The 72,089-nt window shown below is 35.5% G+C and overlaps 2 protein-coding genes and 3 pseudogenes across 2 annotated transcripts; all 5 read right to left on the bottom strand.

Annotated features, from left to right (window-relative positions):
* Positions 1 to 5,611: 5,611 nt before the first annotated feature.
* Positions 5,612 to 15,780, bottom strand: LOC124959349 (olfactory receptor 5D14-like; annotated as a pseudogene).
* A 13,281-nt stretch (positions 15,781 to 29,061) lies between these two features.
* Positions 29,062 to 30,012, bottom strand: LOC124959348 (olfactory receptor 5D13-like). Its single transcript, XM_047517863.1, has one exon. The coding sequence runs from the start codon at positions 30,010 to 30,012 to the stop codon at positions 29,062 to 29,064; it is 951 nt and encodes a 316-aa protein (XP_047373819.1).
* A 12,075-nt stretch (positions 30,013 to 42,087) lies between these two features.
* On the bottom strand, positions 42,088 to 43,046 carry LOC124959347 (olfactory receptor 5D18-like; annotated as a pseudogene).
* A 17,067-nt stretch (positions 43,047 to 60,113) lies between these two features.
* LOC124959346 (olfactory receptor 5D18-like) lies at positions 60,114 to 61,071 on the bottom strand (annotated as a pseudogene).
* A 7,640-nt stretch (positions 61,072 to 68,711) lies between these two features.
* LOC124958120 (olfactory receptor 5D13-like) lies at positions 68,712 to 69,596 on the bottom strand. Its single transcript, XM_047515828.1, has one exon. The coding sequence runs from the start codon at positions 69,594 to 69,596 to the stop codon at positions 68,712 to 68,714; it is 885 nt and encodes a 294-aa protein (XP_047371784.1).
* Between the last annotated feature and the right edge of the window lie 2,493 nt (positions 69,597 to 72,089).

Raw genomic sequence — 72,089 nt, 5'->3', positions numbered from 1 at the left:
ATAATATATATTGAATTCACCTTTCCCATATCCTGATCACTGCCATATGCTGCATAAATTTCATGAACTTTATGTGCCATAAATTCCATTTATGAAAATACATGTAAGAATCCTCATTTCTGGAGAGTGATGACGGAGAATGGAACAGCAGTGACTGAAATTGGGAGTCTCCAATGACCTCATGGCTGTGGTGGGCTTGCTGCCTGGGAAAGAATTTGGGCAGGGGCATAGGATGCCTAGCTGCTGTGGTAAAGCCCTGGCTGAGGAGGCTCTGCCCAAGAACTGCATTAGCTTTGACCTTGATCTCAGGCACATAGCTCCTGGGGACAGATGAATTCTCCTGCCAGACATCCACAGTGTTTCACCATTTCACTAAATATAAATAAAGATTGATGGAGTAACTCTTTAGATCTGCTTCTCCACCAGAGAGCAGCACTTTACCAACTCCAGTTTAATCTTCACAGTCTGTGTGTGTGAGTCTTTATTTTTCAAATCCTCCTTCACCCCTCATGAGAACTGCAAGTTTGGCCACGCAGTTAGCAACACTCATTATCAATAATTTGCTAATATTCATGAGGCTTAAATGCTTTTCTACCATTTTAAGGAATTTGTTCATATTGGAAAAGTGTGAGTACCCAACTTTTCAGGTTGTAATGCTCCGTTGAAAGTTAATCCAGAAAGTTGTACAAAGGTCAACATTCAAATGGATAAATGATCAAGTCCTTGTTAAATCTTGGCCATTTGTTATTCCTTTCCTCAACTGTTATGGTTCAAATGTGGAGTGTGCTCAAAAGGTTATGTGTGACACAATGTCAAACTTTTCAAAGGTGAAAACATTAGATCATGAGAGATGTTATTTAAATGGTGGTTAATCCACTGATATGGATTAACTGGGCAGTAAGAGTAAACAGATATGGTGTGGCTAGAGGAAGGGGGTCAGTGGGGTGGTCCCTGGGAGTCTACATTTTGTCTTAGGTGAGCAGAGCTCTCTGCTTCCTGGGTTTCTTGTTCTGAGATCCTTCCCTCTCCTGTGCCCTATCACCATGATTTCTTGCCTTATGTTAGGCCCTCAGTGCAGAGTTGGCCAACCATGGACTGATCCTCTGAAACCACAACCCTAATAAACTTTTCATCCTGTAAGTTTTCCTTATAGGTCACAGTGTACTAAAAGCTAACTAATGCACCATATGCCCTGCAGAGATGCTGACCTCCTCATTGTTTCTTAAATAAAAGCACACTCCTTCATTGTTGCCTATTATACTCCCTCTGACTGGAATACTTTCCTTTAAATTTCTGTACATACAGTTTTTACAGTGAAATGATATATGAATACACTATTATACTGAAGGCATTACCCTATTTCTCAATATTACCATTTAAAGTACTTAGTACAGGAAAATATATTTCTTAAATCATTTTGTACTTCAGTTTTAATATACTTAGTTTTAGTTTTGTTTCCCTGCTAAACTAAATTTACTGTGAAAGTGAGAAATGCATTGTTGAGTTCAGTGATATATTATAAGCTGCTAGACTAATAACTAGCACAAAGTGTACCATGAATAATTATTGAATAATAAATACAACCTTTCATGCAACTGGGGTAGATCAAACTTACCAGAATTGTGGGAATGTAGAGGGCAGAGAGAAGAGAGTTCCCAAAAAGAAATTCTGAATACTTCTACATGAAATGATTATTTAAAGTAAATATATGCAATTATAAATTACTTATTATAAGGTGGAGAGTCAAAATTTAAAAAAAAAAAACTTCTATATTGATATTTCTATTTCTCTCCAATATTCAAGTAATAAATTAATCAAGTAATAAATTAATCAAGTTCCTTATGATAGAAATATTTTATCTTCAAAATAACATGTAGGATTTATGTTATCTTTCAATTAAAGTTGTACCTGCAGGTAATATAGGCATGCTTACTGGAACTTAAGTTTCGTCTGCAGAAAGGAGCCATCTTAAGTTTGGGAACTCTGTGGTCAGAATGGAGCCATGTTTAAAATTCCCTGACAAGTGTCCAATCACAACTGAAGCCCTTTTTCAGGCTGGCCCCAATTTAATTAGCTAAACTTGTGGAGGTACATGGAACTATTCTTATCAGGAGCCAGGAATGATGGGAAATATCTCTTTAGGGATGAATATTGTCCTACTGCCTGCCTAGGTGTGCTTGCCCTCCAGATTCCCTTTGGGAGTTCACCCTTCTGCAGAAGTACAATCATTCTTTGCCAACACACTTCCCACCACCTGTATGATTTTTTGTGGCATCTCGGTATTTTTAAGAGATTTTCAGCATGGAGAAATTACTTGCAAATCTAAACTGATATCTCAATTATTCTCTTCTAGAAAAATCTTAAAATAACTTCATCAGAATATTTTCATGCCTATTCACTGAATAACCATGCTAGCATACCATTTATGTCCAAGGATATGCTATTGATGCAAGAATACAAAAATGGAATCTCACTGAAACATTCCTCTCCAAAGATATCTAATCCTTCTGTAGTAATAAGCAAAACCATTGAGCACAGATTGTTTTAAGTGTATGAATTTCACAATCAGGATTACAACATTTATTATTTCATGATCACTGTTTTCTGGTACAGGAATCAGAGAAAGGAGATTGAGTTCACATTGAAGATCTGTAATTACTCATTTAATTTTTCATTGAACTTTTCATTAAATAAATATTTAAGACAGACTTACAAGCCAGATCCTGTTTGAAAAATTAGTGAGATAGTGTTCCTGTGCTCATCAAAGTTATATTTAAAGTAGGATGTAGAAATAAATAAATATGTGATCATTTCCCTTAGTGCTAAAATACATACTAACTTTGTTGTCATTTTAATGAGAAAGGTCAGGCAAGCCCATAGGACAGTGCCTTTGTGCAGGAGAAGAGTTTCTAGTTTGTTATAAAGAGAAGAACAAATCCATTTATTTTGAAATAGAAGGTCTTTTGTTGATGTATTTTAACAACTCTGGAGTAAGTGAGCCTGCTGTGCCTTTCCTGAATCCCTTTGTAAATATATGACAAGGACAATACAGGATATATCTGTGTTTGTCCTTTGAGGCTGCATTTATACCACTAAGTTAGTTTTTCACAGGACATTGAAGAAATATTGCATGGCATTAGTAGACTTCTATTGTGGTACACTTTTGTTAATCCATTACTGGTAAAAAATTCAGATCAGCAGAAATAATCTGCAATTATAAAACCAGAAACAGTATATCAATGTTACAGTAAAACTTTCAGTCATTTGAAGACTTCCAAGGAAATGACAGTAAAATACTGTTGTCAATACCGCAAGCCCCAAAGGAGGAACTATGGGAATTGTTGAAGAATGGATTAATTTTCCCTGTCCTGAATGTATTTCTTGAGCATTCCTATATGAAGCCTATGTGAAATGAACTTTGCATGTAGGACAGTGAGCGCCTGAAGTCTTATAAGCTTGGATGATTTAATTTAAAAATTGGATCATTTAAATCACAGTCCATATTGCATTAAATAATATTTCTTTATCAATTTATCTCACTAAGAAGACTAAATCAACCAGTTTGGTGGCACAGTCTTGTAATGCCAGCTGCTGAGGAGGCTGAGGCAGTTGGATTACAAATTGAAAGTGAGCATCAGCAACCTAGTAAGGATCTATGCAATTTGTGAGGCCCTGTCTTTTAAAAAAAAAAAAAAAATGGTCCTGTGGAGGGGTCCTGGGGAGGTGCCTCTTGGTTAAACATGTGGTACCAAAATATAAGAAAACAAAAGGACTTAATCAATGATAGCTTATGAAAAAGTGTAACCATTCACAGAAATAGACATTTGATTGAATACTCACACCACCTGGCTGGGATGTAGGTCACGGGCGGGTATGTGTGTAGCCTGGCAAGGACTGGGGTTCATTCTCTACCCCAAACCAAACCAAACCAGAACAAATGTACAAAAATAGCTCCTGTCAAAGTTGAACTTACCAAATATAAAAATACCATCTTAATAATACTCAAATTCAAACCATTTGAATTCTCTACTTGTCCAAAATATATTTATTTCCTGTTAGGTGAAAAAAGTCAAATTTGATTGTCACCATTATGTCCCTTTATCATGTCACCAATCTGTGTGCAAGAGTTTGTGTGTGTGTGTGTGTATGCATGTTCATGAGTTTTGTGGGAGGTGGGAAATGGACCATTTGTGGAGTGCTGCTTTCTCTGTATTTAGCTAACTGCTATATTTTATGTCATTGAATTGTTCCTGCGCCTATTCTTTTAAGGGTATTCAGATAAAATATCTTTACTCGTTCAGATTCACTCTTGGTTTCTTTTCAGCAAGAATTCTGGCAGTTGGTTCTGAGCAGTGCAAGGTACACCCCTTTGGGAACCAACTTTTAACTGGTTCTTTGGCTAGCAGTAATAAATCATCCCTACCCATGGTTCAGGTAGTGTCAGGCTGATTATTTCATTTTAAAATTATCCACATTATTTGCCTAATGATTTTAATATCCATTGAAATCATCACCATGGTCTTTATTTTCCCAAATTAATAGTCCTAAAGTTGTGATTTTCTAATTTCATGCTTTTTCCAACCATTATTTCTTCTGAATGACCTCATTGTTAACTGTTAAATGACTTTAAAATGTAATCCATACAGGAAAGATTCACTGAATACATTTTCTTTATTTAACAACTTTCAGAGTAATGAATTGCTATCGCACCAACTTTCATAATAACAAAATGATTCCTTCCTTCCATACAATCTATATGGACTATAGTAGAAACTGCTAGTAGAGATTCCTAGGTATGATAATTCAGGGAATGCAACCTTTTGGCTAATAATATCAGTGTGCTATCTAGAAATATTGAAAAGATTCTCATTTAGTCTTTTCTGAAAGACAAGATTAATTCTTATGCCCTCTTCCACTAAGAGTCTCAGCAGTGCTGTACAGAAAGAGCACTAGATTTGTAGTCAGAGAAAGAATTCAGTTCCTGTACCAAGTCACATTAGTCATTTCTCAATTAGTTCCTTCCAGGTAGCCATCTACGCAACAGATGTAATCGTTCTTATCATGTGTATCAACAGAAGATGACTCTTTCAAGTGCCAGATCTTACACTTAGAAATTTCACAGAACCAAGGAATGAAGGTAACAGGAAGGAATGTTTTTTTATTTTGGTATTTTTTGTTTTGTTTCATTTTGTTTTAATCACAGAGCATATCCGCCTTTATCTCCCAACACTGACACAATACTTCTGTGACACAACCCAAATGACCTTAAAAGTCAGGCACTCATTGGCATACAAATGAACCAATCAGAAAAAAAAAAAAAAATTCTTAGAGTGACTGTAGCCCCCATACTACATGATTGATCATGTTTTGTGCCTATTTTATATCTGAGTTCAGAGACTTCAAAGAAGTAGTTGTTTAATGGATCAAAATTTTATGGAATTCATCTCAGTATTAAACTTCTTTGGTTTCTTCATGGGATTTGAATTCATTAGTCCATGCTTCCCAATCACCTATACAAACCTCACAGAAACACATGCTATAGGTTTAGAAACATGTTAGGTTCTGTTCTGTTCTGTTATTCATTAGGATGAAACCATCTCTTGCAACTGCTTCAGTGAAACAGGACTTTTTTGTCTACCAACTTCCAGACAGCCTCTTTGACATCTTTGTTCCTCAGGCTGTAGATTAGGGGCTTCAGCATGGGGTTGATGACCGTGTAAAACACAGAAGCCACTTTGACAGTTTGCCTGGAGTTTTTGGAGTTGGGCACACAGTAGAGGGAAAGGATGGTCCCGTGGAAGATGGTGATGGCGGTCAGGTGGGAGGCACAGGTGGAGAAGGCTTTGTGACGCCCACTGGCAGAACGAGATTTTCAACACAGTCTCAACAATAAACACATAGGAGGTGAGGATGATCAGTAGGGTACTCACCTCATTGAAGGTGGCAAAGCCAAAGAGCAGCAGGTGGGGGAGGTGGATGTCAGAGCTGGAGACAGCAATGAGGGCCGTGTACTCACAGAAAAAGTGGTTGATGACATTAAATCCAGAAAAACTCAGTCGAAGAACATAGCACAGGAGCACCAAGGGACCAAACATACCCCAGATATATGACCCTGCCACCAGCAGGGCACAGAGTTTCTGTGACATGACTACTATATACAGCAGGGGATTACAGATGGCCACAAAGCAGTCATAGGCCAGCACTGCCAATAAGAAAGACTCAGTCACCACAGCTGTGCAGGACAGGAAGTACTGCAGCATGCAGCTGGAGTAGAAGATGCTTTTATCTGCCAAGACCAGGTTCTCCAGCAGCTTGGGGGTGATGATGGAGGAGTAACAGAAGTCAACGAAAGAGAGGTGACTGAGGAAGAAGTACATGGGCGTGTGAAATTTGGGGTTGATCTTGATGATCACGATCATCCCAAGGTTTCCCACAACGGTGATAATGTACACGAGCAGAAACACGAGAAAGAGAGGAACCTGAAGCTCTGGGTGGTCTGTGAAGCCTAAGAGGGCGAAGATTGTCTCCACACTCAGATTTCTTACTGCCATCACTGTAGCTCCTTTAGGAGGGAGAGTGTGGTCGAAGACACTTGCTCCTGTCAAATATGAGATGTGTGGAGGTGAGTGACCATTATGTCATGACTGTCTCTGAGCATGAACGGCACAGAACTGATGGAAATGGGCATAAATACACAAACCAGCGAAGGGTCTGTGAGAAAGTATGAATTATTTGTGTCAAAATATAATATACATTTCAACTGTATTTTGTTTATTTGCACAAATCAATTAAAGCCAGTGAAAGAATATACTCTACTCTTAAAGAAACTATTTAGGGGAACATAGATAAACAGGAACAATCCCATGTCAGCAACTTTTGCCCATGGTAAGTTTACTTCCTTAATGAATATCTTACTTGCTAAGTGATCCAGGAGAAGGATGGCCCACTTTCCACCTGAGAGGAACATACACCTTATTAGGGACCTATGGCCTATGTGTTAGCTTCCATTTTAGCTCAGACACCAAAGAAACATTTTGTTAATATCTCAAGATGTATTCAGTAGGAGATCTCTCAAAATTAACTAATTTTCATTCTTATAGCAGCCTTGTATACCAGTTTATGGTACATATGCGAGAGTATAGCAAGTTCATTCTTTTCTTTCTGAAACGGTTGTCAGTGGAACTGAAGCCAAAAATTTACATGAGTTTCAAATTTTTTCATGCATGAGAGTTGAATTGCATTGATATCAACTTAGAATAAAAAGAAAAAGTCAAAGAGAATCCCAGTTATAATATTAGGAAAATAATATTTTCACAATTTCCTAAGAAACCTGAATAAACTTACCTACCACAGAGAAACAGGCCACCTGCCCTCCTGTTTCTCTGTAGGATAAGTAAAACTGGGACATCAAAGACCTCATATCTAACTCTATAACTCTGGGGACTATTACTCTAGAGAATCAATGGCAAATTATTCCTTACAAATATCCAAACAGTTAATTAAGGCAAATTCCAGGTCTCTTATACCATCCTTAAAAACTGGACTTTTCTTGAAATTACAAAGAAATATTGCATCAAGATGTTAACTATGATACTTTGTTTATATATAATTAAAATGCTCTCTATAATTAACAAAATAAAGATGAAATACTACCTTGTCTACTTAAAAATCAGTGCATCTCTTCAGATTTTGAAGGAAACATTTAACAGATTCAGCAGGTTATTCTAGCCAGCCTACAAAACTCACCAAAATGTGATCTCTTTGGTGTGGGTCCCATAACAAGAGAAAACTCTGTAACAAGTCCAACCCACCATACAGGCTCTTAAGTTATTTAAGCCGCATAACTCGGTGTATACGATTGTCCTTGAAGAGTGAATGGCAAATAGAGGTTTTCTGAATGTTGCATAGGCCACATAATCAATTACAGATCAGACGTTAAGAGTTTTAAGGAAAATCAGTAACATCCTCCAAATAATTATTCAGTATTTGAGAAATAGCCTCTGTCATTTTAACAGATCCCGGGGTGAAACAATGATTGGCAAGTGTTCCCAAGTTACCGGGCAACCTGCACTTCCCATTTCAAAGAGGGTATTGGTGACCCTACCAGTCTATCACATTAGGCATGGCAAGCAGTCAACCACAGTCCTCTTCCTGATGTCACAATAGAATGTGGAAACCATATCCAGGGTTTGCACTCTTGCCTCTTGCTTCCTTCTGCTCAGCCTGAACTCATAAGCTCAGGAGTTCATGACCTCACTTCCTTGACAATGCAATATGAAGACAATATTGAGACCTTCTTTTCAGATGATTCCCCATGAACCTACTGACACAACCGAGATAGCTGCAGCAGCACCCTCAGCTGCTCTGCAGTGGCCCTGAAGGACAGTAATGAAAAAAAAAATACTTACATTAAGAACCAGAAATCTAAAATGGGGGTCATCTTTTCAAATTGGGTTCAGACAAGTTCCATGGCAATATTTTAGAAGGATAGAATGAAAAAATTCAGAATACTATCCTCTGGAATGTGCTCTCTATAGGCTCAACATATATAGACTCTGCCACCAAAATGCATTGTGGTTTCTGTAATATTTTATGAGACCAGGATATATGAGCCCGGAGTGTAAAGGAAGTGGCTCTTCTACCTATTGATGATCCAGCTGCTGAAAATTGCTTCCTGTGAGTGAAGCCATGGACTCCCAGTATTTAGGAGGTCTCTTCTCTCTGGGACATGCTCCTGCTGGGAACACAGTAAGGCATGGAAGCAATAAATCAGAATTGTGACTTCCTTGACCACGAAAGTGTGGTAGGAGTACCTTGCAGATTCCAGGAGGAGGCAGCAGGATGTCTTGTGGCTTCTACTTTCACTCTCTTTAAACTCTGAGAGCACCACAGTAAGGAGGCCAGTGGAACTTACAAGCAGGTAAGTGGCTGCTGGAGAGCACAGAGGCAGCACCGCCAACAGTCCAGCACCAGTTCACCTGACATGAGCCGAATGCCGTCTTGGGGTGACAAAGTGTGAGCACGGGCTGTGTTCCCATAAGTGCAGCAAGTGTGCAGGCACCCTAGTGCTACAGACAGAAGATCTAACCAGTCAGCTTGCAGAATGGCAAGAAGAAATACTTTTAGTTACTGAGTTCTGTTTATTTTTCACCCTCATCAAATAATAACTGAAATTTATTTATTAGAGGACTTTCACAAAAGTGTGACTGCCCAGAGAAAGAAAAAAGAAGCAGGGCATCCACTGGATAGGAGAGAGGAAAGCAGGAGAGGTCACAGGGGGAAATTCTAAGTTACTCTGGTAATATGGTGGCCACTTATCACAGGCAGCTTTTGATATCTTGTAAAGTGACAACTCTGAACTCAGGCACTACATACTTGCTTTCAAAAACATAGTAAGGAAAAGGTAATGTAAAATTTGCAATTTATTTTCTGATTTTATGTTGACATAATATTTACAAATATTAGGTTGAATAAATGTATCATTAAAGTTAAACATAATTAAAATATATGCTAAGGTACATTTCAATGAATTCATTGGTTTAAAAAATATAATAATGTTCATGAGGCAGATTTTCAAAAGCATCAAGTGTATTGGATGATCATGTGTACCCACACACTCACACATGTAAATTTACATATTCAAGTATACGGATTGAGAAACAGGAATCAGAATGTAAAGAAGACTATGCAAAACCATTTCTTGTTCATTAGAAAATTATGGAAAACTAAGATATAATTTTATAAAACTGAGATTAAACAAATAACCTAATAACTTATACCTTTAACACATCATAATGTGTGTACTGATGTGTTTTGTATTTTCTATAAATAATATGTTGGCCAGAGATGTGTGTGTGTGGTGTGTGTGTGGTGTGTGTGTGTGGGTGGTGGGTGGTGTGTGTGTGTGTGTGTATGTGTATGTGTGAAAGGGGGGGCGAGAGAGAGAGGAGAGAGAGAGAGGAGAGAGAGAGAGAGAGAGAGGTATTTAAACCAACCAAAACATAAAAGAACTCAAAGCAAGCCCTCTGTGTTGGTAGGTTCTTGAGCAATGGAACCATTCATAGTTCCTTTCCATCTTAGTGGAATCAGAAAATAACACAATATTAGTTATCACTACCTTCATAGATGAACTCCCTGTTATTTATTCTTTCATCTAATTTGCACAATACATCCAAGAGCTAATACATTTTACTTTGCATGCAGCTCAAAATTTTTTTTTGCCAGCTCAATGAAAACTTATCTTGCTTTCTATTTGTTTCTGTTATTTTTTAATTACTTGTATGCTTTGAATAATATTCCACCATACTTATTTTACATGTCAAACAAAGTTTTAAGCATTTTCTGATTGATGATATTAATTGAGCAATTAGACTTCTCTGCCAGTTTTCTGTCATGGTCTGATGACTCCTCTCTGGTATAACTACTGCCTGGTGCTCTTCACAGGAACAGGGACTTGCTCCACACCTCTTCAAGAGGCCATTCTCCACTTTCTTCATGTTTTTCCTAGGTGGAGGTCAGACGAAGTAGTGGAGAACTATTTTTAAAATCCTGTCATGGAGTGGTAGGAGCAGACACTCTTCATGTCATTCAGGTTACCTTAGATTGGCTTCTGTTCTTACCTTATTCTCTGCAGTTAGTGGGATCATCAATGTCTTGATTAGTGCTTCTATTTACTAACATTTACTAACTTCTACCTTTTAGAAGTTTAATTAAAAGAAAATGCTTACACAGTTGCCATGCTACACCAAACAGCACATCTAGGCCTGTGATCTGTTTCCTGATATTTATCTTTTATTCATTGCCTATTTTATATCCTAGCATGTTATATATTTGATGTAAATATTCTGTTGACCTTTAGGACATTGTTAAACTCATCCAAATAGCTTCAGATTTTTAACTTGAACCAATTTTGTTGAATTAAAAAGCTCTCAGCCATTGCTTCTTCACTTGGATTTTCAATTCAGTCCCTAAGATACCTCCTTCCAGGGTGCAGTGGAGTCTCTGAGTGCTTATACCCATGTTGAACTCGACACACATTTAACAAGAGGTATGAAACTTTGAGTTAGTCTGCACAGAAGTTAGTAAACTCCAAAACATTTTAGCACTACATGCAATTTGAGTAAATATATTCTTGTGAAATCCTGTATATTTCTATTCAAATATCTCCTTTTTACAGAACCCTTCTCTGAAAATCTAACAAATTGTTATTCTCTTACCTAATTTATGTACTTTCAAAACTGTAAAAAATATTTTAATACATATAATAATTTAATTGACAATTACTGATTTTGATTACCTTGTGTCTGACAGACTTTCTGCTGATTGGATAATATATCGTGCTATTAATAATCACACTCAGTTTATTCTAACTTTTTTTTCTATGTTGTCCTTTATCATCTTCTTTCTTATTGTATTCACAACCCCAAGATCAAAAGAAATTCATCCTCTCTCCATATACATGCAATGTATCACAAAGACTTAACAAACTAGTTTATTGTCAAGGATATTCATTAATAATGCTCAATTTGTCATAAATGTGCCAGAAGAGGAAAATCATGTTTCTCAATCTTCAATAACAAAATGTCACACCCCCAACTCTGCCACACACACAGAAGCACAGGGTTTAGTAGTGGAATTAAGACTGAGGATTCCCATTTTGTTTCCCAGAGTGAACCAATCTTCAGTTGCATATCTGGAGAATGTGTAATACAGTATAACAGTATTGCCCAGAATCATGGTGATGTGTGTGTTATCCCTGCATTACAACTAAAATATAAGTGATGGACCTATCAGATTTATGCTTTAAAATGATCTACTATCATATAAAAGGTTTGGTGACATATATTTATAGCAAAATGAAGTTAAAGGTTTTATTTGCCATGAATAGAATTAAATATAATTAATATTTAATTATTAAGATTCTGCAGAGTAACATTTCAGATGTGTGCACAGGACATATCCTGAGAGGCCTTGGCAACACAAAGTGTAATTAGTAAGGGAAAAGACAGATCAAATTTTGATCTTTTTTCAGAGTCAGAAAATCTCTAGTTTAAACCAAACCTGTGAATAATGGTCAGAGGAATATTTGATCAAAACAAGTATCAATCATGCCTAATTATCTAGCAAACAAAGTCATTCCATGAAGATTTAATGTGCAATCAACTAAAATGTGCAAAGTTTATACAAAACTGATTCTTAACTTTATTATACTATCTGCTCTATTAGTAGTAGAACTCACAATCAACTTTGACACTTGCTTTTTAAAAATAATAGTTTCTGCTTTTTCCCCCCTCTTGATCATTCTCAGGAACTTCAAATAAATGCAATGTTTATTTATTGTTTGATTTTACAGTGCAAGCTACTACTGAGCTCATCCTCAGCCCAAATCAACATTTTGGTTGATAGTGAGATTTAAGTCTAACATCATTTCCTGTAGCCATAACAAAGTACAGCAGGCTGTGTCAAGAGAAAGGAAGAATTTAGTAAACTTTTAAGACAAGTGTTCAAGATGCTCATTAGTACACACATTCTTCCACATACACATATCCTATTCACTCTGATGCTCTCTGTATGTGCGGATTTCCACTGTAACCCTTACATTCTCATTGCTAAAATGGATTTAAAGATCCCTCTTTACTCCTTGACTGATAGCTAAAATTCCAATCTGGTTCCTTCTTCACATGACCCTCTTCCTCAAGTGTCTGTATTTTCCTTTATTATCTCTTATAAGAACAATCTTGCTTGGATTTAGGTTCCCCAATCCTCTGTGTCTCATTTGATCCTTACCTGAATTATAACTGCAAAGATGCTATTTCCAAATATGTCACATCAGTGGTTCTGAGTGGATATTTTAGAGGACACTATTCAACTTGTAACACCATTTAATTCAACAGAGCTATTTTGCTTAACAATTGAAATGCAACAAAAACCAAATGGGTCAAATAATTGTCTTAAAACATAGATTTGAAAACTCTAAGTAGTGAAGTGAATAAATCAGTTCAAATCAGTGTGAGAACCACTGAAAAAACTTCAGGATGGTAAATCAAATTCCTTTGGAATATAAATCTTCAACAGAATAGTTTGGAGTGATTCATCAGCTTCCTAAAGCTCTCCTTCACAGCTTAGTTCCTGAGGCTGTAGATCAAAGGGATTTAGCATGGGATGACCACTGTGTAAAAGACAGAACCTACTTCGACAATGAGACCATGAGTTTTTGGAGTTGGGTACACAATAAGGAACAAGACAGTCCCATGAAAATGGTGATGGGAGTCAGATGGGAGGTTGCAGGTTGAGAAGGCTTTTTGGCATCCACCAGTGGAGGGACATTTTCACTGACAGTGACAAAGATGGATATATAAGTACTGAGGATGATGAAGAGGCTGCTCACCTCATCAAATACTGGTGATGATGAAACAAAGCATTTGACTGACAGGAGGGGTCTGAGCAGGAGACAGGAGACCATGGCAGAGTGCTCCAGACAAAATTACTGATGACATTAGATCCACAGAAGGATAATGCCAATACAAAATAGGTGAGTGTCAGGGAGGAGACTATACCCCATGTGTAGGTTCCAGCCACTAATGATGCACACAGCTTCTGGGACATGATGACTGTGTAGAGGAGCGGTGACAAAACTGTCACAAACCAGTCATAGGACATCACTGCCAACATGAAGGATTTCCGCCAGCTACAAATATGCAAGCCAAGAAGAATTGGTGTGATGCATCCTGTAAAGGAGATGGTTCTGTCTTCCATAACCAGGTTCTCCAGAAGTTTGGGGTCACCAGTAGTGGAATACCAGAAATCATAAAGGACAAGTGGCTAAGAAAAAAGTACATAGGGGTGTGAAGTTTGGGATTGATTCATGATGATCCAGGATCATGCTCAGATTTCTGACAGCTGTGACTGTATAGATGATCAGGAACACCAGGAACAGGGGCACCTGAAGGTCTGGGAACTCTGAGAAGCCGAAGAAGGATGAAGGTGACTTCAGAAAGTCTGATTTGCCATCAGTCAACAGCATGACTTGTTGAGGAAGAAAAATCTGAAAATAAGAATAAAAGTATAAATGATCTAGTAGTCATAGAATATTTACCACATATAAGGCAATGTTCCAAAAACATTAAAAATATTTATCTAGCTCTCCAAATAAGACAATGAATTATAAACAAGTAGCTCCACATAAATATGAGGAAAATGGGGCATATACAAAATGTGGCACTTGTTCACATTTAGACAGGCTTAATACCTATGAGCTGAGTTCTGGAGCAGATCCTCAGTGGCAGAAGTTAAGTGAAGCCATTTCCTTTAGAAGATAGAGAAACTTTATGCAGGTGTTATAGAAAACATGTTCCAGAGTTACTCATTAATTTTACTAGAATGAATGTAGCAATGACTGTGCATTTAATGCTAAAATGTATAAAGGAAGTATTGGAGAGGAAAAGCAGAGAGGGCCAATCAGACCAGGGATGCTCCGTCTGAGGTCCTAAGTCTTTAGGAGTTGCCCCAGCAATCTATGAGGCATAAAACATGTGGACATTAAAGAAAACCAGCTCTCTGTTGATACCCTCCCTGTGTCACTACACTTGCTCTCAGTGTTCTAGAATAAGGTAGCAACCTGGTAAAAAGAGGAGGACATATTTTGATGCATTGCTTCACTCATTTTTTCTTTTCCTCCTCACAGGTTTTCTCATAGGCCCTGTTGCTTCTAAGGTACTCATCCAGATCCTTTTCATCTTTTTAAAACTTTTCATTAACTTTCAATCTACAACTTTACTAGTCCCATTATGTTATGAAATATTTGCAGAATCTCAGAATTTGAAATAAAAATAAAATGCATTTTCCCCAAGTCATCTGTGTTCTTCAGAACAGGCTGGAAAATATGGTAAGAGCAACCGAAGGCTAGGTAACTACCCTCACCCTCTCTGGCACGGGAACATTTTCACTCTATTATTGAAGAAGGGTTTGATTGAAGATACATCAGTGATCATCTTAGGAGTTTTCAGTGATGTAATCATTGTTATATTTGTATATGTTATTTTCAGAAAGCAAAAGGTGTTCTGTTGCAGGGAGTTCATAATCACAAAATTCCCTATTCATTTCATCATCATATAAAAAACAAATTGAGCCATTAATAAGTGCAACTCTGAAATGTTCAAGTGAACATAAGATAATTAGTATGAATCCCATAAGCAGAAGACTCTAGTTTTAGTTTGGTACTACCAGCTCAAGGTAAAAAAGAACTTGCATCTCCTTTATAGCTAACGGCTATTTTTACAGTCAAAATGTACTTCCTTCATGAGGAAAAGATAAATCATCAGGAGAGTGCAAACAACTCACCACAGAACAGCACCACTAGAGAAGTCCAGACTTCAGAGATGGAGATTTAAAATCAATTTTAGGCTTTGGTATTTGCTGTGTTATCTCTTGTAACTCACTCAGATTTTCCTTCTTAGGGATAAAGCAAGACTAATAATGGAAAGATAATACTATTTTGAATATAAGCATTAATTAGGAAATGATGTTAATATGTTTATTTAATGTCTAACATTTATGCAACCCAGGAAATGGAGGTTCCCTCAGATTTTCCCATTTTAATTTAGTTCAGTGATGAACTGGTGCTGTTTTTCAAAGTTCATATTATTATGAAATACTGAAGAAACAGAGCAAACATCAATGAGGGCAACAATGAACACGGGAGTGCAGTTTAGTACTTCAAAGGCAAGTTGAACTGTTCAACACTCATTCCTGGTTCTCCCTCACCTCATAATTCACAGTCATCCTGCAAGAACATTTTCTGACTTCCCCTTTGTTTTCTCATGACAATCTGACTCTTTTTGGTTCTCCATTTCTCATCTTGGATTTTGCCTGGGAAGATTTACCAAACTGCAGTGTTCCCTGGTGGATTATGGGAGCAGAGGCTCAGTCTCCTCCCTGTAGTGCTTCCACCTGCCTATGGGAGCATCCTTTCCTCCATCCTCCATTCCTGTGGTTCTTAACAAGCTATGACTTCAAACATTTCAATTCCTCTCTATCACTTAGTTTATTCAATTTAAATTTGTCATTTTAATTTGACTTAAGACTATACCTAGCTATTCCCCAGTGTTCAACCTTCTTTAATCATGCCAATATTCTCAGTTTATTCCTTGGTTGTTTAATTTTCTTTCACTTTACCTAAATATACTATTCCTTGGTCAACTGATGCGCAGCATTTGTAATACATAAGGTCTTAGATGAAAATCACTATTACAAAGAGGTGTTCCTTTTTTACTCCACTAATAGCTTCTTAGTGCACCTACAGTGTTTACCATCAGGGAATGCAATGTAATGAGATGTCTGTTCACTCTACTTACACAGAGCATACTCTTATTTCTACAAGATTATGAAATGTTGGACAGTATTCCTAGATTTTATAACATTTTTCAAAATTTTCAGTGTGACTACTATACACATGGCAGCTATCCTGAGAGCACAAAACAAAACAAAACAGGATTAATACTCAAAAGAAAGGAGAGATTAGAACTTAATATCCTGAGCCCTGATAAGATGAACTAGGTAGGATGGTCTTTGGAATAGGAGAGTTCCCTGTTTTAAAAGGTACAGAACTTCAATGACTCCTAAATAGTATAAAATAGCAAATGAACATGGTCAATCTGAAACCAACTCACCTGAAGATCTTGTTCTTATTTTTTGATAGACTGCAGGGAATCCTGGGAATTCTTACTCAGAACTCAAATATTATTTAAAATATTAAGAATTTATGAAATACATCAGGCATCCACAATGAATTTTAGTTAAATTTTCTAGGAATGTGTTTCAGAAAAATCAGGGAGAAAAGGGATACAAAGGAGGAGAAGAAAGAGAAAGGAAAAAAGAGAAATTTAGAACTTATTCTGACTTGTAGTCAGAAAATAAAATGAAGGACTTACTTATACCTCTATGACCTGAGGGATTTAGACCATAGAGAATTTTACTAAATTATTTTGAACACAGAAATTAGATTAAACGTCTTAGGTGGCATTGAGCAAGAAGTATTTTCTTCTTATCACTTGAGACAGTGCCTCATCAAGCCTACTCCATTAATTTATTTAGAACTTTTAACTGTGGGAAGTGTATAAACTGACTTGGAAAAAATAATAACTATAATAAATTATAAAAGAAAAGGTAAATAAATGGTAATGCAATAATTAAGAATTAACTGCCCTTAGCAATTGCTATATTATTGTTCTCATTTTCTACATGTTATGTGTGTCCTTGAATGTACACCATGACAGAATATGACTTCTGACTTTTTCATTTAGATAAAATAATCATGGTGTCCTTGGAAACACTGTTTCACATTATTATAATGAATTTATGTTTTCTTTAAAATATAACCACACTATGCTTCCAAGTTTATACAGTACAATGAGTTAGATATATTCATATCCACACTTCTTAAAAGTTACTTGAAATATTAGTAGTTGGTAAACATAACAGAAGTCTGAAGTAAACAGAGTTATTAATCACAGGACATAAGACTTTTTATTATGAATGACTCAGCATTGTTCCAGAGTTCCAGAGTTCTCTCTTAAGGGAACAGCAGTCTTTTCCCTACCTCTGGCACATCTGCATCCTGCATTCACTATGAAGTCAACTTCTGTAAAAGAGAAAATGATGACAGCCTTCCATGTCATTTGTATATCAGTATTTTTATGCATCATGACAAATTGCTCACAGCTCAGTGGCTTAACTAATGCATTTTTTTAACTTCACACTTTCTGTGGGGTAGAAGTCATGTCACAGCTAAGCTGGATATTGGTATTTGAGGTCTCACCAAGCTGCCATTAAGTTTCTAGTCGCAGCTAGAGTCTGAATCAGAGGTGAGACCAGGGAAAGATCTTCTTCCACGCTCTTTGAGTTCTTGACAGAGTTTGTTTTCCTGAAGATGCTGAACCTCTATGGTTTGAATATGGTGTATGTCACCCAGAGCCCGTTAAAATTAAAAGCTGATCCCATGGGTGGCACCACTGGGATGTGGTGTGACCTTCAAGAAGTGGGGCCTGGAGGGAGGTCCTAAAGTCATTGAGGGCATGAAGTATTCTCATGACTCCTTAATAGTTCCAAGAAGGGTATTATAAAACCTGAGTTTGTTCCCATCTACTTCTTTCTGTTCCTGTTGGAGATGTGACCACTTGCTTCTGCTTATGAACCCCCCACCATGTTCTCCTTCACTATACTCACCAGAAGTCAAGAAAATGGGTCACTAATCTTAGCCTTTGAACATCCAACAATGTGAACTAAATGAAAATTTTTCTCTATAAAAAGTGAGCTGCCTCAGGCATTTTGTTGTAGCAATGCACAACTGACTATTACAGGGGCTAATGTCACCTTTTCTTGCTAACCATCGGTCAGCAGCCATGTTGATATCCAAGAAAACTCTTTTAGCTTCTCACTTCATCTCCCTCTCCACAGGCCCTCTCAACATGAAAGGATTGTTTCAATGACTTAAATGATTTCATGTATGAACACTTCATTAAAATGTCAGGTCCTTGAATCTGTTCTATCCTGTGTCCTAAGACTTTAAGATAATAACTTCCCATTTTTAATCAAGTTTGATGACTCTGATGCTATCAATGTAATAGGTTGGTATCATGTTCAGGTGGTTCCAATGTCTTCAAAATATTTTAGGAAAAAGAACTGGGGAGTTAACATAGCCCTATGCAAAATGTTTAATAAATGCTTTTTATCTATCTCATGGGAATGTGAACTGTTTCTGATTTCCTTTTAAAATTAAGAAAACATTAATTTTGTCAATTCAGATGACTACATGCTGAATATCTTAAGCCTTATTCATCATATTAGGACCTACTACTTGGTTGAGTTTGCCATAAACTACAGTCATCTTCAAGATTCCTCTGGTTTCCTTCTGTTAGAAGAACTTATATTTTTTCTACTATAATTCCACTGAAGACATAGTTTTATAGTTTTATGTTCTGAAAAATCTCTGTACCATCTTTATTTTAGAAGGTTATTTCTTAGAAATAGGAAGGAAATTCTACCTATTTTGTTCACCAATTGAAAAATGTCAATCCTTGCCTACTACCTTCTCATCTATCACTAGAGGGTCAGCCACAGTCTTCCACCTCAAGTAGGATGTAGAAGAACAATTCATCAATGCTATCTCAAATGACAATTTCTTTTTCCAGCCTGCATAGTATGATATTGCATTTATAAACCACATGCTATTTCTCATTTCTCAACAGACACTTAGGTGATTTCTTTACCTTGGCTATTATTCAAAAATGCTGAAATGACCACAGAAGGACCTATATCTCTTACACATACTAATAACAATTCCTTTAAATATATGCCCAGAAATAGAACTGCTGGATCATATGGTGATTCCATTTTTGCTTTTATGAGGATGCTCAGAATTATTCTTCAACATTGCTATATTAATTTGTATGCCCACCACCAGCATGCTGGGGTTCCCTTAAATGCTGCATGCTCTCAGTTGTAAGTGAATTCTAAAAAAAGTTAAACTCATAGACTCAGCTAGTAGATGTGGTTACAGAAGCTGGGAAAGAACAGAAAGGGGAAAAGTGGAGATGTTGGTCAAAAGGGATGAGGTTTCAGATAGACAGGAAATATACAATTCTATGCACAGCATGGTTGCAATGATTAATAAAATGCATTGCATGTCAGGGGCGGGCTCTGAGGGCCCCAGAGCCGCACCATGGCCTGATCTCTAAGATGGTGCCTGGCAGCTTGCCAGACATAGCTGCACTCATAAACAAGTTTTAGGAAGTAACTCTGGTTGGCTGTTGTACATGAGGCGATCCTGGTATCTGCCTGGAGACTGTTCCTTGATAGGCTGACTTTCCTGGTAGTCTACCCTCTGATAGGCTGATGTTCTCAATATAAGTCAGAGACTTGTGGAATAAACCCTTTTTTGGTTCCTGTGATCAAGAAAAGCGTACGTGTTGTGATTGCCTACCGCCTGCGGGCGGTGGGCGATCATAAGTGATGCCGAAACCCGGGACCCTCGAGTTATAAAGAAGAAACTGATCAGGTAAATACAGGGAACGTAAAGTACAGTCTGGCCAGGTTAAAGTTCGCTGGATAAGCGACGAGTTAAAGTTCGCTGGGTAAGCGATGAGTTAAAGTTCGCAGGGTAAGCGATGAGTTAAAGTTCGCAGGGTAAGCGACGAGTTAAAGTTTGCTCGATAAGCCACGAGTTAAAGTTTGCTGGATAAGTGACGAGTTAAAGTTTGCTGGATAAGCGACGGAGTTAAAGTTCACGGGAAGCGACTAGTTAAAGTTCGCGGGAAGCGACAGAGTTAAAGTTCGTTGGAAGCAACGGAGTTAAAGTTCATGGGAAAAGTGACGAGTTAAAGTTCGCAGGAAAAGCGACAAGTTAAAAGTTCACGGGAAAAGTGAGGAGTTAAAGTTCGTGGGAAAAGCAATGAGTTAAAGTTCACAGGAAAAGCGACAAGTTAAAGTTCACGGGTAAAGTTCACGGGAAAAGCGAAGAGTTAAAGTTCGTGGGAAAAGTGACGAGTTAAAGTTCGCAGGATAAGCGATGGAGATTGAGTGTTTGTAAGTGCTTTCACTTTTGTTTTGCTAGTTAAAGTGCTTTGCATTCTGTTAGTTTAATAGAGAAATATGGGCACTGAAATGTCACGAATGTGCATGGAAGGTCCCTTAAAGGATTTGCTCGGGGCCAATGGAATTCCTCTTGAAACTAAAACAGCCCGAATCAAATGCAGAGAGGTCATAAAACAAGGGGAAGAGGTTTTGGAGGAAATAAAAGAGGAAAGGTCTAAAGCATCAGAAAGGGCATCAATAAGATCAGAGACAGACAAGGAAAATGAAACTGGGTGTGAGGATAGTTCAGATGAAGAGGAGGATTTACTATGTAAAACAAAAAATCTTGCTATTACAGGATCTACTAAAGAAAAGATGGGGCAAACACACACCACACATGGTGACCCTGCGCTCTCAGCTCTAAGACTCATGCTGAAGAGTAGCAGCCTTGAGTGGTCTGATACACAGGCGGAAAAAGCCTGGGACACCTTTAAGAGGGAAATCAGTTTAGGTGAGTGTCCCCCATTAGGAGTCTGCCCTACGTTATCTGCCCTTAAGGCCTGCTTCTCTCCAGGACCTCCCAAAGGGGGCTCCAAGTTTCTCCCCAAAGACCCACCACCTAAAGAACTGCCGGCTCCTCCCGTTGCATCTCCTTCCAGAAACTTGCCACATAGTAAACAACATTGGGAGACCTTTAATGAGGAGCCCAATCCATCTCAATCCGCTCCTCCCAAGGTTGAGGAACCACGAGGGCAGCCAACCTCTACACATAGGGAGGGCCCACTACTGCCCCAGGGAGGATCATTGCTGCCATCTTGTATTCTGGGGCCACATCAGACTCCAATGAAAGCCCTCACCCTCCTCCTTCCGGGTGGCGGGAAATCTTCCCGGTGGCCATTTTGTGATGCTGGGCAAGAACTCACAGACTCTAACCTCCCCGCTCCCTGTAGGGCCTTCCCGGTAAATGTTAAAATGTTAGTTTGGGAAGGAATAACTACCAATAACAAATTGGCCTGTGCAGGGATGAAAGGTGGCTCCATGGGAAGGTGGATTGTGGCTACCAAAGATATTGGCACACAGCTTCTGCAAGCGGGCAGATGGAAAGGGATTTCTTATCTTCAAGTCTCTTCTTTCTTACGCTTCTATGCTAATTCCTTCTCCTCGTCCAACTTCGCCCCACCCAGCCCACCTAGTCCTCTTGCCATGAGGTCCCACATATGCCAGTGTGGAGGGATTAACCAGCCCAACCATCAGTGGCATGTCCTAGTAAGGAGTATGATATAGTAGCCCCAGTCCCCCCAAATATTGGGAGATAATTGTTTCACAATTTTCTGCATCCAAACCTGAATTGATTACTAACCAGGATTAAGGGTTAAAATGCCCCAGGCATCAAGTTTCTGCTGGAACATTTTCTCCCCTTTCAGATCCAAATCTCAGTCAAGGCTTACATTGAAATGTAAATAGAGAAAGCCTGAAGGCTCAGTAGGAGACCCGTCTCAAACCCCCCCCCCCCAAAAAAAAAGAGAGAGAGCAAAAGTCTTACCTGAACTGGAGCAAAAGTAAATTTTATGGTGCTTTACTAAAGTAATTAACGGCCGTAACATTTTCCCAGGACTCTTGTTTTTTCTGAATTCTACATTTTTCTTTTTTTTGAGCTCATGACTTTTTGATCAGTTCTAATTTTTTTTTTTATTATTCAACTAGAGTTTTGAACATCTGTTACATTGCAATGGAGATTCACCTATAAAGTTTCAAGGTCTTTGATTTTGTGTTATGTGTATGTCATGCTGTCTAATGTCATGTATTGTCTGTATCAAAATTGAGCGCTCCTAAAATTAAAATTTAAAAATGGATCCAAATATTTTTAATTCACGTGATTTAAAGAGGTTCAATTTAAATTGGGTAAGCTAATAGAAGTAAAATGTCTTAAAAATAACTCGTGAGTCTCTAGGTGGTCAAACTAATAAAATGTTGATGTAGAGTACTATAAATAACAAAGTATTTAATCTTATTAAAATAGAGTAATTTTTTTTTAAATTTAGAAATTTCATAAGAGTTGTTTCAGAATGTGAACAAAAAGGGGTCAACAGGAAAGAGAAAATAAAGGTTCTGGGTATGGAAATATATTTAGTAAAAGGGAAAAGGAAATATTTCTGGTAAGAAAGTGCTTGTGTGATGAAATAAATGAGGGTCTAAGTAAGTGCTAAGAAAGTCTACGTACGTAAAGGGCAAGTTTCAACAAGTTTGCATGTAACTAAGTTGGTTGTATGTATGTGAAACATTTAAAACTATTTAAGGTTTTTCCTAAGGTGAAATACTAATGTTCTAATATAAACCAAAGTTTAATCTATATGGTAAAATGACATGGTAAAATAACAAGAATTTCTTAGAAACACTAATTTACTCTTAACTTTGTGTCTATTAAGTTTTATTCTTTAGAACAATTAGTCTTAAAAATAAGGGTTTATACAATTATGGTTAAGCAACTGTTAGAGTATTGTACTATGTTATAGAGTCTAAATTTTTCTTTAAAAACTAAATTTGGTAAGAACCAATTTCTCACAAAATTTGAAATAACTCTAACCACAGGTATACCTTATAACCCACAAGGACTCTTTATAAACAAAAAGGGGGGAATAGGGAAGACCTTCAGGTCCCCTAAAGATAAACTTTCTCTTTGCCTCTTTATTTTAAAAATTTTTAACTCTGGATAATGAGGGTCGCTCTGCCGCTGAGAGACATGGAAATCATAAACAACATGATAGAGTGACGGTAAAATGGAAGGATGTTCTTACAGGACAATGGAACGGCCTGGACCCGGTGCTTTACTGGAGCCGCAGCTCGGTTTGTGTGTTTCCACAGGATAAAACATCGCCTATCTGGGTTCCTGAGCAACTAACTCGACCAGTGCCAACGCTAACAACAAGTAACTCATACCAACATACTCCTGATAACCATGATGCTCGTAGCCCCCCTTGAACTAACTTACAACCTCTTTTTAGTCTCTTAGGATGCTATCTCTCTCAATGTTGGAATACTTCTAGGTTCCCGCTGGCAGTCTTAATGTGTGTTCCTACCTTCCTACCAGTCCCAGTCTCTGTTACAGATGCGGAATTGCCAGTGTTACTATCAAGAAACAGGAGAGAATTTGGCATCATAGCGGCTATGGTCACTGCAATAGTGGTTTCTGCAACAGCAGCACTAGCAACTGCCATACCTACAGCAACAGCAGTCAATCACTTGGCCGAAAATACAGCTACAGCCTTACAGAGTAAAGAGACCCTAAACCAACATCTAACAGCAGGCATACTCCTTGTAAATCAAAGAGTGGACTTACTACAAGAACAACTGGATATCTTGCAAGAACATTTGGGACTGGGATGTGTTTATCCTTTAAGAGCAATGTGTGTCACCCCTATTACTTATAATAACCTTAGCTCTGTGGTTATGTTATCTAAAAATCTCTCTGTCTACCTTACTGGTAATTGGTCATCTACATTTGATAATTTAACCAGTCAGTTATGAGCTGAAATACTCAGAGTCAATGCCACCAGGGTTCAAGTGGCATCGGTATCTGAGATGTTCTCTTTGTTATCTAAAGCCCTGGGATTGACAAAACAGTGGGCTGGAACAGTAGCTATTCTGATTATTATCTGCTTAGGGACAGCCTATGTTATACGCAGCCAAATCAGAGCTCACCAAGATGCCCAATGTCATCAACGGGCTATAATACAGACTTTGACAGCCATTGAGACAGGCACATCCCCCCAAGTATGGCTAAGCATGCTGGACCAGTAGTCAAAGACGGGTAAGATCCATGGAAATGCATACCAACCTAAGACAGGGTTCTGACGCCTGGAGGTCAGAATTCCAATGACGGGTAAGGATGCAATTTGCCATGGACAACCTAAGACAGGCATGGTCCCAAGTCATCTTTTCTTTATTTAAAGAATAAGGGGGAGATGTCAGGGGTGGGTTCTGAGGGCCCCAGAGCCGCACCGTGGCCTGATCTCTAAGATGGCACCTGGCAGCTTGCCAGACATAGCTGCACTCATAAACAAGTTTTAGGAAGTAACTCTGGTTGGCTGTTGTACATGAGGCAATCCTGGTATCTGCCTGGAGACTGTTCGTTGATAGGCTGACTTTCCTGGTAGTCTACTCTCTGATAGGCTGATGTTCTCAATATAAATCAGAGACTTGTGGAATAAACCCTTTTTTGGTTCCTGTGATCAAGAAAAGCGTACGTGTTGTGATCGCCCACCGCCTGTAGGCGGTGGGCTATCATAATTGCACAAACGGAATGCTCCTAGATAAAATCCTAAGAGGATATCCCAAAAAATGCATTGCACAATTATAAATTGTCAAAAGAATAGTATTGAAAAATCTCTTCACTAAAAAATAAAAATAGGTAATTGATGCGATGATAACATTCATCAGTCTGATTCAATCATTTCACAGTGTAAGCATACAACTGAATATCATATCATACACCTTAAGGATATACAGTTATTATTTGCCATTTCATACAAAGGCAAATTGCAAAAATCACATTTTTAAAAGAAGTTGGAAGCAAACAGAAATAGATAATTAAGTTCCTAAATAAGTTTGAGACCTTCACTGATGAGCTGGCAGTGGCTAGCATTTTGCTCCATCCCATGTATTTTGTGATTCTTTTAGCAGGTGGGAATTCTGGTTTTGTGCTTTCAAAGGGTTGTGACTAGGATATCAACAAAACCCAGCAATGCTTTGTGAATATATACAAAACTATAATTATAAAAAAAACCTTAAGAACCCTAAATGTAGCTTGTCTTTCTTTTCTCTCCTTTCTTGATTTGTTTCCTTTATTTCTTTCCTTCATTCCTTTAGATATGAACTTAGGTTTCTAATTTGAAACCTGTCTTCTTTTTTAAGATAGGCACTTGTCATTTAAACACTTCCCTCTTAAAGCTGCTTTTGCAGAGTCCTATAAGTTTTGGTATGTTGTATTCCCATATCTGTTGACTCAATGTATTTCTTTTTAATTTCACTTTCACTTTCTCCTTTGATCCATTGGGTGTTTAGCAAAGTGCAGTTTAATTACCTTATTTTTTTATGTAATCCTTTCTCCTGTTACTGATATAGTTTCATACACTTTTGGATAGAAAAGATAATGAATATATTTCAATATTTATGGCTATTTTACTTCTTTTGTGGATTAACTCGTGATTTTTACTAGAAAATATTTCCTACATGTTTCAGAATAATGCAACCATTTTCTTACACCACACACACACAAAATAAATTCAAAATGTTTGAAAGATTTAATTGCAAAATTTGAAATGTATAGGAGAAAACATAGGAATTAAGCTCCTTGATGTTGAAATCAGTAATGATGTTTTGGATTTTATATCAAAAACACAGGCAACAAAGCATAATTAAACAATGTGGAGTATATTAGACAAAAAAATTTCTGACATAAGAGGAAATAATCAACAAAATGGAAAGGCAATCTGTGGAAAGGGACAAAATATTTGTAAACTATAAATCTTTTAAGAGTAATAACCCTACTCTCCAGTGAAAGTTTATCACTTGAAGCAAATACACAAGACAATTTTAAAAAAGCAGGCAAAACCTTAAATAGACATTTTTCCAAAGAATACTTTCAATTATGTAACAGGCATATGAAAATATGCTTAACATAACTAATCACCAGGGAGAGGCAGATCAAACCACAATGTGATATCACCTCAGGCTTGTCAGTATGGCTATCACAAAGAATCAAAGAGGTGGAAGGCAGGGAACCCTCATATACTCTTGATGGGAAAGTGACATGAGGCATTTATTGTGGAAAACAATGTAGTGCTTCCTGAATAAATTAGAAACAGACCTACTTGTTATTTAGAAATGCCATGATACACACTCTCCAATTTTTTCCCTAATAATTATTCACCCTTTTAAAAGAAGGACAGCCTGCCATTTGTAACAATATGGAAATGACTGGAGGACATGTATCTTGCTGAGTGAATTAAGCTTGACATAACATGGTGTCACTTCCATGTAGAATCTAAAACAAATTTTAAAAGTCAAACTTGTAATGGAGAGTAGAACCATAGCTATGAAAACCTGGGGTTTAGGGGATAAAGAGTAGAAAATGGTCAACTGAAACAAGCCTTCAGTTATAAGGTTACTAGGAACTGCATGTAAAACATGGGGACAATAGTTAATAAGAATGTAGTTTATTTTATTTTTTATTTGTTTTTTTCATTAACTTTTTTGAAAGTGATAAATATATATTTTAAATTCTTCATACATGTATATAGTATAATAATGTCTGATTCATTCTACCATCCTTATCAATCCCACAGGCCCCCTCCCCTTCTCTCCTTCCCCTCTGTACAATCCAAAGTTCCTTCAAGAATGCAGCTTATTTTAAATATTTGCTAGCAGAGCAATATCAGGGATCTCACTATCCAAAAATTTGTGATGATATGAGGAGATGTTAATTATCTTGACTGTGGTAATCATTACACAACATGTACTTTTTCTTTTCACATTTTTATTGATGCATTATAGTTCTACATAATGATGGGATTTTTAATACATACTCATATGTGCACATAATAAACCATACAGCAGTATAATTTGGCCAATATCTCTCCCCAGCACTCCCTCCCCACCCTACCTCACACACCCTTGACCCTTTCCTCTGCTCACTTCCCTTTGCTTCTCATGAGATCCCTGCCTCCCCATCTTTCTTTTCCTTTTTCCTATCTTCTACATATGAAATAAAGCATATGACCCTTGACCTTCTGAGTCTGACTTACTTCACGCAACATAATCATCTCTAGTTCCATCCATTTTCCTGCAAATGACATAAATTTATTTATCTTTAGGGCTCCTCCATTGTGTATATATATCACATTTACTTTATTCACTCATCCATTGATGTATGCTTAGGCTGGTTCCATAGTTTGGTCATTGTGAACTGTGATGCTAAAAACCTGGGTATGCATGTATCATGCATGTAACATCCTTTATTTTATCCACCCTTCCTGCAAGCCCCTTTCCTCTTCAGTAAAAAGTCCCCTTGTATTTTCATGTTATGTTTTTTTACTGTTGCTATATTTTAGATTCCATATGTGAAATGAAAAAAAAAATACAATACTTGTTTTTTTGAGTCTGACTTATTTCACTTAACGTGACCTCCTGTTCCATGCATTTTCCTTCAAATGACATGGTTTTGTTATTCTTTGTGGTGAAATAGTACTCTGTCCTGTGTATAGGACATGTTTTCTTTACTCATTTTTAAATTAATAGGGGTTTAGGCATAATAATTTGGTTATTATGACTAGAAGAGATCTGTCTATATCAGCTTTTCAGATCTGAGGAAGGCACGCACCTGTCAGGACGCAGTGAAAACCCCAGGAGAGCCATCCCTAAGACACGTAAATAAATTATGGGATGACTGAGTCATGAAAACTTTTGTTCCTCCATTTTGATGGCTTCCTTAGTACTCCATGGAAGACCTCTCTTCCCTTTTTAACTCCAGCAGAGCTTCCAACACTTTTAGGATAAATCCCTATTCTAAACCCACTAGGTTTAACAATGAAAAGTAGTTATTTTCTTGTCCTGATAAAACATTGGCTAATATACAAAGTCTATCTTTACCAGAATTAACAGCAATGGACAAACCATTCTTTATGAACAAATTACACTTCTTATCTTTAATCTCAAGAGTACAATTACATGGGAGGACAATTATACCTCATCAGTCAAATTCTCCAAGGTGTATGTATGTGGTTACTATGAAGAGGTCACAAAAAGCACAATGCAGGTAAGGATTACACACATTATGGAATACTCGTATGTTGTACCATATATTAAATGTACATAATTATGACTATATGTTGGAATATGTATATACATATCTATAAGGGCTTACTTAAGCTAAGTTATATGTAATTATATACAGTATATATAATAAAATAAGTAATTTCTAACTTTCTATAATCAGTTTCACTAGGATAACAGGATAAGATGCATCAGTATTTTTTCTGCTTTTGCACATTTATCCTTAATAGGTCTACAGCAAAAGTTCTTCATGAAAGAAAAGTTGCATTTTCCAAGAATATCACTTTTTTTAAAGGAACTGGGTTAAGAAAATCTCATCGATATCTCCTACTAATCTCCCTTCTCTTTTCCCTATATTATTGAACAAGTCATAGAGAAGAATTTTATCCTGAAATATCTAATCTCAGTTTTCATGGACAAATACCAAGAAAAGAAATTGCTAGGTTCTTTGAGAAATTTTTCTATAACTTCATATAGCATTTTACAACTGTCTTCAAAGTCATTTTGTCTTTTACCCTCTGAAATGTATGAGCATTCCAGTTGCTCACCATTATGTGGAATTTCACTTGCATTCATTTTCAATTATTTGTTCTTTTCTAACTGGAGGGTCTGAATTTTAGTCATTCATTTTTTTTCAAATATAGAATAATAAATATAAGAATATTATGTTGTGTGCCAAAAAGATTTGGTGACAACTAATTTTCTGAAAGTGTCCTTCACATCTCTGTTCCTAAGACTGTAGATCAATGGGTTCAGCATGGGAATCACCACTGTATAAAACACAGAGGCTACTTTAACTGAGAGCCAAGAAGTCTTGGGACTAGGAGCGCAGTAGAGGAACAGGATGGTTCCATGAAAGATGGTGATGGCGTTCCGGTGGGAGACACAGGTGGAGAAGTTTCTCTGACGCCCACTTGTTGAAGGTATCCTCATAACAGTGATGAAAATGAACACATAGGACACAGTGATAATGATCAGGCTGCTCACCTCATTGAATACCACAATAATGAAACATAGCATCTGGCTGATATGGGGGTCTGAGCAGGAGACAGAAACAATTACAGGGTGGTCACAGATGAAGTTATTTATGATGTTAGATTCCCCATATGACAGGGTAAGAAGAAAATATGTGAGTGTCAGGGAGCATACCAAGCCCCAAGAGTAAGACCCAGCCACCAGAAGAACATAAAGCTTCTGAGACATTATAGTGGTATATAGCAGAGGGTTACAAACTGCCCCAAAATGGTCATAGGCCATGGCTACTAGCATGAAAGTTTCTATACCTGAAAAAATGCAAGCAAAAGAAAATTGCACGATACAACCAGAGAAAGGGATGGTTTTCTCTTTCACAACCAGGTTCTCCAGCAATTTAGGTGTAACTACAGTGGAATAACAGCAATCTACAAAGGAAAGGTGGCTAAGGAAAAAGTACATGATCGTATGGAGTTTGGGGTTGAACATGATGATTATTATCATCCCCAAATTTCCCACTAGAGTGACTGCATAAATGGACAAGAAAACTAGGAAGAGTGAAATCTGGAGACCTGGGTATTCTGAGAAACCCAACAGATTAAAAGTGGGCCTGCTGCTTCGATTTCCTTCAGAAGATGTCATAAATTCTGTGGGCTAAAAAAAAAAAAAAATACACAAGTTATTCCTGAAAAGCAGAACTAATAGGAAAAAAATGGAAGGAATAAAGAGGTGGCATGTGTGAAGAGTGACTTAATTTAAGAAACCTGGTACCCAATTAAAGCAGCAGCCGCACCTGGCAATTTCTTAAGATAGGAATTCCCCAACCCCATCAACCTTCTGAATCAAAAACTTTGGGATGATGTCCACACTTTGTGATTCTACCAAGCCCCCAGAGGATTTCTACCTGCACTGAAATGTGAGAAATACTAGATAACAACTTATTTAAAAGTCAACCTTTTTTAGTATTGTTTTTGTACTGCTGAAATATAAATTTATGGCTCAAAGTAATCACAAAAATTGAAGCAAAGGAAGCAGAACAGAAGCAAAGAGCCCCTTGATATGATTTGAGGAAGGACACTAAGGATCGCAGAGATGGCTCAACATCACTATTGGCAACCCAGATATGTTAGTGTTAATTGCTTTTGCATTTTATACCCTTCTAGACATGATACAAAATCAAATGACCATAGAATTTAGTCGTTGGACTGTATAGATTCCATGATGCAGTGTAGATTCCATTCTATATGATTCTGTAGAATTTGCTACAGAATCTCATCTATGACATGTTCACACTGTCTCCATTCAAACTTTATCAATGCATGCTGTCTCCTTGGGTATTTTTATGTGTCTTTTATTGAGACATTGAATCAACATTTATTATTTTTTAGAGGTTTTCAATTAAATTTTTAATAACTTTATTAATATGCTTTAAGTCAGGTATATATTTAATATTTAATATAACTGATTACATATATATGTATATAGATAGCCTAAAGAACTGACTTAAAGCACATTAATAGTTATTTTACTTTAAATGTTAATGAAATACATATATATACATAGATCAGTATTTATATATTCATAAATATACATAGAACAGAAATATGTTACTGTCACCAACAATATTTCCATACAAAATATATTCTATGATACAATGAAAATTGTATAATAAAAACTGCACAGGTACTTAACCAAAGAAACAACCCTTTCTTTAAGGTGAGGCAAACTTGGAGGAGAGGATGAAGTATAAGCAATGGGCAATTTACTGAGTGGTCTTGATATGAAAGAAGAAAAAATGAGAAAAGAGACATAAGGCAAGAGCAGAAATACATCTCTAGATTGTATTCCATTTTTTTGGCTTTATGTGGAATAAGTTTCTCAATGTAGACGTGACTCCATGAGTTCCTACTCTTACATGACAGCAACTCAACACAGAACATCTATTAGGAGTGGGTTTTTCCCATAGCCAGTGGGCCTGGGTGGGCAGACTTGAAATATCCATTATTTCTTAGACAGTTTTAATACATAAATTTTCCTTCAAAATGTGAATATACTAGTAAATTCTGTTACTACTACTCTTGATACATGGCATATTTTGTAGGTCAGTAACAAATATATACTCAGGAAAAGTCTTGGTACTTAAGTCCTAGCAATTTCCAATGGATTTTTAAAACATAAATTGTTCAGGATTAGGCTTGTACTTAAATCAGAACTAGATCTAGGGGAACTCACGATCAACAAACATCCCACAAACTTTCTGTGACTTTCTCCATTGATCCCTGGTACTACCACTGCTGCCAGTTTCTGTAGTAAACAATTTAATTTTGAGAAACACTTTATGCACTGTGAGTGAAAATCAAGGCAGCCCTGGCCATAGGAAGAGACCTGTTTAATTTTATAGAAATCTATGTGAACTGCACCCCTGTTTTCCACCTGCTTTGAAAGACCAAAAATAAATGAAATGACCTGAAACCTAAAGTTTTTGATTAATTCACTAAGAATTTCTTCTTAAGACTAATGAAGGTCAGGTATTTCTGTCCACGGTGAGTAAATATTACTTCACAGAGCAATATGCATGAGGTTTGTTACAAAAGTGGACAGTAAAATAACAGTAAAATGGCATTTTACAAAGAAACACCTGAAAGTGGAACACATAGTCTAAACTCTGCCAAACTCCAGGTCTTATTCATGTCCCCAGACTGTGGAGATAGCGGCATCAGGGAATTATAATTGGAGTGGGCTGCCAAAACGTACAATTAGTTGAAACAGTTTTGCATCATTGTGATAGCTGTTTTCTTCTGAAGCACTAGGGATGATTACATTACAGTATTTATTCCATTAACTGCTTTTGGGTATTGAATTAATGAAATAATAAAAGTTCACTCACTAAAGAAAAAACACAGACTTCACAGTTTGTCCATAACTAAAAATAATATCCCATTGCCATTTTGATTTGCATTTCCCTGATAATTAATAGTACAGAGCATTTTTTTTTCTTAGAAATTTAGATCATTTGTATGTCTTTTCTGCACATCTACTTAAGCTCTTAATCCAATATAAATTGTGATATTAATTCATTATTTGTTATTGAATTGTAGGAGCTTCTTATTCCTTATATATTCTGAATATCTCATCAGATTTAAAGTTTGTAAATATTTTCTTTGATTCTATTTTCCTCTCTGATAAATCTCTAAGATTATTACTCTCATCAACTATACTTATTTCAGTATTTAAATTTCCATTTGGATTCTTGTTTTTCAAAACTAAACTCTTTTTTATAGCTTTAGTGTATTTATTTATTTTTATGTGATGCTGAGGATCAAACCCAGTGCTCAAACATGCTAGGTAAGTGCTCCACCACTGAGCCACAACCCCAGCCCCCATTTAAATTTTTAACACCGGTTACTATATTTTTATTCTATTTCTATTTAGTTTTTTTTTTCTTAAGATAAACACTCTTTTTATTTATGTCAGCTTATAGTGTCCTAAACATTTTAAATGTTTGATTTTGTTTTATCTTTTTTATGGTTTAGATATTAGGCTTCCCTGAAAATCTCATGTGTGAGATAATGCAAGAACTTCAGAGGTGAAATGATTGGGTTATGAGAGCCTTAAACTAACAATGCATTAATCCACCTATAAGGACTAGCTGGGAATAACTATAGGCACCTAGGGTGTGACTGAATGAGGTGCTTCACCAGGGACGTGCTTTTGGGGTATATATTTTGTCTCTGGTGAGCAGAACTTTCTTTCTGCTTTCTGACTCTCAAGTCCTGAGCTGCTTTCCTCTACCACACTCTCCACTATGACATCTGTCTCACCTCAGGTCCAGAGTAAAGGAATTGGCCATCTGTGGACTCAGACCTCTGAAACCATGAGCCCCAAAGAAACTTTTCCTTCTCTAAAATTGTTCTGGTCAGATATTTTGGGCACAGTGATTAAAAAGTTGACTAAAATAATGTTCTTATTCATGGAATGTGTAGTTGATTTATGAAATATTTTGAAGAAGTTTTGAGGAATTCTAAACCTATTGTACACTATTTTGTATATAATATTGTATATTATTTCACAGGCTTCTTTATATTTCTGTCTCTCTCTTTCTCTCTCTCTCTCTCTTCCTTCTCTCTCTCTCTCTCTCTCTCTCTCTCTCTCTCTCTCTCTCTCTCTCTCTCTCTTTCCAGAGACACATATTCATGTACCACAGATAGACACATATTCAAGGGAGAATGCAGGTTTTCTCAAGAGAGAACACATCTTTGAAGTAAAGCAAGAAATACACATTTAAGAAAGAACCAGTGCCGTCTTCAGAGAAAGAAACTTTTGGGGTGAAGCAAAAAAATACACCCAAATAAGAATGCAGGCCATCTCCAGAGGTAGAGACTGCCCTTCTCCTATCTTTTAATGTACTTTGCAAATTTGATTAAGCACTGAACATTATGTTCAAAACTCAGGTGTAAAGATAGCTTGAGGTCTCAAAGCATCTAATCAGGACCAAAATGTCTCTCCTTCTAAGTTACTTAGAGCACAGGCTTTTCAGTACTCTTTCACCCAACCTTCAGGCCTAGCATTTTCTGGTCACTGAAATGAACCACATCTCAGTAAGTGTGGTCTATCACATTATCATTTTTATACCTGTGGCATCAGTTCAGGGTTTCAATCTGGAAATTTTTCAACTCTGGTTACCATTAAAATTTAACCCGTTCCCTATATGTGTCCATGTGACCATAAAACTTGTAGCTCATACATTCTGTGACTGATTTCCAGGGAAATGCAGGTACAGGTATCTGGCTCTTCTTTCTGGGATCCTGGCTTATTGTCAAAATTGGCCTACTGTACATTCTTCCTTGAATTATATAAATTCATTTTTCTACTGAGTGGACATGGTAACTGTAATTGGGTAGAAATCATACTACTTCATATACTTCATAAATATTTCAAGTATATAAAAATACTAAGTCTCTTTTTCTTATTTGAGGCAGAGTTAACTAAGTTGCTTGGGGCCTTGCTAAATTGCTGAGGCTGGCCTCAAATTTGCATTCCTCCTGCCTCAGCCTCCTGAGACAATAGGATTACATAATGCCCCACCACACCCGGGGATATCATTTTCCTTTAGAAAGGTGGCAAAACCAAATTTGGTGGTTCACTCCTATAATTCCTGTGATTTGTGGAGCTGAGTGAAAGGATTATGAGTTTAAGGTCAACTAGATTAACCTAGCAAAATCCTGTGTCAAACTTAAAAAGTAAGAAGTGTGGCAAATTCTACAATATACATAGCATGCAAACTACCAAAAACAATTGAAATGTGAGCTGAGGATTTGTTTTTTGGACCCAATGGCACTTTCCCACTGAACCACATTTCTAATGGTTTTTTGAAAAGTATTCACTGAATTGCTGAGACTGACATTTGGAAACAGTTGAGTCTTAGAAGACCTTGAATATTGCCTTTTGATCTATTGTTTTTCTGACACATTCATTACTTTTTTAGATACTTTTTCCAATGCTGTGACCAAAAGACCTAACAAGAAAAATTTCAGAGGAGAAAAAGTTTATTTGGGGCCTTACAGTTTCAGAGTTCTCAGTCCTTAAATGGCCAACTCCATTGTTCTGGGCCTAAGGTAAGTCAGAATATCAATGGCAGAAGTACGGCAAGGGAAAGCAGCTCAGGACATGATAACAGGAAGCAGAGAGAGAGAGAGAGAGAGAGAGAGAGAGAGAGAGAGAGAGTGAGGAGAGATCCCTTCACCATGGACAAAAATGTGGAATGCCCCCAAAGACCCACCTCCTCCAGCCACACCCAACCTGCCTAGGGTTATCACTCAGGTAATCCCTATTAGGGGATTAATGCATTGATTGGATTAAGACTCCTGTAGACCAATAATTTCACCTTTAAAATTCCTTGCATTGTCTCTCACATGACCTCTTGGGGGACAACTCACTTCTAAACCACAGTCCATAGATAGCCATCTATTCTAAAGATGATGAGAGATGGCTGAGCAAACCCACAGTCAGCAGCAATGTGCTGTGAAGCAAGGCTTTCCTAAAGTACATAGCATGCAGCAGAGCCACATCAGGTTGCCCACAGTTTCTAGAAAAATAATTAATTGGACTCTTAATTATTGACTATGGAATGGTTTTAAAGAGTTGCTGAGGCAGTAGTTTTGAGTGCTCCTGAGACTCACACACTTAAATGCTTTTTTATGACATTCTTTGGCATCTTTAGAGCACAAGACATAAACAGTATTTTATTCAGTGAACAGTATGTGACAATGGAATATGCATCTGGGTAAAAATGAAGGAGCTAAGCAGTGTTGACGCTGACTGCATCTCTGCTCTGCTGGTGTTCACTCTCCTTGGTTAGCTTCCTGTAAATGCTCATTCCAGAACCTGGGTTGAAGGAATGTTCACTCTTTGTGTTGTGCTTATCTGTAGGTGGAAGGCATCCACCCCAGGACGAAAGAATCAAACCAGGAAGAGACATTTAAGGCCCCTTTTGTGCAGTAGCTTACAACACATTCACCAACTTCACATTGTCTAGGGCGAGTCACATGGAATTATTCTGTCTACCTGCTGGATGAATGCAGACAACAGAACAAATAATGATGGTGACTATATCTTTATCCTCTACCCAAGTCTCACATCTGCCACAAAATGAATGTGAGGAAATTCATAGGGCAAAATATAAAGAATTTAATGCACTCTTGAATATAATAGAGTAGAAATTCTCCAGAACTTCAAAGGATGATGAGTATGGTCTTAAACAATTACAAAACCATTATTTAAAACAATTTTTTTTAATTCTAAGTTAAATTTTTAATTTTAATTAAATTTGATTTTAAGCTAAAATTTAGCTTTCTCCTTTTCAAAGGATATTAATTATTGAAAAATAAAGCAAAATATGAAAATGTTTTATGTTATAAACAGAAAAAGGAGTAATATCCACAATACACATAAAACAATTGCAAATGGAAAATAATTCAAAGGGTTGGTAACATGGCATACAAAGACAATTTGGAAAAGAAATATGTCCATGGAAATATTAAAATATGCCAACCTCAGTAATTGCAAATATTTAATCATGATCTACAATGAGTAAATTATTAAACTTCCACAAGTCTGAAAATACTAAGAGCTGATGGAGTAGATTATGACTTTGGAATATTCAGACATTGCTATTTATTACAAATTAATATAATCTTTTTGAAAAAGTGGAGCTACATATATGTGCACAATACTTGTAAGTTATAAATCTCATTCTCATGGAGATTTCCTCAGAAAACTTGGAATGGAACCACCATTTGACCCAGTTATTCCACTTCTTCGTTTATATCCAAAAGACTTAAAATTAACATACTACAGTGATGCAGCCACATCAATGTTTATAGCAGCTCAATTCACAATAGCTAAACTATGGAACCAGCTTAGATGCCCATCATCAGATGAATGGATAGTGAAAATGATATATATATATATGTATATATATATATATATCCAGGAAGCAGAGAGAGAGAAAGAGGAGAGATTCCTTCACCATGGACAAAAATGTGGGATGTCCCCAAAGACTCACCTCCTCCAGCCACACCCAACCTGCCTAGGGTTATTACTCAGGTACATACATACATACACAATGGAATATTACTCAGCTTTAGAGAATATTGAAATTCTGGCATTTGCTGGTGAATAGATGGAGTTAGAGAATATCGTGCTGAGTGAAATAAGGCAATCCCAAAAAAACCAAAGGCTGAATATTTTCTCTAATAAGTGAATGATGATATATAATGGGGGTGGGAGTAGGAGGGGAGAGAAGAGTGGAGTAACTTTAGATTTTATAGAGGGAAAAGAGAGGGGAGTATGAAAAATGGTCGGAATGAAACAGACATCATTACTCTATGTACATGTACATGAATGGCATAAATCTACATCATGCACAAACATAGAAAGGAAAAGATGTACTCCATTTGTGTATAATGAATCAAAATGTGGTCTTTAGAAATTAAAACAATAATTAAAAAAAAGAAAAAAGAATAAAAGCCCTTCCATCCCCTACAAAAAAAAAAAAAAAAAGCTAAAGAGGGATAAGATTGTACAACTATAAATATATACAAAATCTTGAGTGATCTATAAAGTCGGAGAGTATATAAAGTATGATACATGAAAAAAGCAATATATCATTAAAAGGTTTTTGAATAGGAAATATCATTTACTATTTTGAGGGAGATATCTTTAGATAGTGAATCTCTATAACAGGTGCATCTTTATTGTTAAAGTCTTAATTTTGGCTAATGCACAAATGGGGAGAAATAGTCAGACAATGATTTTTTTAGTACTGGAGATAGTTTTACTCTGATCTGTTTGGGAGTTACACAATATTTCCTTAAAAAAGCACTTCTGTATGTATTAAATTTTAATTACTGATACAAGAGAGGCAAATGCCATGTTTTCAAAGGGACTGATTTTCATTTTAAAATAGGAAAAGCTTAGATAATTCTAACAATTTAGGAAAATGAAATAAACAGATTGTATGTTTTACAAAACAATGGGTAATCTATGATTAATTAATTATGAAAAGTAAAGAAAAAGAAATGCAGGGAAATTTTATATTAACTACTATAATTTAAATGCATTATTATAATGATTTTGAGAATGGAAAAATGAAGAAATTCCCAATTTTGTAGATATAAACAATATGAATTATTGGCAGATACATAGAAGTTGGGTAGGAAGAATTAACCTTTTTTTTTTTGATAACAATGCTCATATTCTTTATTCAAGATTTTGGGGGGTTTACAAGGAATTAACAAAAGCAAAAAGATGAATGAAGATATTTGGAGCTGTATTATTTATAAGAGCAAAAACATGGAAACAACCTGTGTTTGAAATTAGAAAACTTTAAATATCATAGTACATTAAAATATAGTTATATTAATATACCTAAAATAACTATGTAGATTTTTTTTTTATTTTATTTTGATTCATTGTACACAAATTGGGTACAACATATTGTGTCTCTGGTATTACACAAAGTAGAGTCATACCATTGTGTAATCATACATGTACATAGGGTAAATGTTTGTCTCATTCTATTATTTTTCCTTCCCCCACCCTCATTTTCCTCTATACATGTCATCCTTCCTCCATTCTTTCCTCCCTCTCACCCCTGTTATGTGTCATCATCCACTTATCAGAGAAATTGTTTGGCCTTTGTTTTCTATTGGCTTATTTCATTTAGCATGATATTCTCCAACTCCATCTACTTACCTGCAACTGTCGTAATTTTATTCTTCTTTATGACTGAATAATATTCCATTGTGTATATATATCACAGTTTCTTTATCCATCCATGTACTCAAGGGCATCCAGGTTGGTTGGATAATCTGGCCATTGTGAATTGAGCTGCTATTAACATTGATGTAGCTGTGTCACTGTAATATGCTGATTTTAAGTCCTTTCGGTGTAGACCAAGTTGTGGGATAGCTGGGTCAAATGGTGGATCCATTCCAAGTTTTCTAAGGAATCTCCATACTGCTTTCCAGAGAGGAAGCACCAAACTGCAACCCTACCAGCAATGTATGAGTGTACCTTTTTCCCCACATCCTCACCAACACCTACTGTTGTGTGTATTCTTGATATTAGACACTCTAATTGGGGTGAGATGAAGGTAAAAGACCTCTACAATGAGAACTACAGAATATTAAAGAAAGAAATTAAAGAAAACCTTAGAAGATGGAAAGATCTCATTGGTTCTTGGATATGAAGAATTAATATTGTCAAGATGGCCATACTACCAAAAATGATATACAAATTCCATGCAATTCCAATTACAATGCCAATGATGTACCTAAAGTAATAGAGAAAGTGATATTGAAATTCATTTGGAAGAATAAGAGACCCACAATAGCTAAAGCAATCCTTAGTAGGAAGAGCAAAACAGGTGGTATCACAATACCAGACAATAGTAACAAAAACCGCATGGTATTGGCACCAAAGTACACATGCATATCAATGGTACAGAATAGAAGACACAGAGACAAACCCACATAAATACAGTTACCTCATACTAGACAAAGATGCCAAAAACATACAATGGAGAAAAGAAAGTCTCTTCAACAAATGGTGCTGGGAAAGCTGGAAATCCATATACAGCAAAATGAAACCAAACCCCTATCTCTCACCCTGCACAAAACTCAACTCAAAATGGATCAAGGACCTCAGGATTAGACCAGAGATCCTGTACCTAACAGAAGAAAAAGTAGGCCCAAATCTTCATCATATAGGCTTAGGATCAGACTTCCTTAACATGACTCCCAAAGCACAAGAAATAAAAGCAGGAATCAATAATTGGGGTAGATTCAAACTACAAAGCTTTTTTTTTTTTTTTTTAATCAGCAAAGAAAACAATCAACAATATGAAGAGAGAGTCTACAGAGTGGGAAAAAGTCTTTGCTTCACACACTTCAGAGAGCACTAATTTCCAGAATATATAAAGAACTCAAAAAGTTTACACCAAGAATACAAATAACCCAGTCAATAAATGGGTTAAGGACATGAACTGACACTTCACAGAAGATCTACAAACAATCAACAGATATATGAAAAAATGTTCAAAATCTCTACTAATAAGAGAAATGCAAATCAAAACTACCCTAGGTGATAGTTAACATTTTTCACATAGTTTAAATAACTAATTAGATGGGATGTCATTTATATTTAAAGAGTAGATAAGTTGATGGTGAGAATGTGTAATCAAAGGTAGAATTTTTAAAAATATCATTTAGTATTACAAAAAATATATATGAGTATTAGAAATGAATTGGCAATGGAATGCTTATTTCACACAATAAGACTTTATTACTAAGGTAGTTTTTAATTATAATGGTTTCAACTAATATTCTTCAAATATAATAGTTTATGTTGATGTTTGATTGTTGAACCAACCTTGTATTCCTGAGATAAACAGGAGTTGGTAATGAAATACCATAAATTTCTGAATTTGGCTTGATAATGTTTTGTAGAGAGTTTTTATGTCTAATAATCTATCTATATCTATCCATATACTGGAGGAAAAATATCCATGTAAATTATTCCCCAGAGTCTGTATCAGTTTTTTATAAAAGGACTACCTTACTCCACCTGCCCTCTTTCTTTCCTGCTGTTGTCAGGAAGCTGTCTCTGTACAGAGAGTTGTGACACAAGTGGAATTTACTGGGAAGCTTTAATTCTTTCAGAGATTGCAGCATGTCAGTACTTTTTGTTCAACATCTGACAATGTTGCCTCATTTATTTTTCTAGTTTATAGTTGTCTATTGTATGAGAACCGTCGAGAACAAATCAGTCATGGCCAGTTCTGACCACTATGATGACCTCATGGATTAATCTGATTTAGGGTTACCTTAGTAATAATGGCCTTATAGTGTGAAATAAATATTACCTCCCAAAGTAGAATAATAAGAAATACTTAAAGAAGGTCTAAATAGAACAGGTTCACATAATTCGGAGAAAACAATAATTTCTAAGAGAACAGAAACTGGAAACTGATATCAAGACCTAGGCCTAGCCCTAAACCTAGACATAGATATAGATTTATAGATTATAGAAAGATTTTCTTTAAAGAGAGAGACTTTTTAACCATTTCTGCAAATCCTTTTAACTTCATCATAAGCCTGAGGTAAGGAACCTCTCTGGTTAGTCCTATGCATCTTTGTAGAAACCCCATAGATATTGGGGTTTTCTTTAAAGAGAGAGACTTTTTAACCATTTCTGCAAATCCTTTTAACTTCATCATAAGCCTGAGGTAAGGAACCTCTCTGGTTAGTCCTATGCATCTTTGTAGAAACCCCATAGATATTGTTTGGCCATCAGTGTTCAGTGATTAAATGGATAAAAAACAGTCAATTGGGAAAGACAGGAAAATGACTCAGATATAACTTTCCTATGTTCATATATGAATAATGACCAATGAAACCCCACATCATGTACAACCACAAGAATGGGATCCTAATTAGAATAAGTTATGCTCCATGAGTGTGTAGTATGTCAAAATACACTCTATGGTCATGTATATCTAAAAATAAAAAAAATAATAATAACCAAAAAAAAGTGAATTGGACTTATTTCTTGATATCAATACCTCAACATTTATTGAACCTCAATATATTACATTATACATTACATTTATACTTGAGAAAAATGAGTGACACATAGATACTATCTAATATTTTCTACATGTTGGCTTAAATCAGATAATCATTTCATAATATAAACCAGGGGTTCCTAGTTTAGTTGAAATAGTATAAGAGGAAATGAAAAGTCATGTTTTGTAAAACTTGAGTCAAAAGTGTGAGTTTCAAGGTTTGGAGCATGCCTCCAATTGAGGACTTTTATAATCTGTTTGTTCTTTATTTTAAGAACAGCTTAAAGTTATGCCATGACATAAGGTGCAAACACCAAAATAAATATATCTTCATTTTTCCTTCCCTAGTGTTCAGTGAGGAAATGATGAAGCATAACTGTTCAGAATATCTTCAGATGACGTAGAGATGAGTGCATTCTATTGGTGTGAAAACAGAGAAAATAGTAGCTCAATTTTCACACTGAAAACCACTCTATATTTAATATTCAATTGACCTAAATTATAACCATGTATTATCTTCAAGTTAAAGTATCATCAATAAGTATATGAAAAAAATAATAAGGTTAGGACATAAATAAGCTTTTTAAAAATTATACTGGATGAGAATGCAGTTTGGAGTTTATCAGCCTCCTCAGTGTCTCTTTGACATCTTTGTTCCTGAGGCTGTAGATCAGGGGATTCAGCATGGGGATCATGACTGCAGAAAGTGCAGTCGCCACTTTAACCAGGAGCCAGGAGTTTCTGGAGTGGGGCCCACAGTAGAGAAGGAGGATGATCCATGGAAGATGCTGATGGCAGTCAGGTGAGAGGTACAGGTGGAGAAAGTTTTGCGGAGACCACCCTTGGAAGGCATCCTGATGACAATGACAACAATGAAGACATAGGAGGCAAGGGTGATCAGGAGGCTACATGCCTCACTAAATATAGAAATGGCTAAACATGCCATCTGGCTGAAGGAGGAATCAGAGCAGGAAACGGAGATGATGGCAGAGTACTCACAGCCAAAGTGGTTCATGAGGCCTGATCCACAGTAGGATAGTTGCACAAGGGAATTTGTGATCATTAAGGAGCAGAGGCCACCCCATGTGTAAGTTCCAGCCTCTAAGAAGGCACAGAGCTTGTGAGACATAGCAACTGTGTAGAGTAAGGGGTTACACACGGCCACAAACCCGTCATAGGCCATCACTGCCAACATGAACATTTCTGTAATCACAAACATACAAATAAAGAAAAACTGTGTCATGAATCCATTGAAAGAGATTGTTCTGTCTTCCACAACCAAGATCTCTAACATCTTGGGCATAAATACACTGGAGTAGCAAATATCCAGAAATGAGAAGTGGCTGAGGAAAAATTACATGGGTGTTTGAAGCTTGGGATTGATCCTTATGATCACAATTATGCCCAAGTTCCCCACAAGAGTGACTGTGTAGGTGGTGAGGAACAGCAGGAAGAGGGGTGCCTGGAGGTGTGGGAATTCTGAGAATCTCACCAGGATGAATGTGGACACAGAGCTCTGGTTTCCTGTGTCATGTACCACGTGTACCATGATCCTTTGTGAAGATGTAGAGAGAGGGAGAGAAAGAGAATAAAATTGAGCATCAGAACTTGAGAATTCAGGGAGGAAGAAGCTCTGTAGATGCTCAGTATAAACCAGTGTAAACAAATGTGGTCAGTTCACCCCCATGAGTGGTTCTGCCTCACTGGTGATTCTTATTAGAATGCTCATTGACTTTTTATAACAGAAAATCAGTTTTATCCTTCAGCATTGTAGTTTTCTACAAAACACAGTAGTACCCATCAACATTATTATTTCCTACAATTATTTCCTACAAAGTATTTGTAAATGAATGTGATACTTTGAATGTTCATGATAAATATAAATATAATTATGTAAAAGAAAAAAGGTAGAGCAAACTCAGGGAATCATTGGGCAGATTGTACCAGTTATCAGGTGATGGAAGGGCACAACCTTTTAGAAGAAGAAGTATGATTTAAAAAATAAAAACTTACTTGTAAGCAATCACAGAGGAATACTCAGACAAACTGAGGTGTTTGGGAGGAGAATCACTAAAGCTCATGATTTCAGGACCTACCTTGGCAAGATAGCAAGACCTCATTTCTGAAACAAACAACAGTTAAAACAAATAAACCACAATAGTAAAACTTAGTATGAAATGTATTTTCCAGACATTCACAGCTATATATTGATCCATTGAAATTTTACTTCTTCAAGGCATATTCTATTATCAAAGGTTCATAAAACATCCAAGAGCATCTTTAAATGGTCTGAACAAAAAAACAAAACAGAACATTCCACTGGTTGACTTGACAAGTGGCTTAGTGGGAATACTTCCCTGGTACCTGTGAGGCTCTGGGTTCCACCCTCAGCTCTGCATATAAACAAATTCTACTGATAGCTATGTTCAGAAGAAATATCACCAGCATATTATCTTTTATAAGATCATGAATTCAATCTATCAAGTAATATCCTAAGGAAACATCTGAATATATTCTTAACATTTTCACATTTTTCATTTAACTTACACAGTCTGCTTTTAGTATATAACCTATAAAACAGTTATAAACATCCACTATTTATCATCAACTACAAACTACAAAAAAAGGTACCACTAAAAATCAGTTTCTCATACAAAAGAAAACAGAACCAAAAAGTTCTTTTTTTCCACAACTTTGTTGTGGTAGTCATGGAAAAATGACATAAAAAGATTGAAAAATAGAAACAATATTGTGATCTGTAGGTGTCTGAATATTTGATATTTCATGATACAATCTAAATAAAGGTTCAGTTTTTAGATGATTGTGGAGACCCAAAAAATATGATGGAGCTACCTTGTGCTTATCTGAACTCTGACAATTATTTTACCAGTCTGTAATAGCTGAGAACCTCAGTTATTACATTGGATCTGCTGCTACTCATCCCAGCATATCATCAACTCTACCACCACAACATCCATTGCACACAACATCTGGTGGACCTTGGTCAACCATATTCATTTTATTTCATGTGTTAACACAAAAGGCTCGTCTTTATGTTTAGTCATAGAAATTACATTTGTTTCACTACAATTATACACGTGAAGACTTGGAGACACAATCTGCTAAGATAGCAAGGAAACTTGTGAAAAGCTGACTTTAGGTAAATTAAGTGACCTTTCCAAATATTTGTATGCCAAGATCAGAATAAGATGTGGATCAGTTTAAAAGCAGAAAAATCCTAATTATTTTTGCATATTTTGTGCAGATGTCCTTAGCAATATTACTTTTGTCCTTTCCTTACATAGAAACTCTTGAACTCACATCTAGCGATCCTTCTTCAAAACCTTATAATTGAAAACAACCATGTGCCTAATCATTATAGTCAATTCTCTATTTAAATATTTATCTTAAGGTGTCATTATCAATGACATTTCTGTTTTTAGACTCTAATAACTGTTTCAGTCTAGCGAATTCAAAAAGGAGAAAAAAAGTCGATTCAATCTTTTTCATAGTAGAGACTTTCCATATGTTTTAATTGGTCTTTCTGCTAATTCCTCAGGATACATTTACATTTGTTTATGCTTTTCTTTCATTTATATTTCACAATGATTAAAAAAAATTGGTCATAGAGTTTACTCAGTACTCTCAGTGCATCATTAACCTTTCTGAACAGGTGTCAGCATGAAGCATTCTACTCAAGTCTGGGTGAATTGAAGTCAGAAAACTGCTGTTATTTGCTATGTACCTAACAACTTAGAATTACTTGTGGTTAATTATGTGAAATGAACTCAATTCATTGCAACAGTACAATTATTCAATAATTTACAGGTACATCACAAACCCCAAGCTTATGCACTTTGAATTTTGAGGTCAAAATTGAGGACCATGCATTATAATTATATTTAGTGCCTTGTGAATGTCCTCTGGTCTCCTATTGCTGCCTGCATGACCTTCCATTATACCTGAAGGTATACTTGACACCCATCTTGCCTTAATTTGATACTCTCTGTCTATCCAGAATCCTTCACTATAATTTCAGTTTCCCTTGTTCTTACTGATCATCAGTGATCATTCTGGTGTTCTACACCCAAGTATGATTTTGAAAATGTGTGAAACCTTTTCAAAATGTTGTGTCATTTCTACTTGGAAGAATACCTATATTGTCTAAATCATGTGATTTAGTTTAATAAGTACAGGGGCATAAATAAGCATGGGTGACATAAAGGTTGTCATCTTACAGTTGTTTTGAGTGCAAGGTGTGCACTGTGTATTTATTTGTTTATAAATGATCAGGTTCATAAAAACAATGGGCACCATCATTGCTAAACTAACACCATGGTGATAATTCTGTGAAAACAGTTAGGTGTTCCTTCAGCTAATTAAGCTAAGTACTTGAAGGATTCCTGGGATCATATATATTAATTACCCTTATGTCTAGGGCATTAGATATGAAAAAATAAGTGTTTTTGAGAATTTACATTCTGTAGTCCTTAGTCGTAACTGAATTGATGTCCAGTTTGGACCTCAACTATCCACTAGTTCCTCAATCATGTATTAATCTTAATTTCCCAAAATTCCTAATCAATGTCCAGTACTTTCTGCTCTTTCATTCATGATTTCATATTGTGTCTACAGTAAATTCAGTCAGGAAAAAGTGAAAAGCAGAGAAATTTGGAAGTGTTTCTCCTTATTCACTTCTGTGAACATCTGTCATTTAGCTACAAGGGTATTTGTTACCCATGAAAATCCATCCCAGCTATACTTTAACCTTGAACCCAACAACTTAGTTGTAATTGACAGCTTTTCATCTCAAAAGCATGAAATCGACACAGTTCTATGTGGGTCTCTATGATATCCTCAGGAAGTATTAAATATATTAATTTGTCACTAAATATAATGCTCAAAACATATTATTGTTTGAAAATTTTACTCTAAAAAAATAGTTATTTCCTTTAACCCTCAAAAATGGCCCCAATTTTTCCTCTAGTATTTTATAGTATGTCCTCCTGCAATGACAAGATCCCTAAGTTGCTTTCCCAAGAAAACATTTCTGGTTATCCAAACATCACTATTTTGATTTTTTCTTTTGTTTGTTTTGTTTTCTGGCTCAATTTAAGAGTTATCAAAATATCACAAATATTTCTGGCTCTTATTTATTTTGCATGTGTGTTATTACACTATTTATTAAATACTTGGCACATTTTGCTGTTTTATCTGCATATTCATGTTTGTGCATGGTACTTTCTTTTTCCTGAATTCATTAATGTAAAGGACAAAGTTTACTTTTCATATTTCATTAAAAACCTCTCACATATCTCACACGTTAAAGGACATAGTTTCAAAATCAGTAAAATGGTGCTTGGAACAATGAGAGTAGATTTCTGCACCTTTTATAGCTGAACTTTGTAGACTTTCCTCTCCCTCAAGTCACACAGTTTTTCTTATCACAATTTTTTTCTTCATTTTAAAATATCCCATACAAGAAGAATAAAACAGGCCCAGTATAGAAGCAACTCACCAAACCCCAGACTTTCTTGATATATGCTTTTAAATTGCTGGCTTCCTTGCTAATGTTAATGAGCTGATGCACAATCATCCTCTAAATTACAAAAATTTCTCTAAATTTTTGCATTCCTTTAAAAGCAATGAGTGAGTCATGCAAAATAAAATTCAGTAAAGGATCCAACTCCTGACTTTTATCCAACAGTTAAACATTATTTAAAGGAGCATAGAAATGCCTTTGATAAAGAAACAATCACTGGATTTGTTTTCCATGACCAAATTGCTTGTTTTGTATCTAACTACTCAACTTTGGGGACCCAGACCCTGGAGAATCCATGACAGCTTGTTGTCATGAACTACATGAAAAATAATTAGAGGTAGTTCCTCTTCTATTAGTTAGAAGATAAGTTGTCTAAATCAGTTATATGTTGATCTTCACATTAAATAAACCAACTTACCTCTCTATATTGATTGTTCTTCTAAAAATAATAGGGAAAAAAAAACAGGAAAAGCACAGCCATATCTTCTCTTTTAATTTCAATATAGTTACAGTTCATGTGTGTTTCCTCTATCGTTTGTGGAATATTTGTGTATTTAATTAAAAGGAAACATACTAAAAAATGTATTATACATCTTTTTATACTCCACTCCACAGATCCAATGTGATCCCTACTATGCCTTCACCGGAGAATCAAAGAACTGTGAGAGGTTTGGAGTCAGAATTGTGCTGCAGATCTTTCTTTTTCTCAGCATATGCCTAAAGCTGTAGCACTGACATTTCAAAAAGAGTTAGCATAATTCATAAAATACTTCCTAGAATCAAGGCAGTGAAGAAAAACAGCGATTCCACAGATTGACACATTAAAACACCATGAGACTGGTGACTGACCATGGCACCTTGAGAAACGCACATATTTATAAGCATTTTGAAATAAAACATGCAAATATTAATTGTACAAATTGAATCATCTGGTGCAAGTAATTTGTATTATCCAGTATAGGCATGCTAAAATTAAGCATCAAAAAAAGTTTTCTTTAACAAGTGTGAATTTTTTAAAGACTGTGGCTAGGAAAGATTAAATATTGATTTGGATGCTTGAATGCCAGACCAACACCAATACATTTGGTCTGTATTTCAATTGAAGCCATGGCAGAGATTACATCAATGAGAACCACCATTAAAGTTTAAACAAAGGGGGCTGGGGAGATAGCTCAGCTGAAGTTTAAACAAAGGATTACTTTAAAATCAATCCTCAAGAAAAAACTGCATTTTATATTTATTTTTACTTTTCTTTTTATTTAACATATTGTTTGCATGGTATATAAACCAAAACTAAAAGAACAAAGGTAGGTGAAACTTATGTGGGCACAACAGCAATCATACAAGTTCTACTTTTGAAATTATTATGCTATGTCCACCCATGAATATACCACAGTGAATTTTGCTTTTATAGATAAGTTTCAACGGCACAATTTTTCATGAATGATATGCAGGTTTTGGTTAGGGAATCTGGGTATATGGCTTTAACTTCTTTTCATCATCCAATATGTGGTTTTCTTAGAGCTTTAATTCATCATTTAAATAAACTATGAGCATGCTTTTAGATTCCAAAACCCACTCACTGGCTGTATTAATAAAGAAGTAGGATATGTATCACATAAACAGATGGGAAGTACAGATCTAAACTATGGATTACATGTCCTCTGATCAAGTTAAAATGTAGAAATATCTCAATGAGATTCTGTATAATTGATGATAAGATTTATTTAAAAGAAAGATGCCATCTGTCGAGGTGGCTCACATCCATATAACTGACTCTGGAGGCAGAGGGATGAGGATTGCTCCTTGGAGTCAAGTCCTGGTAACTTAGGGAGACCCTGTTTCAAAATGAAAGATGAAAACCTCACTGTAGGTCAGTGGTAGATTGCCCTTGAAGAAAGATGTCACGCAACTAATAGAAAATGGACTTGATTATACTATGTGTCATTTTCATTCCCACAGCAAATATAGAAAATAAGTAAATAAATAAATAAATGACAGTGTACTAAAATATACATATATATATATATATATATATATATATATATATATATATATATAAAAATGTAGCCGGGTATGGTGACTCACACCTATAATCCAACAGTTCAGGAGGCTAAGGCAGGAGTATCAAGAGTTCAAAGTCAACCTCAGCAAAAGCGAGGTGCTAAGCAACTCAGTGAGATCCTGTCTCTAAATAAAATACAAAATAGGACTGGGGATGTGGCTCAGTGGTCAGGTGCCCCTGTGTTCAATCCCAGGCCTACCCCTCCTCCCTTCAAAAAGAAGAAATATGATGCAGGAAGTATGATTTACATTATAAGAAAATTTAAATGGACCCAGTATTATTGATACAAAATATTAGAACAATAGCAAGCAATTTTCAAAAGGAAGAAAATATTTGTTTAAGAAGTAGATTCATCCCCAGTGAAAAGGATGCTAATGAAATAAAATATGAAAGTAGACTTGGATAATAAATCTAGTACACTCAGTCTCAAGAACATGTGGTCCATACCTTCTTGGAATTTCAATAAATTTTCCATGACAACAATAATTATCAATTAGTGTTAACTTACACACCACTAAATCCAAACAGATTGAGATTGTAAAGACATGTGATATTAATATTTTCAGAAACTATTCCTTTAAAAATATAACAGCAATCCATGTGGAAAATTCTTCAGTCGAAAAGATAAGAAGTGCCTCGATTTGATAAAGGATATTCACATGAAAACTAAAACTATGTTTTAGTGAAACATCAAATAATTTTGAAATTATAATGAGATATTATTATCTTTTTTCATATTTGATCACTTATAAATTTTAAGAGGTATAGCTGGTAATACATACATACATTTAAACAAATGATACAGAGGGAGATGCTATATAAGTAGATAAATGTATCATCATCAGAAGACATGACTTTTTACACACAAAAAAACATAAAAATGTAAAGATTAATGTTATACAAATGTTTGAGGTGGCAAATACTTTAAATGCATGAATTTGACCACTATGTTAAATACATGTTTATTGAAAAACACTACTCTATAAATTTGTAAAATTGTACACAATTACACATAAAAATTTCAAAAATCTTTAATAAAATATGTACACTCACCTATGCATTTTGTAATCTAATACACTGGAAATTAAATTGCAATCCATGGTTGACTGAAAATTAAAATCTGTGGTGATTTTTTAAAAATATTGCAGTATTCAATAAGTGTTGAATATATCTAAATGGTAAGTTGTTTAAGGCATGTGTTTTGAGATAGTGTTATAGGAAGATTTTTTTCAAGTTTTATTTGGTAGAACAAAGAAATATTAGGGAAAACAGGTATCTCCTAATAGGTTAGAGTGAACCTAAGATGTATGGGTATGTTCCCTGTTCTCTATGCTACATGGTGGTCAAGAAACAAAGACAAGAGAAGTTCTTATATTTTATCTCAATGAGCTGTTAATTGAAGGCAATCAAGTGAACTAAAAAAATAATATTAAACTTCAGTAAATCAAGTTACATTCATGGGTTATCTTTTATCCATACTAAGTCATCTGGCACTATCAAGAAAGAATGTGTTGAGTTATACTAATTTTCATGAATTTGGAGATTTTGAGTCTAATTTCTCACTCCTACAAGTACCCTGACATATAACTTTCTATTTCTATAAGAGGGAGATTGCTTTCTCTCCACTTGATTTTTTTTTTACTTAACCATGTTATTTGTTCAGACTCATAAAATTTACCACTGGTGATTCAATCAGCAACTTGTAGTATTTTATATTGGCAAAGTTTATTGTAACTTTTACTATGAACAAATACAAGTAGGTAAATGGTCCAGGGAAGATGACAGTCAGACTTAAGTTGAAGGTGATCTGAGCGAGTCAGCTCCTTCTCAGGCCAAAGCAGTTCAATTCATATCAACAGAACTACCTCGGTCATTGATCTAGTAGTTAAAGAATGCATATTACATTTTTCATCTAAAAGTAGCTGATGATTGAATAATGTGTGTGTATTACCTCAAATTCTTGTTTCACTTGAAGATTATGAAATAAATGGGGTGAAAAATAATTGAGACCACTACATTTTTTCACAAATGAAAATGCATCTAAAATTATTCTAGTCAAATTTTCAAAAATGATGGAAAATTGATGCACAACCACATTGACATGAATGGCAAAATTAGGTGACAGATGTATATTTATAAAACATGCTACATTTTCTTATGCTAGAATGTAGAGAAAAATCATGATTTACAATGCCAGTCAGAATGGTAGTTACCAAGATACAAGTAAAAATAAATGTTGGTGAGGATTTGAAAAATAAAAAAAAAGAATGCTTATACATTTCTGGGGGGACTGCAAATTGTTGCAACCACTCTGGGAAGCAGGATAGAGATTCCTCAAAAAACTGGGAATAAAACCACCATCTGATCCAGTTATACCACTCCTTTGTATGTATATGCAAAGATGCTAAAATCAGCATACTACAGTGACACAGCCACATCAATGTTCATAGCAGCTCCATTCATAATAGGTAAACTACTAAACCAACCCAGGTGTCCAATAGATGAATGCATAAAGAAAATGTGGTGTATGTATACACAATTGAATATAATTTATCCATAAAGAAGAATGCCTTTATGGCATTTGCTGGTAAATGGATACATCTGGAGACTATCATGCTAAGTAAAATAAACCAATCCCATAAAACCAAAGATCGAATGTTCTCTCTGATATGTGTATGCAAACACACAACATGATTGGAGAGGGGGGAGAATAGAAGTTCAGTGGATTAGACAAAGTGGAATGAAGAGAAGGGAAAGGGGATAGAATTAGGAAAGACAGTAGGATGAATCTGACATAACTTCCCTGTGTTCATATATAAATATGCCACAGTGAATGTCAACATCTTGTACATCCACAATACTGGAATACTTAGTTAGAATAAAATATACTCTTTGTATACATATGGACCATATAGACTCTACTGGAATTTATAACTAAACAGAACAAAAATAAATACATAAAATTCCAAATAAAATTTGAGTACTTAAAAATCTGAAATTTTAAAGATAGGTAAGATTTTGTTTTTGTTTGCCTCCAAAACATTCGATGCCAGCAACGCATGTGGAACTAAATGTGAATAATTTTAGAGGTTTCATCTTTTATAATAAGCAGTTCTTTGCTTACTAGTTTTACACTCTGTGGCACATGTCCTTATGCAAATTATAATTTTTGACAACACCCCCCAAAAGTAATATTTCCCAAGATTTAAATTGAACTTAATATTGGCCTGACAATGACATGGTATAGTAAAACAGAAACCTTTAATATGACACCTAAATCAAATATTTGATATAAATCTTCTGAGATTTTAAGCAAGATAATTTTAGTTTTTGAAAGTCACTGTACTAAAGAGTAGGGTGAACAGACATCAGGATCCTGCTTGGAGATTTGTTGCAGATTCATGTGCTGATTTGTTGTTGAACAATAGCACTACTAGTCTCAGAAGTAATTGGTATCACTAAAGTTATGATGTAACAATGGGTTTTGGTAATCTTCCGGATGCCTCAATTCACATCTTACTCCTGAGGCTATAGATGGTGGGCAGAGCATGGGATGACCACTCTATGATAGACAGACCACTTTGACAACAAGTCATTGCATTTTAGAAGTAAGAACACAGCAAAGAAAAGGACTGTGCCATGAACATAGCAATGACAGTATGATAGAGACTCACGTAGAGGAGGTTTGTAGCACCCCCAGTTGAAGGCATTTTCATGATCAAAATGAAACAAGGGACACACAATGATCAAAAGCCTGCATATTTCATTAGAAAAGGCAAATGCAAAAGTACTGTTCTGCATTAGGTAGGGGACAGAGCAGGAAAAGCATCAACAGGACTATGCTCACAAAGTTATATGTCAACATAGTTGCACCAAGACAAAGTCAACCAAAAGTACATGGATATTAAGGAACTGATGAAAGCCCTAGAGTATGTCACAGTAGATAGAAAGGTGAGAGCTTTAGAACATTGCAACTGTGTGGAAAGGAGGGTTAGAAACTGCTACAAACCACTCCTAACACATCACTGCCAATATGAATATATCTGCCCCCAAGAGAATGCACACAAAGAATCGCTCAATGCATCCTGAGAAGGACATGATTTCTTCTTCTACAAACAAGTTTTCTAACAATTTGGAAAGCAGAGGAGCATGTCTCAGGACATCGCAGAGCCAAGGTGGCTAAGCACGCCTGCCAGTGGGGATCCTCGCAGCAGGTTTCACCAAATATTCCTTGTTTTTAATCCAGACAGGGAAGAGGGCAGATAAGCATTCTTGAAGTTTCATTGGTACTGAGCAGTTCTCTATGGATATTTTAGTTTCACTATTCCTAGAAACATCCTGTAATCAAAGTTGCTTAGAATCTCCTTTGGTCATCAGAAACTGATCCATGTTCTCTAGTAACATTGACACATGTTTCTCAGTGCTGTTGTTACCCTTTGGCCATCTGAAAAAAACTCTAGTATCTAAACAATTTCACCTCTGAGGAAAAATGCTAGGCAGTCTTTTAATTTTCAGAAAATTATCATCTTGTTTATGATGGTGTAGTACTTCATTTCACTCCATATGTCTATTTATCTTTCTGCCAGTCTCTCTCTCTCTCTCTCTATATATATATATATAATATACATTTTACTATATATATCATAGATTTATTGAATATATATTTATTATATATTTTAAAAATGAAAATATTATATTTCCCAGAAATTCAGACCAGTAAAATGTGCATTAACTAAAACCATAGAAATTATATATATATTATAATTTCTCTTGTATACAGAGAAATTATATATATAAACTACATATAAAACATTGTATATATGAGGCACTGGGTTCAATCTGCAGTACCACATAAAAATAAATAAAGGTACTGTGTTCATCTACAACTAAAAACAGTTTTTTAAGAATTCCAATTAACAAAAAGCAACTTTTGATGTTGGAAATGAAATACTATTCTATAAACACATGTAATAAGGATTGAAGATTATACCAGAGTTTGGGTTCACAAGCAGAAATAACTCTATCATTTTTATACATGAAACCTGGAGCAATATTTAGTCTGAACTGTAAAAAGCAACTTCCATGGACTTTTCTCAGTTATAAAAATCATGACCTGGACTGGGGAGATAGCTCAGTTGGTAGAGTGTTTGCCTCACAAGCACAAGGCCCTGGGTTCAATCTCCAGTACTCCAAAAAAAAAAAAATAAAATAAAATAAAAAATAAAAATCATGACCTTCTCAATATTTTACCATGGCTAATTCACCCTATAAACAGTGCACCCATATCAAGGGCATGGAGTCATTGGGTTGGCTAATTTTCAACTTCCTGTATTGCACATGTGGTTGAACAAATAGTTCTTTTCAAATACAGAAATGATTTGCTTTGTTTGGGGAATCCTTGCAGATTTGGAAGGTTGAGATATAAATCACTATTTCTATCAGAAATCCCAGAAATGTAGACCAGTCTATGAGATCAACACATGATGCAGAACTTGAGTTTCATTTTTATGGGTGTGATATAATTAAACAAGTCAAGCAGTTGAAGTCTGTGGAACAAGATTGGGAACCACTCCAAGGTAGGTGGAAACACAATGATCCTTCTGTGTTAACATCGTTAGTAATATTTTCCCTTTGTTTCTTAAAGTTCACATCTGCAGAGTTCGATTTGGGCTTCGTTCTGTCCATTGGGATGTTTTAGAAAAGGCCCACCCCTGCACATGGTAAGTCCCAATATATCTAATTCCAAGAGTGAGTATTTATCGCTCTCACCTTTTCCTGGCTAAGGGTGCCTAGATTACTCAGTGGCTCCTCACAAACCCATGTCTCCAAACTCTTTCATACTAATGTCTGAATTTCCTTTAAACTCTTAATATTGTACTGTGCTTTGACCTTTTGGGATGACAGAGCAACTCTCAAAACTAAAGATATTCTTCCTCAATGAAGCACACTTGAAATCAACTGTGAGTATTAGATAATGTAATTAGATAGCCCTAAGCCTGTTTCAATCCAGCACATATGCACCACATTCATAAGATTTTAGAGCTGAACATTTATACCCACTGTGTTTAAAGCACTGTCTGAATCTTCAAATCTACCTGAACTATTTATTTCCCCTTTTTTCCCTTCAAGTATGCTTCCTTTTAGTTGGTCATATAATCCTGACATCCTTCTGACAGATTACCAGTATTTCAAATATTGGTAATGATTTTGTTGATTAGCCAAACCTTATTTAATAGGTCATTTACTGGATCTTCTTAAAAATATGTACACCCTTGTAAAAATCTTACACTTCAGATCAGATCCCCATACTTGGAAATTCTGCCTCAGCAGCCTATGTGCATTTGGCTCTGAGAAACTGTTCATGTTCTCTGCACCTCTTCTCCTTATCTATACAAACATAGAATCTACAAGCATTAGATTATCCTTATTATTTTCACCACAGTCACTGCCTTATTTACATGATAAAAATGATATATATGGGATATCATAAATTAGAAAATGAAGTTAAAGCATCCAAGGGCGTATTCTACATTGTAGAGATTGTCCCCAGGATTCAGGTTTTTTTTTTTTTCAATTCTTTGTAAAGATGTCTTTTTAAATTTACTCATAATTTTAATGAATGAAGAAAAATTCTGTAATATAGAGCCAGATATCATTTCAGAAATCAGCGTACACCTATAGGGAACAAGAAGTACAAAAATTTGGCAGAGTTTTTGTAAAAGCAGTACTCTTTGTTGATTTCATTCTGAGTGCTCCTTTGGTCTTATTTACAAATTTAATTCAGGATCTCCGACCTTCAAACCTAGTTTCTTATTCAATTAATAAAAATAATGTTACAATGAACAGAAAAAAAAAAAGCAAAACTAAGTTCTGGGGACATTCCCTAAATGTGGAATAGTCCTGGATGTTTTCACATCATTTTCTAATTTGAGATGCCCCATATACATTATGATATCATATAAATGTATTCATGACACTAATTATAATAATGATAATAATCATGATAAAAATATTAATAATAATTCAATGCCTGTGGGACTATTTTATTTGCATATTTAAGGAGAAGAGTTCAGAGAGCACTAATAACTTCCAGAGTCACTTATGAAAAGGCAGCTGAGTCAGAATTTCCACTTAGGTTGACCTAATACAAAGTCTAATCATTAATTTTCTCCTTTATTCCCTGCTCCCTGTCTTTCTCTGGTTCCCTCCAGCTCCCTTCTCATCTTGGTTTCAGGCTAAGAAAAACAACTTAGAGCCAAATGAAAGACCTAAAAATGTGCTCTCAAGGTAATGCCTAGCTCACATATAATCAGCTAGATAACAAGGGATCCTCAGGGGACCTGTCTACTCCCACCCTGTATGATTAAATTTCAATTTTACATTATTGTGGTGCTCAAATCCTTATACATTTACAAAACGATCTTTTCACAAAACACCTGTCATCTAAGAACTTCTGTGTGATGACCCATAATCTCTACAGTAGCTTCACACCCATAGGCTACTGCAGTTCCTTCTTTTTACCCATCATTTTTGATCCCTCATGCATGCACTTTTTTATGATTCAACAGCTTCACCAAAATATCTCTTCCAAATAGGACAACAAATTTTCCTTCAAATCCTAAGAACCATCACCTCCTAATGTCAGATTCCAGGGTACACTCTTCCAGAAAACTTCCATGATAAATAGGAACTTCACAATTAAACTGTTCAGGTTTGCTTCCACCCACATGGCTTCAAAGTAAAAAATGATACACAAAGCACATTATTTTTCCTCTTAAGTGTTATAATCTCTTTAAAATCTCCCTCTTAAACATTTTTAAAAATTGAGAATGGGTAATCAGCATTACATTAATATCTGTCAAAGTTATTAAACATTATTAAAGAACACAAATGAAGTTTAAGCCAAGATCACACCTAGGTCTTAAAGATGTAGGAAAGAGAGTTCAATATCTTGAATGCTTATTCTCAGTTGAAGGAGATAGATACAACTGTCACTAGGCTAAAAACATGTTCCACTGACCAAAAAAAAGTTTATAATGTTCATTTATTCCCCCATGAAAATCATAATATAACACATAGACTAAATAATTCAATAGAATCAAGACTTATTTATTGAAGTCTTCTTTTATTTAACAAATTACTAAAAATTATTTCTCAAAAAAGTAGCTATTTTACAAATTGTTCTAGTTTGTAATTAGGCAATGAGAATTTAATTCAAAATATATACCATGGAAGGTACCAAGAATATAAAAAGTCTCTTATGATAAACAAACCTGGGCATCATAGAGTCTCTATGTGGGTGAGTCAGACTTACAAGTCAAACTCAGGCCTCATGTTAAGTATTTTAAGAGGAACTGCCTGACCTTGGGGAATCATACCCTAGAGAATCTTAACCAGGTGTTTTCCATGAGTATAAACAAGACAATTTGGAGAAAATTTCTTATTACTAATTTAAACTATAATTAATTTAAATCACTAAATCAGATGGGAAAATTGAATGTTGACCTACTGGTCATTAGAAAAATACAATCAACCCATAATACTAAATCCATATTTTAGAAAATGTGTTATCCTTTATTGAAAATATGAGCCTTTGGAATTCAAAAAAAAGAAAATCACATCCTGCTTTAGTACATACAAATTTTTGTTGATTTTGGGGGGCTTGAATTTGTTTTTGCTTTGTAAATAATGGTGATATCTGCATATTGATCTAATTTGTGCCTCTTTGACATTTTCTCCCCCGTGATTTTCTAATCTATTCAAACTCACATTGCATATGCATTTTCAATGAGGTTGCTGATAAATGTTTTGAATAAATAATTGTTTTGGCAAAAAAAAATTATCAGTCACTTTAAAATGATATATCATTAAACATTTATGTCAATGGTAGCATATTTGGGGAACTCTACCAAATAAATGTTAATGAATAGGACAGAATATGTAGACAATTATTATCTTGAATTCTTCAGAGAATATCTTCTTGATTTCAAAGAAATTCATGATATTAAATAATATTTAAAACATTAGAAAAATATGTTTGTCTAAGTCAGAATTCAAACTTGCTCTTTGTCAAAGGCTATTAGTAATGAGAAAAGTAAATCACATTGTGAAAATATTTCATGGTACACAGCTGAGAAAGGAGTAATTTTCACAATGTACATGAAATTTTTCAGATAAATAAATCACAAAAATTCAAAATGTTGGCAAAGCATCCTACATAGGTATTCAGAAGAAATAAAGCAATAAGCACATTAGATGTGCCTTACCTCAATAAGCATAAATATTCAAATTAAAGTCAAGTGAAATATCTACAACAAATGGATAAAAATAATGACTAATATTACTGAGTGCTGATTAGGAAGAAGATGACAACTCTTTAACTTTCAAACATTACTATTAAAACTGTAAATTGATAGGACCAATTTAAAATATTGAGACCTAAATACATGTGCAATTTCATTACAATGAGCATATTTATGTGCAGCATATCAGAATATATTTTCTAATTTGGAGCATGCCAAATGTCCTTCATTCTATATGGAGTTACAAAAATATATGGAATATTCACTTGTTGAAATATTAGATAGGAACAAAAATTTTAAAATAATAAGTTCATGCACCAAAATGAATGATTTGTAAAGTTATATTGATAATTTATAAAAGTAGGATACATGGATTACACACTACATGACTTCCTATAATGTTTGAAAATTGGAAATATTAATTTGAGTTTTTAAAAGATAGTTAATACCAATAGAAAAAACTAGTTCATCTTTATGATAAAAGTAATATTTTCACTGTTGCTGGGAGTCAGGAGAAATGGCAAGTGATTGGCTTTACTTTGCTGATAATATTCCATTTCTTCACCTACTTGAGAGCTCAGTGGGCATTTAAACATTATCTTATAATAGATTTTTAAATTTTACTGACAATATCTGAGTGTCAATTACTATATTTTTTCAAAAAGAGAACTTTTCACTATAAATGTAATAGAAACCTATAAGATAATTCTAAGGAGCAGAGGGAAATAAATAGACATTTTATTTTCAAGGAACATAATAATTATTCTCTCATTAATAACTTTCTGTAAATAAAATGACCATATTAATGTTGCATTATTAATGTCCAAATTGATTACAATGATGAATCAGAGAGAATGGAAATGAGTAAATTGATCTATTTTGGAGACATAGAAATGTAATTTACAGATGTTCAAGGAAGAAAAGGGAACATAATTAACATTGACTCCTTTGTTTAAGCAACTGAGTGAATATATAAGGCAATTTACTGTTAAAAATGTACTTAAGATATGAGTTTATTGTGAGAATGTATGATCAAAGATACAGTTTCTTAATTACAATGTCATGTCCCTCAAAATAGAATACAAGTATTGATAGAAGTACAAATTTTTATTGCTATCAGCATTAGCTCAGTACATTTCATTGAACTGTAATATATTGCATTGATTCTTAGAAAATGGGTGATACATATAAACAGTCGTTCATATTTTAAGACCTACTTGCTAAAGTCAGTCAATATTTCTCATAAATAACCAAAGGTACTCATTGCACTTAAAGCATTAACGTGTAACCAAAAGTTACGCTTTACAGAACTTTCTGAGTCATCACAGTGGGTTCCGAAGACTTCAGTATGAAACTGATACAGGCAGCTTTCACTTTTGTTTTCACCACTTACATATGAAGGACAAGGTAAAGGCTGGCTATAGCACAAGATGTGAGTTCTAAATACAGATTTCTAGTTCCTCATTCTGAATGCTGTAGTGTCCAGTGGGGAAGTTTAGAATCATATAATCTTCTGAAATTCTTCAGAAGAAATATACAAAAGAAGCATATTTGTAATGAAACAAGAAAATTAGAAAGTACTCTGAACATTTAGTAAGATTTTAATGGATGAATGTAAACATAACCATATATTCAGTTGAAACTTAAGTACCATGAAACACATTTTTTTTAAAATTGTTCATGGTTAAGATATGCAAATATATATATTTATCTGAATTTTATGTGGAGAGAATGCAGTTTGGTGTGGATTAGCCTCCTAACTGTCTCTTTCACATCTTTGTTCCTGAGGCTATAGATCAGGGGATTCAGCATGGGGATTATGACAGTGAAAAGGACAGTTTCCACTTTAACCAGGAGCCAGGAGCTTTTGGAGTGGGGCATGCAGTAAAGAAGGAGGATCATCCCATGGAAGATGCTGATGGCAGTCAGATGAGAGGTACAGGTGGAGAAGGCTTTGTGGAGGCCACCCTTGGAAGGCATCCTGATGACAGTGGCAACAATGAAGACATAGGAGGCCATGATGATCAGGAGACTACATGCTTCATTGAATGTAGAAATAATGAAACACACCATCTGGCTGAAGGAGGGGTCAGAGCAGGACAAAGAGAGGATGGCAGAGTACTCACAGCCGAAGTGATTTATGATGTTCGATCCACAATAGGACTGTTTTACCAGAGAATAGGTGAGTGTCACTGAGCAGAAGCCACCCCACATGTAAGTTCCAGCTACCAGGAGGGCACAGAGCTTGTGAGACATAGCAACTGTGTAGAGCAGGGGGTTACACACGGCCACAAACTGGTCATAGGCCATCACTGCCAACATGAGCATTTCTGTAATCACAAACATACAAATAAAGAAAAACTGTCATGCATCCATTGAAGGAGATCATTCTGTCTTCCACAACCAAGATCTCTAACAGCTTGGGTGTGATTACACTGGAGTAGCAAATGTCCAGAAATGAGAGGTGGCTGAGGAAAAAGTACATGGGTGTTTGAAGCTTAGGATTGATCCTTATGATCACAATTATGCCCAAGTTCCCCACAAGAGTGACTGTGTAGATGATGAGGAACAGCAGGAAGAGGGGTGGCTGGAGGTGTGGAAATTCTGAGAACCCTGATAGGGTGAATGTGGACACAGAGCTCTGGTTTCTGACTTCATGTACCATAATTCTTCTTGAAAGAAAAAATATATAAGGAATGAAAATAAAATGGAGCAGCAGAATTTGACATGGTGGACTGACAGTGAGGTGGTGCTCAGTGTAGCCCAATAAGGATGAGAGTGATCAGTTGACTGTGATGAGTCTTCTGCTTCCTGTGGGAATCTTACTTGATAATTTACTGACTGTTGATTCAGAGCAAGCAGCTGTATTCCTCAGGACTGTAATTTTCTTATCTAGAATAAAGCAGTGGTGGTGTTCAACATTGTTATGTTAAAAAATTGTCTATAAATGTGTCTGATGCATGGAAGACTTCACATTAAAATATTATTTTATGATAAATAAGGAGACATGTACTAATGTCAGAATATTATTGAAATGACTGTATTATTCATATTATCATACCATGAAAGTCCTTGGAAATAGTAAAAACTTTTAATATGCAAATAAGAAGAAATAATAAACAACTTAAAACTCAACTCAAAGTGGATCAAAGACCTAGGCATTATACCAGAGACTCTGAGCCTACAAGAAGAAAGTGTAGGACCAACTCTCCACTTTGTCAGCTTAGGAACCAACTTGCTCAATAAGACTCCTAAAGGAATCTTATTTAGATGCAAAATCAAAAATCTATATCTGCTTAGAATCCTGGAATGTTATTTCCCTTTCTACCAATCTTATTTTTTTCTCTAAAGTTAGTTTATTTTTTAAATTTTTTCTAATTAGTTATACATGACAGTACAACACATTTTGACACAGCATACATAAATGGAGTATAACTTCTCATTCTTCTGGTTTTACATGATGTAGAATCACACTGCTCATGTAATCAAATATATACTTAGGGTAATAATGTTAAATTCAATCTACTATCCTTCACTCCCTTCACTCCCCTCTGCCTAATGCAAAGTACTTCTATTTTGTCCTAGGCTTCCCCATTGAGAATTAGCATCCACATATCAGAGAAAACATTCAGCCTTTTTTGTAGGAGGGGGCAGGGGGATTGACTTATTTTGCTTACTGTAATATTCTCCAGCTCCATTTACCTGCAGATGCCATAATTTCATTCTTCTTTAATACTGAGTAATACTCCATTATGTATATATACCACAATTTCTTTATCCATTCATCTGTTGAAGGGCACCTAGGTTGGTTCTATAGTTTAGCTATTGTGAATTGATCTGCTATAAACATTGATATGACTGATTTTAAGTTCTTTGGGTATAAACTAAGGAGTGGAATATCTGGGTCAAATTTTGGTTCCATTCCAAGTTTTCTGAGGTATGTCCATACTGCTTTCCATAATGGCTGCACCAATTTGCAGTCCCACAAGCAATGTATGAGTGTAACCTTTCCCCCACATCCTTGCCAACATTTATTATTACTTGTATTCTTTATAATTGCCATTCTGACTGGAATAAGATGCAATCTTACATTATTTCTGATTTGCATTTCTCTAATTGTTAGAGATGTTTCTTAAGTCACCACATTATTATTTCCTTTGAGATAATTGGTTGCTGTATTATCAGAAATGGAATAATGAAAGTTTTTTCAGTCCTCATACTTTTTTCCTTTTCTTTTAGAGACCATTCCAGTTTTCTACAGTCCATTATGATTTGAGCAATTAATTACTTAAGCAATTATTTTTAATTTTTTTTAGCAATCTGCTTTACTAAGCCCACCACTTTTTGTTGTCAATGTTTTTGTTTAATTTATTTTTATTGTAAACAAAAATGTGATACATGTTGTTTCTGTTTGTACATGGAGTAACAGCATACCATTTGCATAAACATACATTTATATAGGGTAATGATGTTTGATTCATTCTGTTATTTTTCCTTCCCCCCCACCCCTCCCATTCCTCTTTTCCCTCTGTACAGTCCCTCCTTCCTCCATTATTTCCTCCCTCCCAATCCCCATTATGTGTCATCATCCCCTTATCAGTGAGAACATTCGTCTTTTGGATTTTTGAGATTGGCTTATCTCACTTAGCATGATATTCTCCAATTTCATCCATTTGCCTGCAAATGCCTTAAGCAATTTATGACTTTTCTTACATCCCAACTATATTGTCCACAGTGGGTCAACACTATGATTTTAGTATGCTACCATAGGGAGGCATGGGAACATGGAAGGGTTTAGGAGCATATAAAGGTATCCCTTCCCTGGCCACCTCACTATCAATTTGAGGGGGTCTGGAGTGTGTAATGATTTGTTTACAAATAGACAGGTATATTAAATGTACACAACACATTCATTGCTAGAATAACATTGTGTGATGACCCTGTGAAAGTCATGGCGTTCCTTAGAAGTCATTAACTTAGGTACCTGCAGGACTGCTGGGATCGCCTCACTCACGCTCCTGTTTAGGGCATCACAAAACAAAACTGAAATACACATGTGAACACTTTCTAGATGTCCATTCACATTCCCTTTTGAATTCCAGGACCCATGGCCTCTTCCCCCAGTGTTTAGGTGATCTTCACGATGCTCCCTCACCTCTGCCTGGTGCTTTTTGCTTTTGTTGATCTTTACAGAAGCTCAGGTTGGGGTTCTTGTAAAATGAGGCAGGCCTAATAAAAAATGAGGAAATATCAATCTGTCCCTCATTCTACACTCCTACTGTTGCCAGCAGGCATTTTGACAGAACATACTTTTCTATTTAATAAAAACTACCATCCCACTAACCCTTGAATACAATCATTGAATTTTTTTTTTATTTAGCTTTTAATTTTTTACAGACTGCATTTTGATCCATTGTACACAAACGGGGTACATCATTTCCTTTCTATGTTTGTACACAATGTATATTCATACCATTCTTATAATTATACATGTACATAGGGTAATGATGTCTGTCTCATTCCACCATTTCTCATACCTCCTCCCTCTCAATTCCTTCTACACAATCATTGAATTTTAACTCTAATTTCTTCCAAAGTGCATGAGTAGAAGTTATGGATTTTGACACAATTTCCTTCATACATCAACAACCAACAATTCTGTCAATTTATATGGGGTGTTTAAAATTGTATTCTATAAAATATTTATTTCTTCTAATCTGAATTGACTTCATTTCTCCACTCATGATTTAAACTGGATCTTGTTTAGTGAGATGTTTCCTGTTTGGCTCTTCCATGAAAACTTCTCTCATTATCCAAATATTACTTTGCACATATATTATCAGAACATTCATGAGACCATAAAAGATTTGCTACTTCAAATCTGTAGTTGTATGTGTTCTCTATTTACTAAATTCAAAAATTGTAATGAGAAAAGCACTTACCTTTAAAACTTCATTTAAATCCTCTAGAGTGACCTAGCAATTGACAACAAAGTTTCAAACTCAGTAAAATTATCTTAGGAATCATGAAAATAGAGGTTAGCAACTTGAATATGCACCATTTGATGACCTAAGTGGACAGTACTCTCCCTGACTCCCATAGGTTTTTGTTGTTGATTTTGTTTTTTTTCCTCTCAGCAATCTCTGGATTTCAACACACCTCATAGAAAAAGGAAAAGATGCCCAAGATTAAAACTCCCACTAAAAGACAGATTCTCCTGATACACATTTTTAATTGCTGGCTTCCTTGCTATTATGAACAAGCTGCATGCACATTCTCCCTCGTGAATAAAATGTTCTTATACATTTTCACATCCCTTTAAAGACAGTGACTATTTCAGAATACAATTCAATAAGGGAGGGAACTAACACAATTTTTCAAGTGTTGCAAGTTCTTGGTGGCAGCACAGTGGTGCTCCAAAAAAGTGACAGATCTTGATCATATATTTTATGACCATGTACTTTGTTCACATCTAGCTGCTTAACTCAGGAGAATCCTGACTGTTGGGAAAATCTAAAAACACAATTAGAAAATATATGTCATCTGTTACTTAGAATATAATTTCTTCTAAATCAGTACTACATTGATTTGCCTGCCTTAAAAATACCTGACTACTATATGGAGGTTACACAAAATCACAAAACATTAATGTAAGAGCATTGCAATAACCCTAATATAACTATATACTGCAAGCATTTTTAGTCTTCTCTGCATTTGTTTGCATGTGTGTAGATGTATTTAAGCAGACATCTACTCTATATTGTACTATATGTTCTTTTATATTCAACTACATTATGGGCATAGTATTGTATCCTAAATTGAAGAAGACATTAGAAGATGGGAATACCTCCCATATTCTTGGATAGACAGAACTAATATTGTCAAAATGGCCATTCTACCAAAAGCACTTTACATATTCCATGAAATTTCCATCAAAATTCATGATGTTCTTTACTGAAGTGGAAAAAACACTCATGAAATTCATCTAGAAAAAGAAGAGGCATAAATACACAATGTGGCATATATACACAATGGAGTCTTACTCATCCATGAAGAAGAATAATTTTATGACATTTGCCAGAAAATGGTTAGATATGGATACCATCATTCTAAGGGAAGTAAGCCAGGCCCCCAAATCCAAAGGTACAATATTTTTTCTGATAGTAAGAAGCTAACCCACAATAAGGAATGTGAGGAGTGGAATGAGGTATGATCGCCCACCGCCCGCGGGGACAATCACAACGCATATGCTCTTCTTGATCACAGGAACCAAAAGGCTTTATTCCACAAGTCTCAGACTTATATTGAGAACATCAGCCTATCAGAGAGTAGACTACCAGGAAAGTCAGCCTATCAAGGAACAGTCTCCAGGCAGATACCAGGATTGCCTCATGTACAACAGCCAACCAGAGTTAATTCCTAAAACTTGTATATGAGTGCAGCTATGTCTGGCAAGCTGCCAGGCACCATCTTAGAGATCAGGCCACGGTGCTGCTCTGGGGCCCTCAGAGCCCGCCCCTGACAATGAGGGGAAGAATAGAAGTGTAGTAGAATAGACAATGGGGAATGGAGGAAAGGGAGAGGGAGTAAACAAAGGAAAGACAGTGGAATGAATCTGAAATAGTTTTCCCAAGTACACATATGAAAACAACACAGGGAATTCCACCAGTATGTACATCCATAGGAATGGGACTCTAACTAGAATAAGATATATTCTGTGCTTTTACAATTATAACAAAATGGATTCTGCCTCCACATATAACCAAAAATAACCAATAAAACTTGTATTTTTGACTCTAACAAGATAACATTCACAGTTTTTATTTTGCCAGTCATTGAAGTAGAAACAGTATAGTTTTGAATACTTGTACACATAATATATAGATAAGATGAGAGAAAAGTATAATAATGCCTGTTATTTTTCTCAAATATGACAGTTTACAGACAAAAATGTACAATAATGTTGAAATAAAAGGGAATAGAGAAAAAAATTGACAAAAATTTTGCAATGCACTTAAATTCAAAATAAACAAAAATATGCATACTTACATAAGAGCCAGTTAAATGATATATTTAACAAAATACTGTTCATAATATTATCAAATATACTAATTATTCAAGATGAGTCAAGTCACTCTAAACATGATTTTCAAAAATATTTTAAGAGGATTTAATGTAGACCATACAAACTCATACTATACTCATAGATTAGAAAAAATAACCATTATAATCATATTTATTCCTACAAAATAAATCATATTCTGTTCAATTCCAACAAATTATGAACATCTCACCAACATTATTATTGTCTTTATCTTCATCATGATTACCATTTTCATTTCTTTTGTACTGTATGGTAATAGTTCATTTATTTTTATTCTATTCCTGATTTTGTTGAAGTTTTTTTAATTTTGTTCTCCCATTAATAGGTGAAGGTTAATTTTGCTTATCAATTGATTAGGCCCTGGGTTGCCCGCATATGGGTTAAACATGATTCTGTCTGATTTCTGTGAAGATATTTCTAAATGTGATTAACACTTAAATCAGCAACCTGAATAAAGTAGATTTTTAAATGACTTAATTACCAAAATATAAAAAAACAAAGAAAACTACTGTTTCTTAAAGTAATCAGATCTTCTCTGACCTAGTGCCTTAGAACAAGGACACTAGAATTTTCCGCTTTACAGATTCAAATGTAGACATTGGCTTCTCTCGGTGTTGGATCTTCACATTTGCCTTGGATCCACACCCATAGCTCTGCTGGTCTCACACCTTCCAATAAAGACTGGAGCTTCAGCATCAGCCCTCATGACTTCCTGCTGCTGCAGATCTCAGGACTTGTCAAATGTAATGATGACATGAACACACCTTTTAAATTTAATTCCTCATATAGACAGAATCTGATAGAAGAGATTATGTAGGTATACATGTATACATTATCTGTTCTGTTTACCTGTACAAATTGATGAAATATATTTACTGTGTTTATTGAAATAAACCTGTGATTTCCCCTTATTATGTCAATGTAATAGATCATCGATAATTTTAAATGATATACTAACCTAACATTCCTCTAATAAACATATGTTTTGTTTTATACATTATAGATATTTATTTGAGCACTCTATTATTAGTGTTTCTACAAATATATTTATGAGTTATTGGCTATAAAACCAAATGTTACCTCAAAATCAACCCTCAGTTTTTCTTCTCTTAAATCACAGGTGAAATCTTCTTAATTTATTACCCTTATAATTTTTTTCTGGTGTTTCAACTGCATGATTTCAAGATTAGTGGAAACTGCAAGGTATACTTAAGATTGCATATTCTATATGCTTAGGGTGCAGAGACAAGGATACACAGACTCTTAACTCAGATGATACTTAATACATTTCCTAGACAACTGTGCACTATCCATTTACTTTTTTAGTGACTTTCACCCCATGATTTTTGGAAGAAGAGGGAACACTTGTAATAGTGACTCCTTTGTTTAAGCAACAGAGTGGGTATATATGGCAATTTACTGATGAAACTTCCATAAGACATGAGTTTATAGTGAGAATGCGTGATCAAAGGGACAATTTTATAACTATGGTGTCATGTCCAACAAGAGGATCCAGTTACTCTTAGAAATAAATATAAATTTTGTTCCTATCAGCATTATCACAATGCATTTCATTGAACTCTAAATATGTTGCATCGATACTGAGAAAAAGTGTGGTGCATATAAATAGTAGCTTATATTTAACTACTTGCTAAAGTTAATCAATAGTTCTCATAATATCACCAAAGGCTCTCATTGTGCTTAATCTATTAAGGAGAAACAAACAAAAAGTTATGCTTTACAGAACTTTCTGAGTCAACACAGCGAGTTCTGAAGTCTTGAGTATGAATCTGGTACAGGCAGCTTTCATTTGTGTTTTCAGCACTTAAATATTAAGGACAAGCTAAATTTGGTTTGTAACACAAGGAATGATTCTAAACGTGGAATTCTAGCTCCTCATTCTGACATCAGTAGTGTTTGTTGGGGAAGATTAGAAGGTTTTTACCTTCTGAAAATCTTCAGAAGAAATATAGAAAAGCAGCATAATTGCAATGAAAAAAATTCAGAAAGTGCTCTATATATTTAAGAACATTTCAGATTCAATAATGAATGGATGTAAACATAATCAAATATTGAAGTGAAATACATACTGTCAAGAACATTTTTTAAACTGTGCATGATTAAGACATACAAAAACATTTATGCAAATTTTATGTGGAGGGAATGCAGTTTGGCATGGATTAGCTTCCCGACTGTCTCTTTCACATCTTTGTGATCAGGGGATTCAGCATGGGGATCATGACTGCATTGAGTGCACTTTCCTCTTTCATCAGGAGCCAGGAGCTTTTGTCATGGGGCACACAGTAGAGAAGCAGGATGATCCCATGGAAGATGCTGATGGCAGTCAGATGAGAGGTACAGATGGAGAAGGCTTTGTGGAGGTCACCCTTGGAAGGCATCCTGATGACAGTGGCAACAATGAAGACATAGGAGGCCATGATGATCAGCAGGTTACATGCTTCATTGAATGTAGAAATGATGAAACACACCATCTGGCTGAAGGAGGGGTCAGAGCAGGAGGCAGAGAGGATGGCAGAGTACTCATAGACAAAGTGATTTATGATGTTAGATCCACAATAGGACAGTCCTACTAGAGAATAGGTGAGTGTCATGGAGCAGAGACTACCCCATATGTAAGTTCCAGCCACCAGTAAGGCACAGAACTTGTGAGACATAGCAACTGTGTAGAGCAGGTGGTTATACACGGCCACAAACCGGTCATAAGCCATCACTGCCAACATGAACATTTCTGTAATCACACATGCATAGTCTAAGAAAAACTGTGTCATGCATCCATTGAAGGAGATCATTCTGTCTTCCACAACCAAGATCTCTAACACCTTGGGTGTGATTACACTGGAGTAACAAATGTCCAGAAATGAGAGGTGGCTGAGGAAAAAGTACATGGATGTTTGAAGCTTGGGACTGAGCCTTCTCACTAGGATTATGCCCAAGATCCCCACCAGAGTGACTGTGTAGATGCTGATGAACAGCAGGAAGAGAGGTGCCTGGAGGTGTGGGAATTCTGAGAATCCCATCAGAATAAATGTGGACACAGAGCTCTGGTTTCTGACTTCATGTACCATGATTCTTCTTTAAAGAAAAAATATCAGGAAATAAAATAGAGCATCAGGACTTGACATGGTGGAGTGGCAGAGAATTAGGTGACATTCAGTGTGGTCCAGTGATGATGACAGTCAATTTGCAATTGTCAGTCTTTGCTTCCCTTTGAACTCCTACTTGACCAATACTATTGATTCAAAGTAAGTAGCTGCATTCTTCAGGACTGTAGTTTTCTTATCTGGAATAAAAAAAAGGGATGGTGATCAACATTGTTTTATGTTTTCTACTGGTCACACATATTGGTGAAAATGTCTTGTTTTTATATTCATGAACTTAGATTACTTTTATTAAGCAAAAATACTCTGGTCAAAAATTTTGTAGTTTCATCTCCTGCTCAAAAAAGGGAGTCTAGTGAAATCATGATCTCAATGAAGATTCTCAAAGTTGACTTCGATAGAGAATTCCTGGATACATAGTGCATACTAAGTGCTCACCCTGAGTGTCCGTACACCAAGATCTCAGCATGACAGAGCACCATTTAAAAGCTGAGAATTCTGTTTCTACAAACTCAATTAAAGCTCCAATACTGACATTCTTCCACCCATTTTAACTCACAAATGTGAGTTTAAAGCCATTAGAGTCACATTTAAAAGACTGTTCTTCAAACTTGTCTTGAAAAGAAAGTGAAGCACTACTCAACATTCTCAATTCCACATTTTAACATGTATCTTATCATGTCATTTATTAGTATTGACTTTAATAATTTTTTATTTAATAACAAATTTCTCATTTAGGGGATCAAAATAAATAAGGTGAATTCTTTTTATAAGTTCTTTCAAAATACTTTACTAAATCTTATTTTGCCTGAATAAACAACTTTATTTGATATCCATTCAATATTTGCTTTCTCATACTGTTAGAACATATCTCAGAGGGTCTGATCAGTATTCCTGTAACATTAACATTCTTTATCCAACATTAAGTACAAATACTAGATTCACTATCCCCCCAAAAATCTATCAAAACCAAGAAGGAAGAAAGTGAGGAAACTATTATTTCCATATCTGTAAAAAGACATACTTCATATTTAGGTATTTGAAGTGAGTTGGGTTAATTTCCTGCCATGTCAAATTTTGTCCATGGGTTACTGGTAAACCACAAATACCATATTAATACCCTTAGATCTTGAAATACTAGCCCTAGGCATTTATATTCTGACTTCTTTTGGTTCTCTAATTCACATTCCTTTTTGAAATCCAGAGTCAATGTCTCTTCTCCCAGTGCTTAAATAATCCTTCACATTGCTCCCACAAGGCTGCCTGGTGCTTTTTACTTATGCTGATTCTTTCAGAAACTCAGTTTGGGGCTCTTATAAAATCAGACCGGTTAATGAAAAATGAGGAAATATCAAGTTGTCCCTCATTCTTCTTTCTTAATGTTGCCAGCAGGCATTTCAATAGAAAATTTGTTGCCATCTAATAAAAACTGTCATCCAACTAACCTTGAGTATAATCATTGAAGTTTTGGAATCCACTCTCTTTCAAAGTGCATGAATAGAAGCCTATGAATTTTGACACAATTTTTTTCATACATCAACAACCAGTTATGTCAATTCATATGGGGTGCTTAAAGTTGCATTCTATGAAAATATCTATTTCTTCTAATCTCCCAAATTGACTTCATTTCTCCACTTATGATTTAAACTGTATCTTGTTTAGTGACATGTTCCCTATACAGCTCTTCCAAAAAACTTCTCTAGTTATCCAAATATTACTTTTTTCCATGCTAATCTTTGCACATATATTATCAGAACATTCATGAGACCATAAAAAATTTGCTATTTCAAATTTATAGTCATGTGTGTTTTCTACTTTACTAAATTCAAAAACTGTAATGAAAAAAACCTTACCTGTAACACTTCACTGAAATTCTGCAGCATGACCTAGCAATTGAGAACAAAGTTTCAAACTCAGTAAAATTATTCTAGTTATACTGCCATTTATCAGTGATGAGTTCTGCTTCCTCAGATGTTGAAGTACAACATCTGAGAAGCAATCCAAGGCAAGCATATATTAAGCAGATTTTATTTAAAAGTAGTAATACTGACTTCTCCCAGGAGGGAGAAGGAGGTCATGACTGATGTTCTAGAATCCCAAGAAGTGAGTGCACCCTACATCTTTTATAGATTAGGAACTCTTTTGTCCCCCCCCCCCCATTATCCCTCCTTCCTGCCTACATGATTAGGCCCAGCAGATGCCAGTGACATAGCAAAAAAGGTGAGAAGCAGGGAGAAGGACCAAATGGAGATTCAAGTGGGGACCCAGGGACATTAATTAGCAATTCCCTGCCTGCAACATTTTGGGAGGAGTAGTTAGGCAGGTAACCTTGGTGATCAAAAGTGCTCTGGAGACACTGACATTCCAATCTCCCAGGAGCTATCTTGAACTTTCCACACTCTTGTGGCCTCTATTCCTCCTTTTGTCCTGATTCTCTATTCTACAGTAACTGCCTGTCCT

Source organism: Sciurus carolinensis, chromosome 11, assembly GCF_902686445.1.
Source record: "Sciurus carolinensis chromosome 11, mSciCar1.2, whole genome shotgun sequence".
Taxonomy (NCBI): domain Eukaryota; kingdom Metazoa; phylum Chordata; class Mammalia; order Rodentia; family Sciuridae; genus Sciurus; species Sciurus carolinensis.
This window is presented reverse-complemented; position numbering and strand designations above follow the sequence as displayed.

Bases quoted from the DNA above. Each gene is read 5' to 3' on its own strand.
- LOC124959348 (XM_047517863.1), bottom strand. From the start codon at position 30,012: ATGACATCTTCTGAAGGAAATCGAAGCAGCAGGCCCACTTTTAATCTG.
- LOC124958120 (XM_047515828.1), bottom strand. From the start codon at position 69,596: ATGGTACATGAAGTCAGAAACCAGAGCTCTGTGTCCACATTTATTCTG.